Source organism: Spermophilus citellus (assembly GCF_964194105.1).
Source record: "Spermophilus citellus genome assembly, chromosome: 3".
Taxonomy (NCBI): Eukaryota; Metazoa; Chordata; class Mammalia; order Rodentia; family Sciuridae; genus Spermophilus; species Spermophilus citellus.
The window spans coordinates 12219936-12292024 of record NC_138184.1 but is presented as its reverse complement, the minus strand read 5'-3'; the positions used below and the strand labels follow the sequence as shown (position 1 = coordinate 12292024).

General features: G+C 44.7%; 2 pseudogenes across 2 annotated transcripts; both read left to right on the top strand.

The window, feature by feature from the left end:
- The first annotated feature begins 18731 nt into the window (after positions 1 to 18731).
- Positions 18732 to 46188, top strand: LOC308644462 (adhesion G protein-coupled receptor E2-like; annotated as a pseudogene). Its single transcript, XR_014024399.1, has 19 exons — positions 18732 to 18762; positions 20677 to 20730; positions 20905 to 21024; positions 21540 to 21695; positions 28893 to 29024; positions 29561 to 29707; positions 30140 to 30463; positions 30574 to 30651; positions 31050 to 31227; positions 34051 to 34158; positions 34487 to 34710; positions 34894 to 35070; positions 38180 to 38377; positions 39652 to 39887; positions 42189 to 42255; positions 42821 to 42912; positions 43840 to 44008; positions 44092 to 44202; positions 45989 to 46188. The product of XR_014024399.1 is annotated as an adhesion G protein-coupled receptor E2-like (transcript).
- A 2414-nt stretch (positions 46189 to 48602) lies between these two features.
- On the top strand, positions 48603 to 59016 carry LOC308643234 (olfactory receptor 7A17-like; annotated as a pseudogene). Its single transcript has 3 exons — positions 48603 to 48822; positions 48867 to 49030; positions 58058 to 59016. The product of its transcript is annotated as an olfactory receptor 7A17-like (transcript).
- The last annotated feature ends 13073 nt before the right edge of the window (positions 59017 to 72089 follow it).

The window sequence follows — 72089 nt, the reverse complement described above, 5'->3', positions numbered from 1 at the left end:
CTGGAGTCTCAAGGAAGACACGAGACAGCAAAACCAGACAATGAAAGATCACTTTGACAAGGAACTACATAAACAAATCCAGGAAGTAAAAGACCAACTTCACAGGGAGATAGAGGTAATAAAAAACAAACAAATAGAAATCCTAGAAATGCAGGAAGCAATAAACCAACTTAAAACCTCAATTGAGAATACTACCAGCAGAGTAGATCACTTAGAAGATAGAACATCAGACAATGAAGACAAAGTATTTCAATTTGAAAAGAACATAGACAGCTCAGCAAGTCTGCTAAGAAACCATGAACAGAACATCCAAGAAATATGGGATAACATTAAAAGACCAAACTTAAGAGTCATTGGGATTCAGGAAGGCACAGAGCTCCAAACCAAAGGAATAAACAATCTATTCAATGAAATAATACGAGAAAACTTCCCAGACTTGAAGAATGAAACAGAATCCCAAATCCCAGAAGCCTACAGGACGCCGAAAGTGCAAAATCATAAGAGATCCACACCTAGACACATTATAATGAAGATGCCCAACATACAGAATAAGGAGAGAATTTTAAAAGCTACAAGAGAAAGGAAGCAGATTACATTTAGGGGTAAACCAATCAGGATAACAGCTGATCTCTCAACACATACTCTGAAAGCTAGAAGATCCTGGAATAACATATTTCAAACACTGAAAGAAAATGGGTTCCAACCAAGAATCGTGTATCCGGCGAAATTAAGCTTCAGGATGGAAGATGAAATTAAAACCTTCCACGATAAACAAAAGTTAAAAGAATTCGCAGCTAGAAAACCATCTCTTCAAAAAATCCTTGGCGAAACATTACAGGAAGAGGAAATGGAAAGCAACATTGAAAACCATCAGTGGGAGGTAGGACAGTAAAGGGGGGAAAGTAATCAAAGAGGAAAACAAATCAGGTTTAGTAACATTAATAAACAAATATGGCTGGAGGAACAAACCATATCTCAATAATAACCCTAAATGTTAATGGCTTAAACTCACCAATTAAGAGACACAGGCTAGTTGAATGGATCACAAAACAAGACCCAACAATATGTTGCCTACAGGAGACGCATTTGATAGGAAAAGATATACATAGACTGAAGGTGAAAGGCTGGGAAAAATCATTCCACTCATATGGACTGCGGAAACAAGCAGGAGTGTCCATACTCATATCTAATAAAATAGATTTCAAGCCAAAGTTAATCAAAAGGGATAAAGAAGGACACTGCATACTGCTCAAGGGATCCATACACCAACAAGACGTAACAATCATAAATATATATGCCCCAAACAATGCTGCAGCTACGTTCATCAAGCAAACTCTTCTCAAGTTCAAGAGTCTAATAGACCACCATACAATAATCATGGGAGACTTCAACACACCTCTCTCACCACTGGACAGATCTTCCAAACAAAAGTTAAATAAGGAAACTATAGAACTCAATAACACAATTAACAACCTAGACTTAATTGACATATATAGAATATACCACCCAACATCAAGTAGTTACACTTTTTTCTCAGCAGCACATGGATCCTTCTCAAAAATAGATCATATATTATGTCACAGGGCAACTCTTAGACAATATAAAGGAGTAGAGATAATACCATGCAGCTTATCTGATCATAATGGAATGAAACTGAAAATCAACGATAAAAGAAGGAAGGAAAAATCATGCATCACTTGGAGAATGAACAATAGGTTACTGAATGGTCAGTGGGTTATAGAAGACATTAAGGAGGAAATTAAAAACTTCTTAGAGTTAAATGAAAACACAGACACAACATATCGGAATCTATGGGACACATTGAAAGCAGTTCTAAGAGGAAAATTCATTGCTTGGAGTTCATTCCTTAAAAAAAGAAAAAACCAACAAATAAATGATCTCTTGTTTCATCTCAAAATCCTAGAAAAAGAAGAGCAAAACAATAGCAAAAGAAGTAGAAGGCAAGAAATAATTAAAATCAGAGCGGAAATTAATGAAATCGAAACGAAAGAAACAATTGAAAAATTGACAAAACCAAAAGTTGGTTCTTTGAAAAAATAAATAAAATCGACAGACCCTTAGCCATGCTAACGAGAGAAGAAGAGAGAGAACCCAAATTACTAGCATACGGGATGAAAAAGGCAATATCACAACAGACACTTCAGAAATACAGAAGATAATCAGAAATTATTTTGAATCCTTATACTCCAATTAAATAGAAGATAGTGAAGGCATCGATAAATTTCTTAAGTCATATGATCTGCCCAGATTGAGTCAGGAAGATATAGACGACATAAACAAACCAATAACAATAGAGGAAATAGAAGAAACCATCAAAAGACTACCAACTAAGAAAAGCCCAGGACCGGATGGGTATACAGCAGAGTTTTACAAAACCTTTAAAGAGGACTAACACCAATACTTTTCAAGCTATTCCAGGAAATAGAAAAAGAGGGAGAACTTCCAAATACATTCTACGAGGCCAACATCACCCTGATGCCTAAACCAGACAAAGACACTTCAAAGAAAGAAAACTACAGACCAATATCTCTAATGAACCTAGATGCAAAAATCCTCAATAAAATTCTGGCGAATCAGATTCAAAATCATATCAAAAAAATTATACACCATGATCAAGTAGGATTCATCCCTGGGATGCAAGGCTGGTTCAATATATGGAAATCAATAAATGTTATTCACCACATCAATAGACTTAAAAATAAGAACCATATGATCATCTCGATAGATGCAGAAAAAGCATTCGACAAAGTACAGCACCCTTTATGTTCAAAACTCTAGAAAAATAACAGGATAATACCTCAACATTGTAAAAGCAATCTATGATAAGCCACAGGCCAGCATCATTCTGAATGGAGAAAAATTGAAGTCATTCCCTCTAAGATCTGGTACAAGACAGGGATGCCCTCTCTCACCACTTCTGTTCAACATAGTCCTCGAAACACTGGCCAGAGCAATTAGACAGATGAAAGAAATTAAAGGCATAAAAATAGGAAAAGAAGAACTTAAATTATCACTATTTGCAGATGATATGATTCTATACGTAACAGACCCAAAAGGGTCTACAAAGAAACTATTAGAGCTAATAAATGAATTCAGCAAAGTGGCAGAATATAAAATCAACACGCATAAATCAAATGCATTCTTGTGTATCAGCGACAAATCCTCTGAAACGGAAATGAGGACAACTACTCCATTCACAATATCCCCCCAAAAAATAAAATACTTGGGAATTAACCTAACAAAAGAGGTGAAAGACCTATACAATGAAAACTACAGAACCCTAAAGAGAGATATAGAAGAAGACCTCAGAAGATGGAAAAATATTCCTTGTTCATGGATAGGCAGAACTAACATCATCAAAATGGCGATATTACCAAAAGTTCTCTATAAGTTCAATGCTATCCCAATCAAAATCCCAACAGCATTTCTTGTAGAAATAGATAAAACAATCATGAAATTCATATGGAATAATAAAAGACCCAGAATAGCAAAAACAATGCTAAGCAGGAAGTGTGAATCAGGCGGTACAGCGATACCAGACTTCAAACTATACTACAGAGCAATAGTAACAAAAACAGCATGGTACTGGTACCAAAACAGGCGGGTGGACCAATGGTACAGAATAGAGGACACAGTAACCAATCCACAAAACTACAACTATCTTATATTTGATAAAGGGGCTAAAAGCATGCAATGGAGGAAGGATAGCATGTTCAACAAATGGTGCTGGGAAAACTGGAAATCCATATGCAACAAAATGAAACTGAATCCCTTTCTCTCGCCATGCACAAAAGTTAACTCAAAATGGATCAAGGAGCTTGATATCAAACCAGAGACAAGGCATCTGATAGAAGAAAAAGTTGGCTACGACCTACACACTGTGGGGTCGGGCTCCAAATTCCTCAATAGGACACCCATAGCACAAGAATTAATATCTAGAACCAACAAATGGGACTTGCTCAAACTAAAAACTTTTTTCTCAGCAAAAGAAACAATAAGAGAGATAAACAGGGAGCCTACATCCTGGGAACAAATCTTTACTCCACACACTTCAGATAGAGCCCTAATATCCAGAGTATACAAGGAACTCAAAAAATTAGATAATATGATAACAAACAACCCAATCAACAAATGGGCCAAGGACCTGAACAGACACTTCTCAGAGGAGGACATACAATCAATTAACAAGTACATGAAAAAATGCTCACCATCACTAGCAGTCAGAGAAATGCAAATCAAAACCACCCTAAGATACCATCTCACTCCAGTAAGATTGGCAGCCATTAGGAAGTCCAACAACAAGTGCTGGAGAGGATGCGGGGAAAAGGGTACACTTGTTCATTGTTGGTGGGACTGCAAATTGGTGCAGCCAATTTGGAAAGCAGTATGGAGATTTCTTGGAAAGCTGGGAATGGAACTACCATTTGACCCAGCTATTCCCCTTCTCGGTCTATTCCCTAAAGACCTAATAAGAGCATGCTACAGGAACACTGCTACATCGATGTTCATAGCAGCACAATTCACGATAGCAAGATTGTGGAACCAACCTAGATGCCCTTCAATAGATGAATGGATAAAAAAAATGTGGCATTTATACACAATGGAGTATTACTCTGCATTAAGAAATGGCAAAATCATAGAATTTGGAGGGAAATGGATGGCATTAGAGCAGATTATGCTAAGCGAAGCTAGCCAATCCCTAAAAAACAAATGCCAAATGACTTCTTTGATATAAGGGGAGTAACCAAGGACAGGGTAGGGACGAAGAGCTTGAGAAGAAGATTAACATTAAACAGGGATGATAGGTGGGAGGGAAAGGGAGAGAGAAGGGAAATCGCATGGAATTGGAAGGTGAGCCTCAGGGTCATACACAATTACATATAAGAGAAAAGGAGGGGTAAGAGAAAAATAATACAAGTGAAGAAATGATTTACAGTAGAGGGGGTAGAGAGAGAAAAGGGGAGGGGAGGGGAGGGGAAGGGAAGGGGGATAGTAGAGAATAGGATAAACAGCAGAACACATCAGTCACTAGAATGGCAATATGTAAATCAATGGAAGTGTAACTGATGTGATACAGCAATCGGTATACGGGGTAAAAATGGGAGTTCATAACCCACTTGAATCAAATTGTGAAATATGATATATTAAGAACTTTGTAATGTTTTGAACGACCAACAATAAATTAAAAAAAATTTAAATGAGATAACACACACACACAAAAAAAAATGGGACATTCTCATAACAATCCAGTCATCTCAGCAGAATGTCCACAAATATCTCATTGTCCTAATCAGTCTGTGATAGAAATTGGCACTTTTCCTAAGTGGATAGATTGTATAAATACCTTTCCAGTACACCATAAGGTGTCTAGAAAGAATGGGTCTATTTTGGATGGGTCTCCTAAAATTGACAAAGGCAGTTACACAAGAGACTGCCATGACCCTGGAACGATTTGTTAGCAACTCCTGAACTTCAGCGAAGGTGGCATTCAGAAAGATGTTTGTCGCTTAATTGCTGCCTCAGAATTCTTACATTTTACTGACAAACCTTTACCAGAATTTGTAGGCAAGAACTGTAAAGAAGGTTCTTGTTATGGTTTATGAGCCTGTGTTCAATCTCCTTGCGTTTTAATTTCTGGAAATGTAAAAGTTAAACGGAAAGATGAAAGACATCTTGTAACATGTAGGAAATGTAATATAACTCATTGTGCCACCAGATATAATACAGGAAAAGGGACATTGACACTCCATCAGCCCTCGTTTGTCTTATTACCAGCTAAGATTTCATAACCCACTTCAATCTAATGTATGAAATATAATATGTCAAGAGCTTTGTAATGTTGTGAACAACCAATAAAAAAAAAAAGAAATCCTAAAAAAAAAAAAAGATTTCAGAACCTTGGTACACGAATGCTGATTTTCAAGTCTTACAGCAAATACATGCCCAGTGAGTGAGACCTAAACATCCTCTTGGGCTCATAATAACAGGACTTGTCGCCTTGGTTTCTTTTATTGCTTCAACGGTCACAGATTTGGTGACTATATCTTAAAACATTCAACATTCAAATTTTCTTAATAATTTGGCTCAGAATACTTCCAAGGCTCCCCATAATAAAATATTGATGAAAGGATTGAGACTAAGCTAAATGCCTTAGAGGCAACTGTCATAAATATAGGTCATGAACTTTTGGCTTTGAAGTTCAAGGAAAGACTTAAATGTCACACTAGCAGTGAGTATGTGTGTGTTCCTGTGGCCAAACACAATGCTTCCCAACAGTATTTGGAGAAGGTTAAAAACCATTTGGGGGGTCTTTGGCAAAAAATAATAACAACTTGAATCTTTTGGATCTCCATCATCATATTCAAGATATACAGGATAGTAAGATTGATTTTCAGATCCTACTTCCTTAGCTGATCGAAAATTAACTGGAAACATTCTTACACTCTGCATGGTACATTCTTGTATTGTTCTCTTGCTGTTAATTCTCTTTGTATTGTAATTATAGGATGGCCAGCCTTCAAACAAGGATTTGGGGACTCGAAAAAGTGACCCATCACCTGCTTTTTTCAAATAAAAAAGGGGAAATATGTGGGAGGCCGTCACAGCATGTGACGAGCATTTTTCATTCCTGATTGGTGAGGCTCTGTGGGTCACTTCCCGGGATCTGGCCACATCAAAGAGGCCATAGATGAGGCCCCAATCTGAAAGTCGTAAAAACGTCACCTAATGTGCCTTCATGCGTGGGCGTGCCTTCCTACATCCCCAGGGATCGAGTTTTCTTACCTGTCCTTGTAACCCGCCCCTCTTGGTCTTTATTGGATGGAAATTTCTAAAGAAGGCGAGTCTCCAAAATAGAGGACCACTCCTGAACCTGCTCACTGTCTCTCTCAACAGCCTCTTGTGACATTCCTCTCTGTCCCATTTGGGGAGCTTCAGGCCAGGGGTAGAGGAGCCTTCCCGGGACTTGAATTAAAGGTAAATTGTGTGTCTGTGGTTTATTTGATACCTTAGGAAATTCACTACAGTGACCCTTAGTTTAGCTGCCCAGGCTGGTCAGGTGGCAGCTCCATTTTTAAAATTAGTTCTCCATCCTTTAGATCAGAATTTTGGATCACAAGAACTGTTTGAGCTCAGGAGGTGATACACATGGACCCCCATGTGGGGAGCCACTCTGGATGCCTCGAACCTTCCATCCTGAAGTGACAGGCTCTGACCCATCACTAGATTTCCTAGTGACTTGGGCATTGTCCCAGTTATGGAAGTTGATGGCCTGTCTTCAGATGTAGGTGACACCCCTTGAGTTGAATTACACTCACCTGTCCCTTGTAACCATACCCCTTCTGGCCTTTTGGGATAGAACATTCTAAGAACAAGGGCCCCCCCCCATACAATCCTTCTGAACGTGCTCACACTCTCTCTCGTGACTTCCTCTTGCTCTCCCATTTGGGGAACCTGAGGCCGAAAGAAGAGAAAATGTGGGCGTAATGACTAATTGGAAAATTTGTAACCAGTTCTCTGTGGTGCAGAATCAGAGAGGAAAACAGTTTATATTTCTGATGACATCAAAAGTTTACTAAATAGGGGCTGGCATTGTGGCTCAGTGGTAGAGTACTTGCCTATCATGCATGAGGCACTGATTCAAGACCTACACCACATAAATAATTAAATAAACAAAATAAAGGTATTGTGTCCAACTGAAACTAAAAATACCTTTTTTAAAAAAGTGCATGAATGATGTTTTATGAATTTGAGCCAAGAATAATGAGAAGCAACAGAGAAATAATTTGATGTGCCAACAAACAATCAGTTTTGTACATTTTCACAAGAGTGGAACATCCTAAAATAGCATTAAAGAGTCTGAATACACTTACTGTGCCAAATTGGAGCCATCATGAGTGGTTAAGAGATGATGTCCATGAGTCTAACACAGCACAGAGTGGTGGACCAAGGCTCTGAGATTCCTGTCTAGGTCCTGGGAGGACATCCCCTCAACTACCACTCCCTGTCTCCCAGTAGCAGCTCAATGCTGGCCTTTCTGTGCCAGGCAACCCTTGTGACATCACAGTGACCTGGGCCAATGAGGAACAAGGTGATGGTCACAATGGCTGCTATCTGGGGAGCATCTGATCTAGGCAGGTCATTTTCTGTGGGCTTTAACATACAGCTTGGTTCTGAGGGAAACTCCGTGAAGAAGGGGAAACGACCCAGTTTATAAATAAGGAGCCAAGTTCAGTAAGTTGGACTTCCTGTCATGAGGAAAACATTCAGGATGCAAATGTCAAGTTGTTTAGGCAGAAGCTGAGCTCAACAGGGACCACATCTGACCACCTAAATTCAGAACTGAGGTAGTGGATAGTTCACAGTGGAGAAGGCCTCAGAACATGTACACCTAACTCTGACGCTGGACCACAGACTCAGTGAAAAATAATGGAACCACCATGTGACCCCGCAGTCCCACCACTGGAAATGGTCACCCAAAGGAAGTGAAGGTGACATCTCAGAGACTTCTGCACTTCCATATCTCTGCAGCATCGACCAGAGTAGGCAGATATGGAATCCACTTAGGTGTCTATCCATGGATGGATGGATAAAGAGAACGCCATATGAATACTCAGGGGAGTAGGGTTCAACCATAAAAATGGAAGAACTTCTGTCAATTATGACAGCACAGATGAAAATGGAACTGAAAGTGAGACAGGAAGACAAATGCTGCATGATCTCTCTCACTTGTAGAATCATAAATCATTAATTCATAAAAATAAAAAAGTGAAATGGTGGTCACCGGGGACTGATGTGGTTTGTGGGGTTGTGGGGAGAGATGTTGGTCAAAGGATCTGAGGTTCAGCTAGACAGGAGGAAGAGATCAGGAGACCCACAACCTGGTGACCATAGTTAGCAACAGAATCTTTAACAGTAGTGAGTGGATATCGAGTGTCTCACCACAGAAATATCAACTACAGGAAGTGATGCACGTGATGATTAGCTGGAGCAGTCACTCCACAGTGCATGGGTTCTTGAGAACATTCTGTTATAGGCCATTATCACAATTTTTCTGTGTAGTATCAAAAAACAAGAGAGTCCACCAGCCAGGACTGGCAGACTCAATGCCAACTGGGAGCTCTTACAAAACCACAACCTCTGGCCACACCAACCTGCCACATCACAACCTGCATTTCAACCAGATCCCCAAGTGATTCATATTCTCACGGAAGTTGGAAAGATTCTTCTCTGGAAATGTGTTTCTCAAACTCTCCACTCTCAACCTGCTAGGCCCAGTGCAAACCCCAAGTTGTAACAACCCAACTTCCTCAGCCATTGCCACCCGTCTCCAGGAGGCCTCATCCTGCCTGGTGGAAGACCAGTGCCCTGGAGCAGGAGAATTGGGAGGGCCAGGAGGAAAGCTCATGACACTCAGTTCATCACTGGAGGCAGGTCCTGCAGGAAACGTTCATCAAGAACAGAAGCTGACAACATGGACCGACCCAGCCCATAGCTGAGAGAGCTGAGTGCTGACTCACTCATCTGCCACTGGTTAACATGTTAAAAAGAGAAGCAACTCTCAGACTCTGCAGTGCTTACATCATTGCTGACAACATATAATGGGAACAGAGTCCAATTAGACAAGACTGGGAAAGTGTATGAAGTATTTTCCATAAAATGAGAACATATCCAGGGAGCTCCCCAGTACCAGGTTGGGCAAAATGAGTCTCAGGGGTGGCAGGTTCTGCAGTGAGCTGAGGGCATTTCTTCCTTTAATTTCAGCCTGGAGTGTATTCAAGCCACTTCCATATTCATCACAAAGGGGAGACTAGGGTTGGGGTAGTGGCTCAGTGGTGAGCACACGCCTAACACAAGGCCCTGGGTTCGATCCTCAGCACCACATAAAAATAAATAAACAAAATAAAGGTATTGTGTACAACTAAAAAATAAATATTTAAAAACATTTTTTAAAAAGAGGGGAAACTAATGGGCTGCTTACAAATACTGCCTTGCCACCATCCTTCAGGGGACACACATCTCACACCATCCTCTCTCTTGCTGGGTGGTCATGGAATAACTTTTATTTGACGGGTTAAAGTAAAAACTTGAAGGGCTTTATTTGCAATTCTTTCCTTACTATAGAGGCTAAACAAATTTTTAGATTGTGAGCCTTTTTCTGTCTTTGGTATTGCAAATTCTTTGCTTTTAGAGAATGGGCATCTTTATATTCTGAGTTCAAAGAAAGAATTAGAAGTGATTTACACTAAGGTCCTGTTTGCCATGTAGTTCTTTATATATGTTTTGACAGTGTGAGGGGGAACAGGTGAGCTTATTAATTTTATGTGGCCAAACCTATGAGTGGTTCCCCTTGCTTACCCCCCTCCATATCTTTTTATATTTAAAGTTCTTCATGATCCATGCTAATCAAGTTCCTCTTATACCATTTTGCATCTTATTTCTTATCTGTTTTTCTGAACTATTGCTTTTTGGCCTTTGGGTTGTATCTATTCTATAAGCATCAATCAGCCTTTTTTGTAGAAAGTACTCTATTGTATTCAAGTGAACATCTCATGAGCACATGTTTCATACACAGGAGTTTCGTTACATCTGCAGAGATGTCCCCTCTGCAAGATTGGAATAGGCACCTGGCCTCATGGGCCTACTGCTGGGAATAGGTGGGAAGATGCAGGTGACACTCCTGGCCCATGTGCGTGGTGGGATCTCATGAAGAGAGCGGTGGTGATGCTCTAACCTTGGTTGTGACTCACTCCATCACTCCTGCCGTTATGTCCAGTGTCCTAAGTAGTACACACTTAGGTTTTTAGAGGATGAAATTGTACGTTTGAACACCACTTCTTTCACTACTCCTAAAAAAAATATGCTTTTATCATTTTATATCCAGGTCTTTTTCAATCTCAAATTACTCATGATGATGGAGTTAAATGATTGTTGTTTTAGTTCTTTTGATGGAAATTTTGTTTTATATTTTCAATCTATTTCATTAAAAGAAATTGTTTTGAAACTATGTGTTGTTCTGGGTAAAAACTCTAAATTTCCTTAATGTTTCTCTATATAAATTTCCACCATTGATTAAAAAAATAAACAGAACAGGGAGAATCTCTTCTTGTTTGGACCTTACTTTATAATGGAAAGTGTAGGATACACAAAAATAAATGCCTGTATGTTACAATGTCCCCAAGGATAAATCCTCTGTAGGAAGATGACAGAATGTCAAAAGAGGTGTAGATTTTTATGGAGATCAGTCTAGATCAGGGGCACTCACTCATATATTCCAATTTGGGAATGATCCTTTTAACACACCGTTGGACTCATTTTGCAATTCTTTTGTTGCAGGTTCTAGGCTTCTGTGTTCATCAAGGATATGGGGCTGTAATGTGTCCTCTCCTGTATGGTGCTGTCTGCTAAACTGACACAGTTATAATACAGACCCCTGTTCCCAACTAACAGGGAGAAACGAGGAGCGACCCACTCTGGTCCACAGGGTACCTTTGACATCAAAACAATGTGTGATTGTAACATCCATGAGATACCGCAAGTTGTCAGACTCATAGATACACAGAATTGAACAGTGGTGTCAGGACCTCGAGTGGGGGACATGTGGGCTGTGTGTACAGGGTGTAAAGTTGTACATGGGATTGATATCCAGACACCTGCTGTGCAGCATAGAACCAGCACAATGATTGTAATGGTATAATATCATAGAGGTGAAAATTCGCTGTTGGGGTAGACCTTAGGGTAAGAGGTCCTGCTAACGGAAAAAAAAACAAAAAAAATAAGAAACACAAGGGGAGGGGATAGGAAAGGTAGCAGAATACAACAATTACTAATAGGGCATTATGTAAAATTGTGGATGTGTAACCGACGTGATTCTGCAATCTGCATTTGGGGTAAAATTGGGGGTTCATAACCCACTTCAATCTAATGTATGAATTATGATATGTCAAGAGCTTTGTAATGTTGTGAACAACCAATAAAAAAAAATAAACACAAGGGGAAACTTGTAGAGGAGATGGGCACATCTATGACACTGAAGTGGTAAAGGGACAGCCAGGGTCACGTGTGTCTGTATCTTCTCATCCACATAAAGTATGTGCAGCTCCTCGGGGGTCAGCCACCTCAGTAAAGCTGCCTCCAGCAACAGTCACAAGAGGGCAGGGGAACAAAGGCCCCTCCTGAGGATCTCAGCATCTCCACAGCAGCCAGGAGGCAGCTCCCTCCTCAGCATTCACAGACGGGGCCTCCTGTGCACCCACCAGCTCACACTTGCTGCCCCCAGGGCTCCTTTGAAACGTGGATGTGCCAAGCCAGCACCATCCTCAGGACCCTGCACTGCTCGCCCTCCCACCAGGCCCAGGCCTATGCAGACCACCTGAAGGCACCCTCCTCTCCTGCAGGCCTCTGCTCAAGGGTCACCTTTCACCTCTCCTACTGGACCCCCATAGGACCAGCACCTCCATCCCCTTCCCCTCTGACCTGTCTGTGTTTGATTGCTGTTGATCACAGAGCTCAAAGCCTCAGAGGAAAACAAATTTCAATACTTTGATCTGAGAGAGAGAAGTAAGACTTGTTCCTTCTCCTTGTTCTCTGGAGTTTCTGTTCCTTTGATTTCACCTTCATCCTGCTAAGCTCTCTGCTCCCTCTGAGATCTGAGCAGTCTTCTTCTCTATCATCTGCATACTCCCTCAAAGAGACTTTTCAATCTTGGATTAGAGATATTGGAACTTCACTTTCATCTCACAGGATGACATGCTTTTCTGAAAACCATTTCTTCTCTCATGATGGATCACATGGCGTAATTTTTCTTTTATTGATACTAAACCACACAGTCGTGCATGGTACTCCTGTGGGGGAAATGCATTTGACAGTTAAGATGGCCTGTGTAATAATGCTATACTGGATGGAATCCCACAGCATGGCTTTGCCCTTGTGGGTCCCTCATGCCTCTGCGCGTCCCCATCTCAGCTGCTCTTCCTGATGAGGCAGATTCCAACAGACCATTGAGCTTCATGGCTGAGCTTTGGCTTTTCTTCTCACTATTTGGATTCTTTTCTCTTGCCCAGCTTGGTGTCCACAGCCTCTACCATAATCACTGGCAAAGCTTATTTTCAAATACAGGTCTCCACTTGAAGTCTATGTGGAAAGGAAAACTTAAAAGTTTGGTTATTTTGGCCTCAGAATCAGAGAGGACTTTAAATATGATGAGAAAAAATGTCTACATTACACATTGGATTGCTACGTAACTGTGTCTTTTCATCTTGCAAATATAATCACTGAGGTGTGGAAGGTTGGTGTTCTTGTGTTGGGGTTCTCTCACTGAGACCTGTCAGCATTTTGTAGGTTGCATTATTGAGTCACTGATCTGCTTGAAAATGTGCAGTGCTGCCTAGAAATATTAACCCTGTTTTTAATTGATTTTTTAAAAAGAAATGCAGAGGAATGCATTACAATTCTTATTACACATATACGGCACAATTTTTCATACCTCTGGTTGTAGGTGAAGTATGTTGATACCAATTCGTGTCTTCATACATGTACTTTGGATAATGATGTCCATCACATTGCACCATCCTTGCTAACCCCCTTCCATTGATCTAAGTGAAATATTCCTCCCCTTTCTGAATTTTGCCACAGCACTAGAAGGAGCAATGCCTGTATCTTCCATATGTGTGTCCTTCAGGCTCAAAATGACTTCAGTCCTCAAGATCAAAGGATGGCTCATAAGGGAGATGAATTTCCTGCCCATCCTGTGATTTCTGGCCACAGGCTCTCCTGTGAACATCCATATTCTTTTCCTAAGCCAGACTCAGAAAACCCCCAACAGGTAGTCCCATTAAAACCCTATTATACAATTTGCATTGAGGACTGCTTGTTCTGCAGCAATAGCTAGCCCTTGCAATAACTAGAGAGAACAGAGTTGAGGGTAATTGCAATAGAGTGCCAGTTTCTTTGTTTGGTTGGTTGGTTTTTGATATTTGTTCTGATTTTAAAGACAATATTCATAAATACAAAAGGTGGGGTGAAATGATCACTGTCAGGTTTCTGTTCTCACGACTAAACAGCTCAGGGGTCACTCCAGGTAAACTGGGCTAATTGGGCTATACGAAATAACCACACAAGAGACACAAGTACCTTTTTCTTTGGGGTCACTGTGATGGCTCATCTGACCTTAAGGGTCCACAGGAAGAAAGAGAGAGAGAGAGAGAGAGAGAGAGAGAGAGAGAGAGAGCGCACATGCTCACCCATTTTATTGAGGAGAAGCTATAAAAATGAGACAAGGGGTCAGGTTTCAGGGGGCTGAGTATCTTCATGGTGTCCACCGTCAGCAGGTTGACTGACACCTGGGTAGGCCACACCCAAGGGCACAGTAAGAGAAGGGAACACACTCAAAACACTTCCATGGAAGATTCTACCCTAAACAGGACAAGGGATTATATTACAAAGGAACAGGTGAACATAGCTCCACCATGGGGCTGTAGGAAGACACACCCATGTACCAGACACTGTCCCTCAAACCCAAGAAGGGTAGGGAAAGCTCTGCCACATTTCTGTGACTGAGCGCCTCAGCATCCACCCAGGGAGTGTGACTCAGGCATGTGCGAGGTTGGTCCCCCACAGATCACAGATAGCACAGAGGAGGGCTTGGACACCTGTGGGGGACTGTCCTTCTGTCCATCACATCCCCCACTTACCCAGCAGCTCTGACCTAGAGAAGCTCATGCAACACACACACACACACACACACACACACACACACACACACTCACTCACTCACTAACATGGTTCTCACCTTGCCTACTTGCTTGAGTGGAAGTCCTAGCAAACTTCTGTGAAGGGGCAGAGAGTCAATGACTTCACAGGCCACATGGTCTCTCACAGTGACTCAGCTGTGCCATGAGGGTGGAAGTCACCACAGATGCCAAAGGAGCGGGTGTGGCATCTCCCAACCAAACTTTACTTATGGAGACCAAAATTTGAAACTGATACAAAACCACAGTGAGATGCACTCCACAGCCCAGAATAAACATAGAGAGGCACAGACTGCAGAATACCCTTGAGGTGGAACCCAGAACTGCTGGTGTCTGGGGAGAGAGAGGAGACTAATGGTTACCAGGGCTGGACAGGGAAGAGGAAGGGTAGTGAAGGTCGTCAACAGGCACAAAGTCACAGTCAGGAGGAATGTGTTCTGGTGTTCTGTTGCATACTAGAGTCACTAAAGCTAATCAGAATGTAATTGTTTTTTAGTCAAGAAGAGAAGATTTTTGGATGATCTCAGCACAAAGAAACGATATGTGTTTAGGTTGCACATTTGGCAATGGCCCTGAAATGACCATTACACATTATTGACAATTCTGTTGTGAATAAGTAATATAAAAAGCAACATTTTAATCAGAGACTCTATGTCTAATAGAAGAAAAATTAGGCCCTAATATTCATCATGTGGGATTAGGCCCCAACTTCCTTAATAAGACTCCTATGGTGCAAGAATCAAAACCAAGAATCAATAAATAGGATGGATTCAAACTAAAAAGTTTCTACTCATCAAAAGAAACAATCTGTGAGGTGAACAGAGAGCCTACATCCTGGAAGCAAATGTCTACCCCTCACACATCAGATAGAGCACTAATCTCTAGGATATATAAAGAACTCAAAAAGCTAAGCACCAAAAAAAACAAATAACCCAATCAACAAATGGGCCAAGGACCTGAACAGACACTTCTCAGAAGAGGATTTACAATCAGTCAACAAACACATGAAAAAAAATGTTTATCATTGCTAGCAATTAGAGAAATACAAATCAAAACTACTTAAGATGTCATCTCACTCCAGTCAGAATGGCAGCTAATATGAAGACAAACAACAAAAAGTGTTGGCGAGGATGTGAGGGGAAAAGGCACACTCATACATTGCTGGTGGGACTGCAAATTGGTGCAGCCAATATGGAAAGCAGAATGGAGATTCCTTAGAAAACTGGGAATGGAACCACCATTTGACACAGCTATCCCTCTCCTCAGACTATACCCAAAGGATTTAAAAACCAGCATACTACAGGGACACAGCAACATCAATATTTACAAAAGCACAATTCACAATAGCTAAACTGTGGAGCCAACTGGATGCCCTTCAGTGGATGAATGGAAAGAACTGTGGCATATATACACAATGGAATTTTACTCAGCAATAAAAGAGAATAAAATCATGACATTTGCAGGTAAATAGATAGCATAGGAGAAGATAATGCTAAGTGAAGTTAGTCAGTCCCAAAAAAACAAATGCTGAATGTTCTCTTTGATATAAGGATGCTGATTCATAGTGGGATAGGGAGAGTGAGCATGAGAGGAATAGGTGAACTCTAGATAGGGCAGAGGGGTGGAATGTGATGGACAATATTATCCACAGTACATGTATGAAGACACAAATTGGTGTCAACTTAATTTATATACAACTAGAGAGATGAAAAATTCTGCTGTATAGTGTAATAAGAATTGTAATGCATTCCACTATTACTTATTTTTTAAAACTCAATATAAATTAAAAAATAAAAAGCAAAACAACCAATTCTAATTCTGAATGACTCAGATAAAAAGAAAACATTGAAATTGTTCAAGTTCATAGATGTAGGAAAGAAAGTTTTTAAAAATGTAGAAATCGGTAGAAATGTCACCAAGAATAAAGAACTGTACCGTTTGTAAAAAAAAAAAAAAAAAAAAAAAAGGAGAAGAAGAAGAAGAAAAGAAAAAAGTAACATTTTTTAAAAGAAAAATAATGATATTGGTGAGGATGGGAAGAATCTGGAATCCTCATGCACTACTCCTGGGAAAGGAAAATGGTCCAGCCAGTGTAGAAAACAGTTTGGTAGTTCCTCAGAAAGTTAAACAGAGAATTATCACATCACCCAGCATCTTGACCCAATCCATGTGCACCCCAAAGAACGGAAAACTGGGACTCAAACAGATGCTTGCACGCCAGTGTTCACAGCAGCATTATTTAGGGCTGAGTTGCTGAGGCTGGCTTGATACTTGAAATCCTCCTGCCTCGGCCTCCTGAGCCACTGGGACAAAGAGAAATTTATATGTTCTTAACTGAAAGAGAAAAACAAATGGTAAATAAATACACAGCAATCAAGGAAACTGAAATTAATTTTAAAAAGGAAGCTAATATTTCAAGCATTAGTTTAGGAAAATCTGCAAAATTGATTATATTTAATAGTTGTTAGACCAGGAGTGAAATGGATATTCCTATTGGTAGATATTGGAGTCAATTCATGTAGACAGTTTATTCAGCAATTTGGTACCAGTTATGAAAATTTAAGTGGTGCATACCTAAGGCCCACCAAACACACTTCTTTTGATCTACATCACATTAAACAATCCCATGTTTACCAAAAGCTATTAGGTTGGCTGCGGTATATTTGTAAGAGTGAAAAATTTCATGACATACAAGCAACCATCAATAAAGAATAGCAAAATAAATAGGGTATCTCAGTATAAATTTTAAAAAGAGGACACACCAGTCCATAGTACAGCTCATATGCTGATATTTTAAAAACCTCCAATACACAAAGTTGAATGGGAAAGGCAAGTCGAAATATAATGCATATGGTTTTATCAAGTTAATACTTACAATATAATATTGTATCTTTTTACAGGTGCAAGGTGAGGAGCCTGAGTTTAGGAGCAGTGATTTAAAAATACAACAGCCCCATTAGTAATGAGATTTTTTCAATAGTGCATATACTTATTAATATTATTTAGTTGCTACAAGTGTCAGCTTAGAACTTATAAGGGAGAACACACACCATATTTATAACAGATGAGATTTCTGCAGGTGAACTCAGATTGGGCCTGGAAGCAATACAGAATTTGGTGTAATCTGGGGGCAGGGACATTCAAACCTACAGTGTATGCATGGCACACTAGCACACTTAACAATAAAGACTGCAAAGAATAAGGTGTCTTCTGGGTATTCAAAAGAATAGTCTGATTTTTCACAGTAATTACTCATTTTTATTTCAATATGATTATGAATCATAAATACAGAAAAAAAAACTAAAATTTGTAATAAACAATAGTAGTGTGGGGACCAGGTGGCTCTGCGGGACCTGCCTTCTTGACTTTCCAGGTGTGAGTGTAGGGAATGCCAAGTCTTGTCTCTGGTTGGGGACAAGGTGCTCTTGGTGGAAAGGAAACAGTAAGACACAAACTTACTCAGACGCACCTTCTCCCTGGCCCAGAGGAGAGTCACGTGTTGGGCTGTTTGACTTCTCCTATCCCCATCTACTGAAGCCCTGAGTTCTATATTTAATCATGAGCTTGTTTTCATGTAAGTTACACAAGTAAGTCTAGTGATAGGTAATAAATAGATAAGTCTATTCATTCTGAACCAAGGTCCTTATGGGGCAAGAAGACCAGGAGAATGATCCTTCATGCTTTAGCTTCTAATGCACGGTGTCCTACCTTCCTGTCTCGAAAGATGTGTGTCATCTCCAGGAGATCTTCAGCACGATTATTACCCAAACTAAGCGAATATTTGGCAACAAACCTCTAAGTTCTGAGAAATTCACCAGGGAACTGATCAGAGGAAGAAAGCATCCAGACCGTGATTTCCTCACTGTGGTCAACTTCGTCATGAGTCATATTTAAACAGGAAGCATTCTTAACTCCAACCAGAACCAAATGTCCTCCGTCACTGGGCTGGCTGGTCTCGGCACCATGAAGAGCGGATGTCTAAGACTACTCCATGGTAAGTGGAATCATGACATGTGACAGGCAAGAAAGGGAGCTAGGAGCCACCAGCAAGTCCTTCGCTTAAGTTTTGACTGATTTTCTCACTGTCGCTGTAAAGGAGAGCAGGGAGGGTATTTGTAAAGAATGTCAGCTCTTTTTTTTAATTATTAAGTTCTCAAAGGAGAAAGTTGTTCCTAGAAAGTTACTCCCTAGCGCAAACTTTAGCACACAGGGGGGTTTCTCATTTACTCCCTGATGCAGCAGGACTCTCCAGATAAATGGGACCAATGGGGCACTACAGAGACAGGGGAACATGGTTATTTTAAGAACATGGCTCATGCAATTGTGCAGGCTGAGAAGTCCAGACTCTGCCAGGTAGGTGCAGGATGGAGACCAGGGAGGAGGTGGCAGGATGGAGACCAGGGAGGAGGTAGCAGGATGGAGACCAGGGAGGAGGTGGCAGGATGGAGACCAGGGAGGAGGTAGCAGGATGGAGACCAGGGAGGAGGTGGCAGGATGGAGACCAGGGAGGAGGTGGCAGTATGGAGACCAGGGAGGAGGTGGCAGTATGGAGACCAGGGAGGAGGTGGCAGGATGGAGACCAGGGAGAAGGTGGCAGGATGGAAACCAGGGAGGAGGTGGCAGGATGAAGACCAGGGGGGAGGTGGCAGGATGGAGACCAGGGAGGAGGTGGCAGGATGGTGACCAGGGAGGAGGTGGCAGGATGGAGACCAGGGAGGAGGTGGCAGGATGGAGACCAGGGAGGAGGTGGCAGGATGGAGACCAGGGAGGAGGTGGCAGGATGGAGACCAGGGAGGAGGTGGCAGGATGGAGACCAGGGAGGAGGTGGCAGGATGGAGACCAGGGAGGAGCTGATGTTCCATCTCAGGTCCAGAAGCAGTCTGGGCCAGAACTCCATCCTCCTCTGGGGGCCAGTCTTGGTCTTTTAGGGCCTCCATGGGTTAGATGCGCCCCACACAGGAGAGGGGATCCTGCTTTACTTGCATCTTCACATTCAATGGGGTCTCCTCTGATGAAGGCCTCACGGCAATGTTTAGAGCCTGACCAGCTGTCCAGGCAGCGCATTAGATAAATTGACCAAGAAGGAACCACCAATACCCCTAGACTTTATTTTAGGGATTGAGAACCAGACTCTCTTTGACTCCTCGCCTGTCTCTCTGTTGAACAGCAAGAGGCTCATGTACCTAAGGCCCCGTTGACTTGAGGAGGGTCCCCAGGATGTGCCCTGGGAGGGGGCAGCTGCTGAGTGGCAGGAACAGCAGGAGGAGGCCCCCAGCCTGAGCCAGCACCTGCCCACAGCACCTTCCTGTTGGGGGGTAATAGGGCACCATGGGGTCCCAGGACAGGCCATGGGGCTGACAGTGGTGGTGGCAGATGTGGCTCTCAGGTGCTCCAGCCACAGCTGCAGGCCAGGTGGCTGGTGTGGTGTGTGTCCCTGAGGAAGGGGACAGGGCCAGAGCACCTGAGAGACCAGGCAGGGGACCTGAGAGACCAGCTGGCCCTGACCCTCTCTTCCTACCTAAAGGTCAGCGATGGTGGTAAACACCCTGACACACTGGGGTTTGCTCCCACGTGACCCTAGGATGTGGGTGTCATCTTGTCCCCACTCCACAGAAAGGGAAACTGAGGCGGGGCAGTGAGGCAGCCTGCCTGTGCTCCAGGGTCTGAACCAGGGCCACCAGGCTCCAGCCCCCCACCCACAGTCCAGGAGAGCCCCGGCTGGAGCCCAGAGCTTGCCAGGCTCAGCCCCCTTCCCATCCCCAGACCCTCTGGGAGGCGCCACCTGGGCTCCCTCTGAGGAGTGGACCAGATCAGAGCCCAGGAGGGTCCACAGCCCCTGCCCTCCAGTGCATCACCTCCAGCCTCCTCTCTCTGCTGGGCCCGCTGACCTGCCCTCTCTCTGTCACAGGGCTGCTGTGTGTCCTGCTGAGTCTCTCCAGAGCCGGAGCCCAGGGCTCTCAGGGTGAGTGTACTGGGAGCAGCCTGTCCACAGCCAGAGCCTGGGAGGGGCCCTGCACCCCAGCCCAGGGAGGAGAGGGCTGGGCATGGAGGCTCAGGGCACCTCCCCACCTCCTGGGACCTCCTCTGGGGACCACATTGCCCCCTCCCAGACTCTGACCAACCTGTGCCCCCACAGCCTGTAACCCCCGGTGCCCTCTGAACTCGGAATGTGTCAACGCCACTGCCTGTCGCTGCAAACCTGGGTTTGCCTCTTCATCTACAGAGATCTTCACTGACCCCCTGGAGATCTGTGATGGTAAAGAGGATGGGGGAGGGGCAGGGCACATCAGAGACTGCGGGTGCCCAGTGCCAGTGGGGTCATGGGTAAGGGTCAAGGGCTGAGCCTTTGACCTCAAGGCCATCATCAAAGACAGAAAAGAGAAACGAAAGATTAAGATGGCAAAGGGACCAGGGAATTACATGGCTTCCTGCACCGAGAGGACCTGGGTTCCAGGGGTTGTCTCAGCCTGCCCTTAGGTCTGGGGAGGGTGACACTGAGCTTGTAGCCCACACGCTACCTTGGCATTGTCCCCTGTGTCCAAACTGGGAGTGTCAGCCAGAGGACTGAGATGAACAGAGCAGACTGTGTGGCCTTCAGGAAGGGCTTGCTCCAGCTAGAGCACAGCCTCAGCACTGAAGCCCAAGATTCTCTCCAATAGGTACTAACTCCACGTGAGACCCCATGCTGGGGGGCCAGGTAGGGAACAGGAGTCTCTTGCCTGAGAGAACACACACATTTGGGAGGTGACCCTTGGTCCTATTATGTTGCAGACATCAATGAATGTGTGCCACCCATGAAAGTGTCCTGTGGAAAACTTCCTGACTGCCAGAATGTGGAGGGGAGCTACTACTGCATGTGCAGCCCAGGCTATGAGCTCCGTTCTGGGGGAACAAACTTCACTAATGAGAGTGAGAACACATGTCAAGGTAAGGCCCACCCCTCACCCCCACCCCACATGCAGTTCAGGGCACCAGAGCTGATCTGGGGACAGCGCCCAGTTATAGCCACAGCGCCTGGATTGTGAGATGGGGCAGCTGTGCGTGCACCCAACACCAGCATGAGAGGCGGTGCCACAGTCTGGGTGGGCACAAAATCACCAGCCACTCAAGCAGGAACAAACTTTATTTCCAAACTCCCCCGAAAGCCACTCACGTGGCCCTCTCAGGAACACCACACACCAACAGGAAATCCCTCCACCGGAACTTCACCAACCAACCAACCCGAACTCTTCTGGAATCCCTGCGAGAACTCCAAAGTAGCAGGCACCCTAGACAGCAGGAGCTGCCCCATACACAGCCTGTTTCAATCCAGCATCATCCAGTCACAGCAATTATACACAGCTTAACTCAATTATCATCATCTTCATGGCTCCCCTCTCAACCTTTACTTCTGGCAAAATGCCAGGGGCCATTCCGACTGGACTGTGGCTCTCAACAGGTGGGCAGGGTCAGGGCACTCTGGGACCAGCTGCTCGGCCCCCTCCTGATAGCTCTTCCTGTGACAATGGCCAGGAAACCCTGTGGACATGTGTGATGTGATGACATCATTGTTGTTTTCTGTTAAAAAAAAAAAATCCAGGCACAGTGGCCTGTGCCTGTGGTCTCAGTTAGTTGGGAGGCTGAGGCAGGAGGATCACTGCAGCGCAGGAGTCCCACCCAGCCTGGAAAACAGAGAGACCCCATCCCTAGCAGGAAAAGTGGGGGAGAGAGAAAAAGAAAAACCATCGGATGGAGCCACTATCTTCTAAAGCTACAAACAAAGGCAGAGGCTGGGGTGCAACTCCCAGGAAAGCCATTGCCTGGCATGAGCAGGGCCCTGGGCTCCCTCCTCAGCACTGCAGAAAATCAAAACCAAACCAGAGGTAGGTTTGCTCTTGGTTCACTGTGTGACTTCAGACAAGGCACCTCACCTCTCTGTGCTGCAGTGTGTCCATCTGCAGAAGGGGAGTCCTGGACTGGGGCGTTGCTCAGTGGTAGAGCACTTGTCTAGCAGGTGTGAGTCCCTGGGTGAGTGCCCAGCTCCAGGGGAAGAAAGGGGGAGAGGGGAGAGTCATAAGGAGGGGAATGAGATCCAAAGGCACTGAGCAGGTCCTGGCTCCCAGAAAGTGCTGTTAGCAATGGCTTCTGAGCTGAACAGGGCCTGGGCCAGGAGTTGTGCTCACCTGCCCTTACGTCTGGGGGGATGAGGAGCTTCCAGCCCACGCCCACCTCAGCATTGTCCCCTGGTCCAGATCCAGGGGTGTCAGCCAGAGGACTGGGACAGAGCTATCCTGTGGCATCCAGGAGCCAAGGCCATGGTTGACACAGGTGGTGCCCACTCCAGGCCACTGTCCCACCAGCACAGAGAGGGAGGGTGGTGTGGAGGCCAAGGTCAGAGGCAGGGGTCAGCTCCCTGGGTCCGAAGCCTGGACTGGCCACCCGAGAGCAGCATGGGATCAGCAAAACCACCTCCTCTCTTGGAGCCCTCCTTGTACCTGCCCCCAGGAGCCTGGAGCCCAGAGATCCCATGAGGTGGGGGCTCTCAGTGGCTCATTACTGGGGAACCCAGGGAGCTGGGGGGGGGAGGCTGAGCCCAGGATGTGGGGAAATGTGGGAGTTGGTGGAAGGTCCCCTGGGGTGCTGCTGCACCTCATACCCAGCTGTCCCCACGCGACCCCACCCCACCTCGTCCCCTCCACCTATGGCACACCTCTGCAGCCATTGCTACCAGCTGGGAACAGGGGAGGGGACTGTGATCGCCCCATGGGGACTGGACAGGGGCCCTTAGGGAGCATCAGCCCTGTCCTGGCCCGTCCTGCTGTGGATCCACACAGCCCGGATGAGGGGTCCCAGCAGGGCATCCTCAGGTGCAAAATGGGTCCAGGAGACCAGAAGCCCTCCCTGCCTCATCCTGACCCAGGAATCCTCTGGGCTCCGGGAACCATTGGCCCCTTTCTGGGACACCCAGGGCCATCTGCCATGAGCTGTCACTCACTCCTCTCTGGGGTTCTCTGAGGCGCTGTGTTGGCCATTCACCTCAGGCCTCTGTCCTGTGGGTACCTGTGGCACTCAAAGGGGACCTGCTTCCTGAGCATGTTCCCTCACGTTTAGAGACCAGGAGAGATAAGACGCCAGGAAACACCCCGGGCCTCAGCTGGGAGCTGCTTCCAGAAGCTTCCTCATTTCCTGTCTGTGGCCCTCTCTGATAAGGGGGAACTTCCTCCAGGGGTGGGGACAGCAAGACTCCCCGGAGACAAGCTGGGCACCTTGGGAAGGCCTGTCAGTGTCCACCCACAGTTCTGAGTGCCACACTAGGAGCTGGGGGATTCCTGGGGACGATCGAAGGTGCATTTGTGCCACTGTGAGGAAAGGCAGCTGGAATTGGATGCAGGATGGGCCTGAGCACCTGGGTTTGTTTTATTTTTGGTTTTTGTTCGTTTGTTTCTTTTGGTCCTGGGGATCTAACCCTGGGGCTTACCACTGACCACATCCCAGCCCTTTTCATTATTTTCTTGGAGACAGGGTCTTGATGAATTTCTTAGGACCTCCCTGTTGTTGAGGCTGGTCTTGAACTTTCAATCCTCCTGCCTCAGCCTCCTGAGTCACTGGGATTACAGCATGTGCCACCTCACCTGCTTGAGCACCTCACTTTAGTTCTTCTTGTTGCTGCTCAGTGGTAGGGTTTTTAAATTGTGATGAAATCTGCATCCATAAAACTTATCATTTTAACCACGTTCCAGTACACTAGTTCTGTGGCACCGAGGACATTCCTGTTACACAACTATCTCAGTCATCCCTCTCCAGGAGTGTTTTCCTGGTTTTTTCCTTTATTTCTTTAACTGACAAATAAAAATACTGTACATATTCATCATAAGTAGAATGTTTTGAAACATGTGTGCACACTGGGATGGCTAAATAGAGCTGATTAGCATATGCAATGCCTCACATGCTGATTTTTGTGGTAAGAACACTTCAAATCAAATCCCTTAGTAATTGTCAAGAATACAGAACATTAGCCATACCTAGTGATGCACACCTGCGATCCAGCAGCTCTGGAGGCTGAGGCAGGAGGATCACAAGCTTGAGGCCAGCCTCAACAACTTACCAAAGCCCTAAGCAAACACTTTCCCCACTGAGGAAATTAAAAAAAAAAACAGAGGTGTGGCTCAGAGGTAGTTCTATTTTTAATATCTGAGGACCGTCCCCACTGCCTTCCTTCATAGTGGGGCTCACTTATGTTCCCAGCCATGGTGTGCACAGGGTCCTTTGCTCTGCCTGCTGGCCACCCATGTGCCCATCCAGCTTCCCCAACAGCCACCAGCAGGTGTGAGGTGACATTTCATCACAGTTTCTAGTCCCCTGAGGTTTGGCGATGGCGGGGGTTTTCTCCTGGACCTCAGGGCCCTTCTCCTGTCGTCCTTTGAGAAGCATCTGTTCAGGTCACTTGCCCATTGGCGGATGGGGTGAGCGGGTTTCTTACTGCTGAGTTGTTTGATCAAGCTCCTCATGATACTTTGCATATTGACACCTAATAAGATGCTTGGCTTGTGAGTGTGCCTCCCGTTCCCTGAGTTGTCCCTCACTCTGTCCACTGTTTCCTTTGCTTTTCAAAAGCTGTTAGTTGGCTACGATCCCCTTGGTCCGTTTGTATTTTGCTGCCTGTGCCTTGGGTCCCATCCAAACCATCACTGACAGGCCAACGTCACCAGCTCTCCCCTGTGCTCTCCGCTAAGCAGCTGGGCAGGTCCAATCTGACCTTCACTGTTTAATCTGAGGTGATTTTTATGTGGTGTGAGGGGAGGCTCTGATGTCCTCCTGGTTGGCATGTCCAGGGTCCCAGACCTTTTACTGAAGAGTCCTTCCCATTGTGTGCTCTTGGCACCTTCATCAAAAATCAGCTGTAAATACGTGGGTTTTTCTGGGCTGTCTGTCCTACTCCGTGGCTGTGTGTGTCCCCATACAGAACCGCACTGTGTTGTCACTACAGCTTCCCAGTAGATTCTGAAGTCAAGTCATGGGATGTGCCCAGCTTTGCTCTGTTTCTGAGCACCTGGCTTTATCCTCAGGTGTTAATGATGAGTGTCACTCTGGGAAGCTCTTGGTCATGGTCTCCCACCCCCCACTGCTTAGGCATCAAGATTGGCCATCACTGCCACCTTCTCCCTGAGTGTAGACCACCTGTAGGACCCCAGTGGTGCAAAGATTCCCACAGGGGAGGGTCCAGAGAATGGCTGGGCCTCCCTCTGCCACTGCAGGATGGAGAGGAGATGTAGATCCCTTGCCAGGCCCCACCATGGCACAGAATCTGAACCCACAAGTCCTTGGGCTCTGCTCCAGAGAGTAGAGTGGTCCTGGGACTTCCAGAGCAGCCCAGCCTCAGGAGGTCCACCTGGGGTCTTAGGTCTGTCCACATCTCACAGCAGGGTCAGGCTGAGCACCAGGGTCTCTTCCCTGAGAGAAAGCACAACTTTGGGAGTTTAGCCTCTGACCCGTCGTGTTGCAGACATCACCAAATGAGGGCCATGAGAGTGCCCTGTTGAAAATCTGCAGACGGCCAGGTCATACAGGGCACAATTTCTACATGTGTGGTCCAGGCTGTGTGCCCATTTCTGGAACCAAGAATCCTTTATTAATGAGAGGAGAACAGCTGCAAGGTAGGCCCTTCCCCCACCTCCCCATCATCAGGGTTGAGGTTGCCAGACCCTTTCCTGTGACATCTAGACGGCAGAACCCTGGTTACAGGAGTGGTGCCCTGGTCTGAGACAGGCAGGTGTGTGTACCTGTCGCCCAGCACAGAAGCAGGGTAGCATGAACGTCAGGGGCAGCTCTGTGACTGGCCGCCTAGGTCCAAAACCTGCCTGTGCCACCTGTTAGCTGCATGTTATTAGTCAAATCACTACCTCTCTTTGAACTTGGTCTACCCATCTGTATCATGAAGGTGATCATAACAGTGCCTACCTCCTGTGTCTAACAGGAGGATTATGAAAATTGCAGGTGCCTCTAAGACAGCCTGGCTAAACTGGGGATCAAGAGGAATCTGACCAGACAGGGTCCCCGTGGGTGCACATTGTGTCATATGTACAAGCCTTGACCAAAGGGAAAAAGCTTTTTTATGAATTTTCAAAAAGCTCCTCCTCTCCAGGTGGACACAGCCGCATCTGATGACTGGAAAGTGGGTTGGTTTTCAGCCCCTGCTTACCATGGGCTTGGGCACCCTGACGCAGTGAGCAGCCTGGACAACTGCACCTAAGGGTCAGGATCCTCCTAAGTACAAGCCCTCGGCCTCAGATGGTGGCTATCGTTATTGGCACGCCCTCTGTGCCCCACGCTGTGTTGCTAGGTTAGAAAGAAGCCAGGGCTTGTGGGGTGAGGGGGCAGAGCTCATTCAGGTGATGGGCAGAGGCAGGGTGAGCAGGGGTGAGGTGGAAGACACCACCTCCCACGGATCCCACTGGGAAAGAGCAGATTTCTGGCTTTGAAGACCCTGGAGGTGAAGCCGCAGCTCAGTGAGGGGCTCAGCTGGGCCCTACTCGTTCCCTCCTCACCCTTCAACACTGTGGTCTTCACTGCACCTGAAGATACGACCGCTGGCCTCACAGTCCATGGAGCCAGTGATGGGCAGACCTGGTACCCACTCCCTGGGCTCCTTGCCCCACCTTCTCCAGGCATCTCAGTGCCGTGCAAGACACCTGGCTTCCCATCCCTGTTCTCTCCCCAAGACTCAGAACCCTCCTCAGAGGGCCACTTCTGGACCTTCAGAACACCCCGCTGCCCATCTGGCGTCTGTTTTGCATGAACATCAAGGGGGACGGTCAAGATATCCCAGGAGTCCACTGCTAGCGTGTTCCAGTGCCATTCTGTCCTCTTCCCCTTCTAGAGGCTGACGCGATGAGCCCTGCCCCTTCCGGGGCTCACAGGGACTCAGCCACTCCTGGAACACTCCTGGGCCCCCCAGGAACAATGGACCCAGGGACCCAGTCGGGAAATTCAGGAGGAAGGAGACTCGAGGGTAGGCCTGCACGCCGGCCTGAAGAGAATGTGCTCTGTGCCCCTTGCTTTTCTCGACCACGCCCTCCTCAGCCATGCCCATAAATCCCACCCTCATTGGCCACACCCTTAACCACGCCCCCATCAACCACGCCCTTCAACACCTCTCAGCCTCATTCATTTCTCTCGCTGCTCTCCATTCTGACTTTTGTCTGCTTGAGTGTTACATCGGGTGGAATGGAAGATGCTCCGGTTGGAACACACAGTAAGAGAGGGTGAAGTAGATCCACTGCCCAGCCCCAACCCTGTCCAGAGGAGGTCAATCCAGATCCCAGGGGCTTGACCACTGAGGACAGAGGCAGATACTGGGACCCAGGCAGCAAGCCAAAGGTCTGTGTCCAGGTGGAGGTGAAGGACAGATGACAGAAATGCCTGCCACCCCACCCCGTCCCCACGGCTCCACTCTCTGTCCTATGGCTGGCCTCCATAGGACAAGGATGCTTCACAGGGTCAGGAAGACACGTGCACGGTCCCAGGGCTGCCTGGCTGGATGTCAACCCTGGGCTCTCTGGCATGGTCCTCACTCCTGTCCCTGCCATTGAGTCCTTTCCCAGTGGGCCTGGCTCAGGAGCAGATCTTGGCTCCTCTCCTTGGAGCTGGGCTCTCAGAGCTAGTGGGATGAGAGAATCTGTCCTGCTAGGTCACTGGGACCCAGGGACAACTCAGCCATCGAGCAGTCACACTGCCAGAATCAGGCCAAAGGCCACCCTGGAAGCCAACAGGCCCCACTTGGGAGCTCAGCACTTCACCTGCACTCGGGTCCCAGGACCCATCTGGCCTCTGCTCCAAATCCTCAAGCCAGGACACATGTGGATATGACACCCTGGCCCAGCTGGGAGCTTCCCAAGGAGGCAGAGGGCACTGGGAGGACAACAGAGAGTCTGGAGACCATGCTCCCCATGGAGAGCCTCCTTGTGGGTTAGGAAAGGAACCTGGGGACACAGTGGGTCCACCCCATGTCTCCATGCCAGGAACCTGGCCGACTCCCAGCCTGGGCTGACAAATCCAAACCCTCTGATCACAACACTCGCATCCAACCCAACAAGCCACCTGAAGCTGCCGGCTGCCCACATCCTGCCCCTCTTCTTCCTCTTGCAGACGTGGATGAATGTAAGCAGAACCCCAGAATCTGCAAGGGCCGCAGCACCTGCATCAACACTCAGGGCAGCTACACCTGCCAGTGTCTGCCTGGCTTTGAGCTGAACCCAGAGGACCCGAAGCTGTGCACAGGTAGAGGCCCCAGGAGGACCCCTGAGGGTGGACAGGATCCAGGGGTGCAGCAGAGGCAGGTCCTGCACCCAAGGAGGGAGAAGACCTGAGGTTCCCAAGGTCCAGGGGCTCAGGCTCCACCTGAGGAATCACCTCCAGGAATTCTCGCCACAGGGCTGGGTGGCCGCCGGGCCTTTGAGCTCTGGGTCCGTGTGGAGCCCCAGACCTCAGCCCCATCCTCATCATTCATGTGAGAGTAGAAGAGTCGCTTTCAGTTCTGACAAGGAGCCCCCACTGTGGTCCCGAAGAGGAAGACAGAGTCCTTCCCTGGCTCACTTTCCCTCCTGGCTCCACCTCCTGTAAACTGTAGACCAATTTGCTGTGCCCTTCATGCAAGAACGTCACCATGGGGTGCTCTGAGGGTGAAGCTGAAGGTCACCAGTGAGGAACATGCAGAGGTCCTTGGTTTGGGGCTGCGACAAGACGGAGAAGTGGGTGCAGTGAGCAGGGCATGAGAGCTGGTCAGGGGTGGGGACTGACCTCCTGCTTTGTCCTAGATGTGAATGAATGCGCCTCTGGTCAAAACCCGTGCCACAAATCCACCCACTGCCTCAACCAAGTGGGCGGCTACCAGTGCCGCTGCCAACCCGGCTGGAAGCCTATCCCTGGATCCCCCAACGGCCCCAACAGCACCGTGTGCGAAGGTGGGCTCAGAGGCCACACTCAGAGGCCCGCAGTCCAGCCGGGATCGCAGCCCTCCCGGGCAAACCGACCACATCCAGTGCTGCGGCATCTGTGCCAGCTAATGCTCCAGGGGCTGGACACAGACAGAGTGGTCTGGGGGAGGAGCTGGGGTCTGACGGGATACTCTCAGGGCCCCGGGCTGCAGCTATTGACTAACTGGGTTACGAGTTTCCGCAGCCTCACAACCTGCACCTGCACAGGGCAGATCTGGGGGGCACCAGGCCTCGAACACCCCTTGATCTGGCACCCACCTCGCAAGGGTGTGGGTCGCCAGGTGGCAGCACCGCAGCCCAGGCAGGGCACTAATGGCAGGAAGAAGGGGGTGGAGCTCAGATGGCAGAGAGCACTGGTCCTGGCTGAAGCAGGACTGACCCCTCTGTCTCTGTCCCCAGATGTGGACGAGTGCAGCTCCGGGCAGCATCAGTGCCACCAGTCCGCCATCTGCACCAACACCCTGGGGTCGTACCAGTGCCACTGCCGCCCAGGCTGGGAGCTGATTCCTGGGAGCGTCAATGGCCGGAATAGCACCATCTGCAAAGGTTCCCAGCCTTCCCTGACCCCAGAACCTCCCCCACCCCACACACGTGCACACCCACGTGCACATGCTCATACACACCCACGAACGCACACGTGCACTCCTCCTAATGAACCACTGTCCTGTCCCCGCAGTCATGCCCTTCTTCACCTGGCCTCTGCCCCCTGGAGTCCACAGCCAGGTGAGCGCCCCAGCCAGGACAGGGAGGTGGGAATCCCTGAGGCAGCACCCTGTCCACCCCTTGGCCCTGATCTTCCCACCCACCCGTGACCCCTCATCTCACCTCCCCAGAGTCTCTCCCGCTTCTTTGACAAAGTCAACAATCTGCACAGGGATTTCAAGCCAGTTGTGGCCAAGGACACCATCCAGGTAAGGGCAGGATCCAGGGGAAGCAGGTGGAGACCTCCCACACAGGGAGGGGAGCAACTTTGGTCTGGGAGAGGGGACAGGCCCAAGCACAGTGGGGTCCTGCTCTGTGCTGGCCACTCTCCAGGGCAGGTGGAAGCGGACACTGGGAGCCACACACACTGTTGGACACCCACGTGCACTGTCTGTCCTCTTGCTCTGATCCTGGTCTTTGTCATCCTTGACAGTCACGAACCAGGGCTGACCTCTGAGGAGCAAGGACCACCCAGGGAGTCCCAAACCATGCTCTCTCTATCCCCAACTGGACAGTGTCTGGGTCTGTTTTCTGGGGCTGAGTAGTCAAGCCCTTCATGTGGTCCTTCTGGCCCGAGTCCACCTGCTCTGTGCCCCCATCCCTCCAGGGGGTCATGCAGGAGGTGGATGAGCTGCTGGAGACCCCTGGGGACCTGGAGACCCTGCCCCCCTCACAGAAGCACTGTATGGCCACTCACCTGCTGACAGGCCTGGAGAGTGCCCTGAGACACCTGAGCTGGGGTCTGCCTGAGGGGACAGCGACCTTCAATTATTCTGCAGGCACACGTAAGTCCCTGGCTCTGCACCAGCCCCTGTTCCTAGCCTCATCCTCTTCTGACCCCACTAGAGCTGAGTGGCCACACTGTACCTCAGGGACTCACATAAATAATCACCACAGTGAAAAAGGCAGAAAACCAAAATTAGTACACATGTACAATATAGTATACATTATCAGCAGTAAAATGACAATAAGGAATTTTAGGGGGGCTGGGGTTGTAGCTCAGTGGTAGAGCACTTGTCTAGAGGCATGGGGTTCGAGCCTCAGCACCACATACAAATAAGTGAATAAAGCAAAGGTATTGTGTCCATCTACAACTAAAATAATAAGTATTTTGCATAGCAAAATAGAAAGAGCTTCCAAAATCTAATATGCAGTAATATAAATTAATCTTGCTTGATATTTAGGTATTAATCGTCTTATTGTGGTAAAACTCACTGAACAAGTTTCACTAATTAAGTTCACCATTTAAAATCCACCAGTTTGACATTTCAGTGGAATCAAGAACATTCACAAACTGATGCAGCCATCACCTCCATTTCTAAGAGACTTTCCTCCAAAATCAAACACAGTGCCTCCTCAGCTTTCATCCCTCATTCCTCCCCTCCCCCAACCCTGGCGTCCACTCTCCTGCTTGCTGTCTTAATGGGGCTGCCTATTCCACCAATTAGAAAAAGCAATCATACAAAGTGTGACCTGTCCCTCTAGCTTCTTTCTCCTAGATAATCCTGTTGAGCATGGCATAGCATCATTCCATCCCTTTTCATGGCTGAATATGATTCCATCCTATGGGTGTTGAGCTGACCCACTCAGCCAATGATGAACCTCTTGGCTATTGTGACTCACTACTAAGAATATTGATGTGTAAGTGTTTGCTTGAATAACTGTTCTCAGTGCTTGGGTGTGTCTGTAAGGACTGAACTTGGTAGGTAACCTGGTAATTCCATGTGTAGTTTTGGGGGAACCACCAGATGTTTGCAGAGTGGCCACACTATTTCATAGTACCACCAGAGGGGTGCAAGAGTGGCCTCTCCATGGCTTCAGCTAAACATGTTACTTCCGATTCATTCGGTTTTATCACGGCCATTCTATTGTATGTGATGCGATGTCTTGTTGCCAGTTTGAGTTGCATCTCCCTGTTGACAGGTGATGGTTAGCACATTTTCATGTGCCTCTGGGCCATTTGTGTATCTTTTTGGAGAAATATCTGTTCAGAGCCTTTGTGCATTTGTGATTGGGTTGGTCCTTTGGTTCTTGAGTTTTTGTAAGAGCTTTTCATCTACTTTGACAGGAGACCATTATGGGATGTGCAACTTGGAAATGCTTTCTCCATCCTATAGATTATCTTTTCACATTTGTGATAATCATTTCACTTTAATGTCAGATGTTTTAATTTTGAGGACGTCTACTTTATCTACTTTCTCCTTCATTGCTGTGCATTCAGTGTCATATCTAACAATCCATTGCCAAATCCAAGGTCAGAAAGACACCACTATATTTCCTCCTATGGGCTTCAGTTCTTAGACTTTGTTCTATTTTGAGTTAATCCGTGTGTGTGGTGTGAGGTAGGGGTCCACGTCCTTCTTTCTCCTTGGATATCCAGTAATCCCTCATCAATCATTGAAGAGACTGTTCTTATGCCCATTGAATAGCCTTGGTCCCTGACTGAAAACCAACTGACTGCAGAGGTGCAGGTTTATTTCTGGGCTCACCTTTCCCTCTGTCTTCATGCCAGTACCAGGCTGCTTTGGGCTCTGCTCATTTGCTGTCAGTTCTGAAATCAGGAGTGTGAGTCCTCCACCTTTGTTGCTGTTTTCAGCCATGCTTTAACTACTTGGATCTCTTGCAATGCTGTGTTAGTTTTAAGGGGAGTTTTTCTATTTAAGAAAATTATAATATTAATGGCTGTTGGGACATGGATAGGGATGACATTGACTTTGTAGATCTCTTTGGGGCATGTCGCCATCTTACCAATATAAAGTTTCCCCATCCATGAACACAAGGTGTCCTTGCCTTTATTTGGGGTCTTTAATGCCTTTCAAAACCTTCTGTAGTTCTCTATGTACAATTCCTGAGTCTCTTAGTTAAATTTATTTCTAATATTTTGTTAGAGATTGTTGTGTCTATGTTTATAAGAGGTATAGGTCTCTTTCCTTTTCTCGGGATGTCTTTATCTGGTTTGGGCATCAGAGTAATATTGGCCTCCAGGACTTACTAGATGCTGTCCCTTCTTCTGTTGTTTGAAAGAGTTTAGAAAGACTTCATTTTCATTCTTCCCTATATGGTTAGTGAAATTTCGCCATATTAAAAAAAAAAAATTTCACCATATTAAATAGGTGAAAATCTAATCTCACATGGTCATTTAGGAGGTTTTTCATTATTGATTCAATCTCTTTATAAGTCTCTTCAAATTTTCCACTTCTTCTTGAGTCAGTTTTGGTAGCATCTGTCCCTCAGAATGTGTCCATTTCATCTCAGTTATCTAATATGTTGGTGCACAATTGTTCCTACTGTTACAATTCTTCATAATTACAGATTTTATATACATATATGTATGCACACATATGTATACACAACAAATATATACACATACAGATAAAATCTGAAATTACAAAGGATTATATACATATATGTATTGTACACATGTGTGTCTATAAACACATAAACGTGTGTGGTTTTAGTGAATTGGAAGTTACTCATAGGTCCTTGATATATGTGATATACACGTGTACATATACAATATCCACATAAACACACACACACACACACACACACACACACACATATATATATATTCCTAACATAATTCTTCTTCTTCCTGTGACTCATAGAACTGTCCCTGGAGGTGCAGAAGAAAGGAATTTGCAATGTCACCTTGAGTCTGAATCAGGCAAAGATGCAGCTGAACTGGAATCTGGCACAGGAATCTTGTTACACAGGTAACATCTGAGATGGGGAGAAGGTGGATGTCCACCTTTCACCAATACCATCCTGTTTGGAAGAGGCCTCAGGGTGGGAAAGATGCCCAAAATACAGAATTCAAGACTAAAGGGTGATGTGGGTGGGAAGAGGTCACTAGAAGAGTGTCCAAAGGGGAGGTTCTGGGGAGTGATGAGGCCACATTCTGTTGTGTGCACTTGTGAATGTGGAGCAGCAAGTCCCGCTATTATGTATCATTATAATACAACAATTCAAAAGGAGGAGAGGCCATCTGAGGAGGAGGCCCTGGAGGAGACCCTGAGACTCACACATGGCCTTGTCCTGCAGGCCCTTCTGTGGTGGGCTTGGTCTCCACCCCAGGGATGGACAAGCTGCTGGCCGAGGCTCCCCTGGTCCTGGAGCCTGAGAAGCAGGTGGCTCCCCATTTGTCACATGAGGACTTGCTGCCGAGAGTCTCGTCTGTCCTGCTCTCAGATGTCATCTCAGCCTTTTTAAGCAGCAATGACACCCAGAACCTTAGCTCACCAGTTACCTTCACCTTCTCCCATCCTGTGAGTGGGGGGGGGGGGGTCCACGGTGTGGTAAGAGTCCCAGGCCCAGGAACACCCTTGTTGTCTGTCTTAACCTTGAGGTTCAGGGGGACTCCCCACAGGTGCCCCTGATACAGGAAAGCCAGACTTCCTGGGTCATCATCTCTGAGCGCAGGAAACCAGCTCACACCACTGTTCCTACAGCCAGTGACCCTTGCACCAAGGCACAAGGTGCTCTGTGTCTTCTGGGACCACAGCCAGAATGGGAGTCACTGGACCACTGCAGGCTGCAGGACAGTGAGCACTGGAGACGGCAGCACCACCTGCCACTGTACCCACCTCAGCAGCTTTGCCGTCCTCATGGTCCACTACCACATGCAGGTGAGAGGCTGCCTTCAGCATCAATTGCTGCAAAACACACTTATGCAAATGTCGCTGATGAAGTAAAACAAATTTGTTCCCTCGTGGTTTCTGTGGGTCAGCAACCCAGGACAGGGGGATGAGTTCCTTGTACAGGTTCTAAAAGACTGACAAGATCACATCAGCCAGGGCCGCAGTCTCTTCTGGGTCTTGCAGCCCTCCTCCAGCTCCCTGGTTGCAGGCAGAGTCCAGTTCCCTTCTCTTAGCAGCTGTCGGGGGGGACCACACTCAGTTCCTAAGAGCCACCCACATTTCCTCTCCTGTGACCCTTGGTTGGCCTTCTCACAAAATACCAGTGTTCCTATCTGAAAACCAGCATTAAAATGTCACTTGTGTAGAATTCCTCTCAAGTTTTGAATCCGTTTTCCCAGGAAGAGTCCAGATCTTTAAAGCAATCAACTGATCACACCAAACCCAGAACAAACTCCCTAATCTAAAATTCAACAGATGGAGACCCAAATTCCACCTGCAAAATCCCTCCATAGCAACACCTAGTTTATCAGAAAATTGAAGAATTAGAAGGAGGTTTGTGTAACAGCAGGGGGTGGACATATGAAGACCAAGTTAGAATTCTACTTACCACCAAGGTCTGTAAGACAACAGAAGTTAGGGTTTCAGGTTTACAAAAAAGGAAGGTCTGGTGAAGGTGGAGGTCAGAGGGCGTCAGGGGAGTCAGAGAGGATGGCTGGACTGGGGGCTGTTTACCTCCTCCTCTAGACAGGTGAGTGGACACTTCTGCTTCCCCAGGTTTAGACTCTCAGGTGAGCCCACATGTGGCATTTACTGTGAGCACCTGTGACCATGAGCATGACAAAGATCTCAGCCAAGTGCCTCCGCCCCAGGAGTGTGCACATTCCAAGACCTCGCTGCCACCTCACCCAGTAGCACACTCTCATGCATCAACTGCTTCTTTATTCATGCAAGGGGAGATGTATTTTCACTTCAAATTTCAGACCTGATGGAGAGGAAACATGGAGGGGTCTCCCACCCCCACTCTTAGGCATCCAGTTCCTCCTACCTCAGAAAACCAGGGCTCTCAGTGTCCCCTGCACTATCCTAGGGCTCTCTCAGGCATATCCACAAAACACCTTTGTTTATTCTTTTTCTTAAGAAATTATTTTTAAAGATGGACACAATATCTTTATTTATTTATTTTTTAATGTGGTGCTGAGGATCGAACCCTGTACCTCACAAGTTCCAGGCAAGCGCTCTACCGCGGAGCGGTAAATCCATCCCCACCTGAGTTTATTCTTTGGTTCTCTCCATCCTTGTAATGTTGGCAGGTTTATTCGCTCATGTGGTTTACATTTTTTTTCTTTACATATTGTAGATTCTTCAATCCCTGTGTACAAACGGCTTCACCATTACTTCTAACGACACACTGCATTCCATTGTGTGAATAGACTGTAAATAGTTCTGTCAAATTCTTATCATTTGTTAACACAAAGAATATTGCAAAAATGTCCACATGCTTCATTTATTTCCTATTTGAGTGTGCATGCAGAATGTCTATCTGTTCTAATTCATAACTACACATAAATAGACACTGCCACATCTTGACACAGAGAGGCTGAACCTGGTAACAATCCCACCAGCATTACATGAAGGTGGGTGAAGACTCACACCTCACTGCAGGGTTACTATCAACTTTTTGGGGCCCGTATCTATCTGAGAGGTGAATATATCTAGGGAAATATTTGTGTCCTTTTTAGCAGGAGTAAAACGGAACATCTTCATTAAGAACCATTTCTATTTCTGCATCTGGAAACAATTTTTGCATGTCCTTGGTCCATCTTTCTATTGGTTTATTGGAATATATGTTGGTGATTTCCAGGAGCTTTTGATATATTATGGAAATTAGAATTTGTCTTTACATAAGAAGTTCTCAAAATTCAGCACATATTAATATCACTTAGAGGACCATTTATTTTTTACTGCTTTCTTAGAAAACAATTTCAAATTTTAAGATATTTTTATTTAAAGAACAAAAGTAGAAGAAATAGATCACACATTTGTGGTTAAAGGAAGAAAGTAAATGATGATGGTAACTTAGAATTTACACTTTCCCACCTATTTCTCCAAGTCCTCTTAAAACCATGAGGAAATGAAAAGAAAACCCCCCACCCCATTACTCTTTACCCAGAGGCATCTATTTTGAAAGTTTTGCCTCTGTTTCATTTATCAGGTGTCATTCTTTCCCTCTGCTCCTCCTCTGTCCTGCCTCCTAATTTCCCAATTTTGTCTTTACGCCAGGGTCTCAAATGTAGCATGCACAAATGTCACCTGCAGAGTTTGAACTTTCTTTTCAAACATTTTCTTGTGAAACCATTTCAAATTTGACAGATATGTTGCAAAAACAAAATCCACACACACAACATCTGTGTGCACTTGATCCACATGCACCTGCTTTGAAATTTTGCCTTCATTATTTACCATTTGAACATTTCCCCTCCCTCTTTCCTCTTCTCTCCTCTTCCCCTCAATTACACTGAAATGGAATTGATGGTGGGCTTTTAAATGTCCTTATGGCTTTAAGATGATTTTCAGAAAAAAAGTGGGGAAAAGGTGAATTTTAAGCTACTGTTATCATTTATTTTATTTTTTTAACCAAGTATCTAATTCTAACTTCACAGGGACTTGTGGTCAGTAAGGAACAGGCAGAGCTGGACTGAGGCCAGTGGTGTCTGGGATGGGAGGTTAACGCCTGGACCCTGAGGTGCAGCTTCTGCCCTGTGGCCTCATGGGACAGGGACAGAGGGACCCTCAGCATGGGCTTCACACACACTCACTCACATATCAACATAGGCCTTACTGTGCCCCAAAGTCAGGAGTCCCGGGTCTCCTCCTTGAGTTAGGACTCTACACATCCGGGTCTTCTAGCCGCTTACCTGCTCCATTCAGAAAACCTTACAGTCCAACCTTCTGAACCTGGAGCCCCTCCCCCATCAGCTTCACACAGGGACCCGGTCCCTCCATTCCTGAATCTGCTGCACCAAATGACATAGATAGCAGAGGGGTTCCTACCCCAGAGAAGGGCACATTGCTGTGAAGGCTCCTCCCTCTGCCCCAGGACGACGACCCCGTGCTGAGCGTCATCACCTGCGTGGGGCTGGGCGTGTCGCTGCTGTGCCTGGTCCTGGCGGCCCTCACCTTCCTCCTGTGCAGAGCCATCCAGAACACCAGCACCTCCCTGCACCTGCAGCTCTCGCTCTGCCTCCTGCTGGCCCACCTGCTCTTCCTCACGGCCATCGACAGAACCCAGCCCAAGGTACCCAGGTGTCTCTGCCCCGCCCGCCCAGGGGTGCTGAACTCAGGAGCCAGGCTGCCCAGCTCCTAATCAAACAGCCTGGGCCCCGGGGAAGTCCAGAGGAGGTCGATGCCCATTTCACGTTGATGGATTCAACAAGAAAACGAACCCTCTTGACAACTCCATCACCTGCATCTCGTGTTGCTTAGCAACAGGGCTTGCATCCTGGGAAGTTCCTTCATTGGGGGACCGGGTAGGGTGAATTGACGCAAACTCTAGATGGCATCTGTCAATCACCAGACGTGGCCTCCTGATTCAATCAGGAGAGAAAAAGGAGGCAACTGGGCTGGCGTCACGCAGCACCCCGTTTTACAGCAGACATTTTTGACCAGGAGAAAAAGGAGGTTCTACTGAATTTTTAATTTGGTTAATCGAGTCCTTCGTTTTCAGAATTTCTATTTGGTTCATTTTTAGATTCTCGCTTTAGTGAAATTTTCTTCCACTTCCTGTATCTCCTCCAAGTTCATTCCTTACATCTTCTTTTAGCTCGTTGAACATTTTAACTAGGAGCTTTCTAAATTCTTCTCCAACATTTTCTCTGCTGTCGTGCCTACAGAGTCAGTTGTTGGAGTGCTGGGGGCTGTGTGGTTTGCTCCCTTGATCTTTCCTGCTGCTTGTAGGTCTGCCCACCTTCTGGGTTGATTATCTTCTCTGCTTTGATGCACAGGATAATTTAGACCTTCTTTCTTGTGAGAGCCCAGGGATGGGTGAATATCCAGCTACTGATACTGTCATTCAATGTGCGCCCTCAGTTGTTCCCAGGATCAGCACCATTTGGAGAGAAGATACTAAACCCTGTGAACTACAGTCACTTCTAAAATAATGTGAAAAGCATAGTGTAGTAAATGCATAAGCCGCCACATGATCATTGGTTGCCATTTGTAAGTAGTAGATCCTGCCCGTCCTTATATGATCCTGCTGTTCAGTAACCAGCAGCACAGCGGGTTTGTGCACAAGAGCATCGCCACTATTGCATGAGGAACGCCATAGGGCAGCGCTGGGGGGCTGTGACGTCACCACTACTGCATGAGGAACCCCGCAGAGCAGAGCTGGGAGGCTGTGACGTCACTGGGCAGCAGGACCTCTCCAGCTCTGCTGTGATCTATGGGAGCACACACGCAGCCCATGGCTGAAGCACCACAGTGCAGCGCCTGGTGCACAGCAGAATCCCCCTCCACAGGGTCCGGGCCACGCCCAGACCCTGACTTCTGCCCCAGGGTCTCTCTCCTCCCCAGGTGCTGTGCGCAGTCACTGCGGGCGCCCTGCACTACCTCTACCTGGCCTCCTTCACCTGGATGCTGCTGGAGGGGCTGTTCCTCTTCCTCACGGCGCAGAACCTGACTGTGCTCAGTTCCTCCAGCAGAAACAGGCTCATGAGGAGGCTCATGTTCCCTGTGGGCTATGGGGTCCCAGCTGCCATCGTGGCCGTGTCTGCAGCAGCCCGACCTCACCTGTATGGCACCCCTGCTCGGTAAATGCGGACCCCACTTGTCCTTCTCCTCTCGCGCATGTCCATGGCCTTCACTTGAACCAAAGTAGCATTTTGAGTATTTCAGAGCTTAAGATGGAGAGTGGCACTAACTAGTAACCCCTAGGGCATCTTTCCTGTGGAAAATTATAGTAAGGATTAATTAATTAACGAAATGTCTTTCCTAGAAATAGCAAATATAAAATCAAAAGAAATGCTTAGGACTATTTGTTTTCAATTTAACCTAGATTTTATCCAAATCCTCTAGAATGCCCCAATTCCTCATTTGGGAAAATAGAGTTTGTTTTAATAATCCAACTAATACCAAACTTGTGATTGTGGTTACCTGGGTGACAGGAAGGATATGCAATCAGAAAGGGAGAGTCGTCCTCATCTTCTCCCGTGAAGGTCTTATTGCTTAAGCTCACATGTCAGTCCTAGGGAATTCATTATAACAGTTTTAAGCTTTAATGATGCAGAAGAAAAATGACTTAATTACAAAACCAAAAAAACAACATAGTGTCATAGTTAAGATTTACAGGGTGCTTATTTCATGCCAGGTGCTTCTCTAGCCACGTTTATATATATTAACTCAAATAATCCTCACATCTCTACTTACAAGTAGATGCTGTCATTAGCCTGATTTTATCAGTAGGAAATAGAAGGACAATTTAGTTAAGTGCCCAAAGGAGGCAAAACTAGCAGGTATCCACACACTCAAGTTTATTGTAGCACTCTCCACAATAGCTGAGTCACGGAATCAGCCCACGTGCCCCGCAGAGATGAATGGAGGAAAAAAAAAAAAAAAAATATATATATATATATATATATATATATATATATATATATATATATATATTATACACACACACAATGCAATACTATTTGGGCTTAAATAAGAACAATTTAACATTTGCAGCAACAGGGATAAAACAGGAGGTCAATATTTTAAGTTAAATGAGCCAGGCATAGAAACACAAGTACCACATCTTGTCTCACATTTGTGGAAGCTAAAAAATAAATCCACCTGAAAGTACAACAGAGTGAATTCAAGAGATCCAGAAGGGTGCAGGGCAGTGGCAAGGAAAGCAGAAAAGTGAGGTTGGGTTGAATCAGTGCACATGATGGGCCTGGGTGGAAATACCATGCTGGGCTCCTCTAATACAGACAATTAAGATGTTCATGGGCAAATTTCATCTTTGAAATGCTGCATTATGAGTGAACCTTGAAATATCATTCTAAGGGAAAGAATGTAGTCATTAAAGATCACATATTTCATGATTCCATTTCTGTGAAATGCCAAGAAAAAGAAAATCAAGAAGAGAAAATAGATTCCTGTGGCTGGGGGCAAGGTAAGGGGTGGGAGCAGGAGGGAGGAACAGGTGCTGATGTGCACATGTTTCTTTCTGGAGCTCTGAGAATGTTCCACAGTTAGGTTGTGGTGATGGCTACACAGCACCATTTTGTTCAAACAGAAACAGTGCAGTTTACATTTTTTATTGGTGTATTATAAGTGTATATAACAATGGGATATGTTTCTACATATTCATGCATGCACACCACATGACAAAGTAACAGAAGTGTACACTTTCAATAAGTGAATTTTATGCTACATGAACTCCATGTCCATAAATCTGAGAAATGATTGTGGTCATTGGGTCAGTTTCACAGCAGACAAAAAGCAACTCCATTGAATGGGGCAAGACAAGCCCTTAAAACGATGTCAGGTTCACAAGACTCTCAAGCACTGTGACCATGTTCACAGTCCTCTGCCCTGCTCCAGAGCTGACTACCTCAGTAACACCCTCCCATCTTCATGTCTCCATTAACATGTGATTTCCTTGGGGAATTCTCCTTAACCATCTTAATCCCACAGACCCAGACCTTAATATGCCCTGCAGGACTCATCCTCAGAGCCTTCAATTTTGTTTTATTGTTACAATGTGTCTACAGTGTGTATCCTCCTGGAGGTGAGACTTGGGAGATATACAACCCTGTTTACTTTCTTGGTATCTTCAGAGCCAGACAGAAAGCCTACCCCCCAGACACTCAACGTTTGTTGAGGAAAGGGAGGAAGAGATCGAAATAACTGCTCTGGTTCTTCAAGGATCAATGCACTGATTCTCTCTTTGTTAATTTTTCATTTGCTCTTTTTAGATGTACATGGCAGTAGAGTGTACTGTGACATATCACACATACAGGGATCTGGCTTCCCGTCCTTGTGGTTGGGCATGTGTGGAGTGACTCTGGTCGTGGATTCCTACATGAACACAGCAAAGTGATGTTGTTCTCTCTCTTGCTCAGGTGCTGGCTCAACCCAGAACAGGGGTTTGTGTGGGGCTTCCTTGGACCTGCCTGTGCCATCTCTTGTGTGAGTGATGTCATCAGAGTTCCTTGCTGTCCACATGAGGGTCACTAGAAGAGCAGGATTATAAGGATGGTGATGAGAACAGGACTATCCCTGGATTGTTACGGGTTGGGTTGGGTTTTCCAAGACTTCTGCATCTACAAATTCTAATGCTATTGTCAAATACTGAAAGCCACTTTGGTGTAATTGATGTGGAAGGGCTAGAATTCAGAGATAACAGATTTATATTTTTATTCAATAAAACTTTCCCTGATGGGGATATAGCTTAAGGGCAGAGAGCTTGCCTGGCATGCACTAGGGTCTGGGTTCCCTCCACAGAACTGCAAAAGGGAAAAGAAGACATTCATAAACCTCCTGCCATTTCTTTTGGGGGGGTTCATTTTTAGTTATACGTGATGGTAGAATCCATTCTGATACAATTACACAAGCATGGAATATACCTCATCTAGTTAGGAGCCCATTCTCGTGAATGTACATGATGGTGGGATTCACTGTGATGTTGTCATATATGTACACAGGAAAATTATGTCAGATTCATGCTGCTGTCTTTCCTCTGTGATTTCTGAAGGTCAATTTGGTTTTCTTCCTGATGACCCTCTGGATTTTGAAGAGCAAGCTGTCCTCCATCAACAGAGATGTGTCCACCCTGCAGAACACGAGGTGAGATGGAGCAGGGGACACAACCCCACAGACATGGATGATGCCCAAGAGCAAAGCCATGTGCCTGGGCAGCCCCTCGTGTCCTTCCTGGGGGGCTTCTGGGTGGCTCTGCTGCTGATACCCCAAAATGCCTCCATCTCTGATCCCAGCTTAGGACTCCCTCAGCCTCAGGAGGAATTGGCGTTGGCTGATCAGCAATGCTTGGACACTTTTTCAGCTCTTCCACAGCAAAAGTGTCAAGAGCAATGTTGTTCTCCTGACAGTCGCCACATCTCAGGCTGCACTTTCTTGCCCCACCCTCAGCTCATAATCTTTCCCACCCTGTAACTAACTGTTCCTCCCTGTAGATAAACGCTACTCCAGTTCAGTCCTCCAGGGGGCGGGGTTGTTCCTTCACTCAACATCTTGTGTAAAATGCATGCTCTTTCTTCTGGGTTCCTCTGATTAACCTTTCAAATTTTTGCATATCGCTACTTAGTTGTATTACCACTTGAACAGAGCATACGATTAATGAAAACAGAAATTTGTCCTGTGTTTGTTTTCTAAGATTGGGCCTCACTGTGTTTCCCAGGCCGAGTTATCCTCTTGCCTCAGCCTCCTGAGGAGCTGGGGCTACAGGTGTGCATCCCTGCCCCCAGCTTCTCTTTGTGATTCATGTCCAAGCCCTAGCACAGGGCATCCTCAGTAACACTGGTTAATGAAATTAGGGATCTTCATGGAAAATGAGTTTTTGGAACTAACCTTATGCAGTATCACTGTCCTGGAAACAAAGAGGCATTTCTATTGTGGGGTATCATTGAGAGTAAAGATCAGAGCCCAGTCCAAGAAATCACTTACAAGGGAGAATACATGCATCCAAGGGTGGAGAGGTGAATAACCTGATTTTGTTGTGGGTGCATTATAAGCCTCCATTCTCCCCCAACCTAGGGTTCTGACATTTAAAGCAATGGCTCATCTCTTCATCTTGGGCTGCACCTGGTGTCTGGGTGTCCTGCAGGTGGGCCCCCTGGCCCCCGTCATGGCCTACCTCTTCACCATCGTCAACAGCCTGCAGGGCGTCTTCATCTTCCTGGTGTACTGCCTCCTCAGCCAACAGGTACCCCTGCCCAGCTCCCACCCATGCCTCCCCACCCGCACCCCTCTCTGTGAGCTGATCCACAGTGTGGGTTGCCTCTGCAGGTCCGGGAGCAGTACAGGACATGGCTCAAGAGGATCTGGAAATGGACAGCTGAACCCGAGTCCTACACTCTGTCTAGCAAAGCTGTGTCCGATGCCTCCTGACCCAGCACGGTAGGGTCACTCCCTGCTCCCAGAGCTCACGTTCCCTGGTATTGGCAGGATTTCTCTCCTTCTGTCCTCAGACCATGCTTCTCCTGTCTCCTGGACTCCTCCATCATGCCTGCCTGTATGCTGAACTTACATGATTCTCCCTCCCTCCCTCCCATCCACCTCCTTCCCGCTTATTATCATTGTGTCCTCACCCTTATCTGAGTCTCCTAAAGACCCTGGTGATGACCTTAAGCTCACCTGGACAATCCAGGATGATTTTCTCATCTCAAGATGCTTAACATGCATGATCCCACTGATATGTGAAATGGAAACATTGATCTCATAGAAACAAAGAGTAGAACAGTGGTAACCAGAGGCTGGGTGGAGGGGGTGGGAAAAGCTTGATCCGCTAGTACTAAGTTACATTCAGGAGAAAGAAGCTCTGTGGTGTGGCGCACAGTAGGGCCAATAGACCACAAAGTGTGCTGTGTCTTTCCAACAGCTCTGAGGGGCTGGGGGCCACTCAGTGGGAGGCCCTTTCCTGGCATGTGCACGGCCCCAGGCTCCATCCCAGCACCAAGTCTCTTTAAAATACAAAGAATTTTGAGAGTTTTTACCACAATTAACAAATGCATGTTGGAGGAGATAGTTATGTTTAACCTGATGTAAACACTCACACTGTAGACAGGCAGGAAAACATATTATACCCTTAATATGTGCCATCTAAATAGATTTAATGTAAAATTAGATTTTTTAATCTTTAACATAAGCCTACTTGAGAAGTTCCTTTTCCAGGCATGGTGACACTCACAGGCTATGGGATTAGGGTGTGGACGTCTGTGGGGTCATTATTTTGTCTATCACACCAATTACATAGGTTGGCTTTCTCTCTCATGGAGCTGACAAAATCCTGCCTCATGTTGTAGATAACTGAATAGATTCACCACCCGCTCCCTCCACCACAGCCCTAGGAATGATATACACATTGAGGAAAAGAAACGTCAACATTTTATCTAGAATATAGAAAGTCATCAGATAGGGAACAAAGGCTTCTGAAATTCAGATGATGTGATCAGGTGTTTCTACCATCTTGGGCACTGGACCATGAAGGTCCACTCTGTTGGTGGCCTGATGTCATTTTATCTTCCAGTGTCTCCTTAAACTGGGCATCTCCAGGGTTTGATTTGCTGGAGTATCTTCCACTCATTTTGGAATCCCTCCCTTGGCTCATTTCATAAAAACAAAACATTTTGTCTTGTAACCAGTTCTGAATAATTTTCTGAAGCACAGCATTCATAAGGCTCCAGTGAATCAGCCTCACTTCTGAGAAAGTCCAAAATCAGCAAAATGAAATCTCATGTGGCCTCTTGATCATGCCCTGATAAATCCATTGGGCAAGAAAATTATGTGATTGAAGTGTGTGTGTGTGTGTGTGTGTGTGTGTGTGTGTGTGTGTGTGCATGCAACATCATACCCCATAAAGGTAGATGATTATTATTTGTCAATTGAAAATTTTAAAAATTAGGGAGGAAGATGGTGGCTAAGACCCTCCAGTGGTCATCCCCCAGGCACAATGGCTTAATAGCTATAATTTACAAACTCATTGTGTATTTTTGGGATGTGCCCCATGAATATACAGAAAATAAAATAATTACTGCAATAAAGGAAATTAACTTACCCATCATCTCACATTCTTGTTTGTACAGCTACAATCTCTTTATCTAACAAATCTTTTCTTTCCCTTTTTAAATGGAACTTGAGTTATTTTCAATAACCTTATGTCATTTTTCAATAATTATCATTTCAGAATAATTAGAAAGATCACTGGAGCTACAGCCTCCTTCCCCATGGAAAATCTGAACCGCCATTTTTTAGCCATTAGGAAAGGACAAAGACTCTGTGCTGTGTGTTTCAAGATATTCATGGTGTTGGCCATGTGAAGGGATTCTTGGAGGACATGACTGACATTCAACTCCTGCAGAACCTGAAATGTGTCCATGCCCAACATGGTGCTGAGCAAAGTCAACATCCAGATGCCATCTGCAGCCCAATTCCTCACTTTCTCTGTTAAACGTTCTTCTACTGCCCCCCCTTCCTATGAGGCTTCTTCCATGCAAAAATTCTAGAAGCAAGAAAACCATCCTCCCAGGATGATCACATCCACAACATTCAAAAGGAATAGAACTCGCTTTAAATTTTTTAACAAAAAATAAAATATAAACAGAAAAAAATATAAAAATAAAATATTATGGTGCCTACAAGAAGAGACCTTGCTCTATGTGGGATGTGGGCTTCTGAGGATGTGGAAGGCTCCCCAGAATGCCATATCCCACTTAAAATCTTCCATAGTCATTAAGTAGTGGCCAAATTGCCAAGAAAATTGATCCCCAGATAATTTCCTGACAGACATGTTAGTAAGTAAAAAGTAAAGAGTAGGAGACAAGACTGGGAAGACAGGGAGATGGGCCTGGGTCACTTCCTGGGCAGTGAGTACAAATAGCACCTGCAGATATCTGCTAAGAAACTTACAAAAGGGCTATTTTTAAGTCAGGACCTAAGTGACTCTGGTCCATGCCTCTTCAAGGAAGGAAAAAGTCCTGATGGACATCTTGATTGGACAAAAGGCTTCATGGACACCCCATGGACACTGCATGAATATACTTTGTGACTTTTTCTATTTGTGCTAATTAATGCAAGTACTGGATGCTTTGCTTTTAGGGCTTCTACAGAACAAGCAGTTGTCGTTTGGTATCAGGTTAACATAGACTTGGAAAATTCCTTGACACATTTATTTTGATGTGATTCCCAAGACTTTATATGCATTGCAAATAGGTGAGATTTCAAAATTACTGATAATATTTCTGGGTGATGAATTGGGTGAGTCAACTTCTTCATTGATTTGTCTATTATACTTTTTAAATAAAAATTAACCAAGCCTATAGAAAATGGGGCTTTCTCATCATTAATGGGAATTACCCAGACCCAACTTTTAACATTTCACCTAAATGGTGGTTATTACCAGGACATTTAAAAGTGAAGCACAAAAGTCATTCCTAAGACACCTGAGATCAGGAAGGCTCTGACCAGGTGCAGGGAGTCACCTAGGTCCAGTTGGCATTGGGAACTAAATCTAAACAGACACTTCACAGAGGAGGATAGACAATCAATTAATAAGTACACAAAAAAAATTCTCACCATCTCTAGCTATCAGAGAAATGCAAATTAAAACCACTGAAGAGAAAACATCTCACTCCAGTAAGAGGGGCAGCCATTATGAAGTCAAACAACAACAAGTGCTGGCAAGGATGTGGGGAAAAAGGTACACTTGTACATTGCTAGTGGGACTTCAAACTAGTGCAGCCAATTTGGAGGGCAGTATGGAGATTTCTTGGAAAGCTTGACCCAGTTATTCCCATTCTCGGACTATACCCAAAAGACCTAAAAAGAGCATACTACAGGGACACAGCTACATCAATGTTCATAGCAGCACAATTCACAATAGTTAGACTGTGGAACCAACCCAGATGCCCTTTAACAAATGAATGGATTAAAAAAATGTGGCATTTATACACAATGGAATATTACTCAGCATTAAAAAATCATGGCATTTGCAGGGAAATGGATGGCACTAGAGCAGATTATGCTGAGTGAAGCTAGCCAATCCCTAAAAAACAAAATGTCTTCTTTGATATAAGGGAGGTGACTCAAAACAGAGCAGGGAGGAAGAGCATGAGAAGAAGATTACCACAAAACAAGGAAAAGAGGAGGGAGGGAAAGGGAGGGAGAAGGGGAATTGCGCGGAAGACGGAAGGAGTCCCTCATGGGTACACAAAATACATATACGATGGTGTGAAGGGAAGAAAAAGAGAGAGAGAGAGAGAGAGAGAGAGAGAGAGAAGTGTCACAGTAGAATGGGTAGAGAATAGTGATGGGAGGGTAGGGGAGGGGAGGGGGATAGGGAGGGCAGCAGAATACAACTGACACTAGGATGGCTGTATGTATACACATGGATGTAAAACCAATGTGATCCTGCAATCTGTACACGTGGAAAAATGAGAATTCATACCCTCTTGAATCAAGTGCATGATGTGTCAAGATCATTGCATTGTCTTGAGCAACTAATAATAAAAAATATATAAATAAATAAATTAGGATGGTGACTGGGTTTTCCAGCTGGTGGTGGCAACAAAAGGGAACTAGTGTTACTAAGGAACCCCAGTGTGACCCACAGCAGAGGAGGGGCCACCAAGCCAATGCCTCCTAGAGCACTGGGTCCACGCCCAGGCAGCCAGGGTCCTGAGGTGGCCAAGGACTTGCTCTAGGTGCCGCTTCTCCCCTGGGGACATTTACTTTGCATGGAACCAGAAAACCACACGGGGACTCCAGGATTTCTCCTCCAGGGACTTTCTGAGAAGCCAGAGATGCAGTCGGTTCTCTCTGGGCTCTTCCTGTCCTTGTACCTGGTGACCATCTTTGGCCACCTGCTCATCATCCTGGCCATCATCTCAGACCCCCACCTGCACACGCCCATGTACTTCTTCCTCTCCAACCTGTCCTTTTCTGACCTCTGCTTCTCCTCCACCATGGTCCCCAAGATGCTGGTGAACATCCAGACACAGAGCAAGGCCATTACCTACACAGGCTCCATCACCCAGATGTCCATCACCCAGATGTACTCTTCACAGCTTTTGGACAGCTGGACAATGGACTTCTTACCATCATGGCCTATGAACACTTTGTGGCCATCTGCCGGCCCCTGCACTACAAGGTCCTCATGAGCCCCAAGCTCTGTGTTCAGTTACTTCTCCTGAGCTGGCTCATCAGTGTGCTGGGAGCCCTTCTTGAAAGTGTGAGTGGACCGAAGCTCTCTTTCTGCACAGACGTGGAAATCCCACACTATTTCTGTGAATTCTCTGATGTCCTCAAGCTCGCCTGCTCTGATACTTTCATCAGTAGCGTCATTGTACATAGTGACAGGCATCATGGGGTTTTTCCCTCTTGCTGGGATCCATTTCTCTTATTCAAAAATTGTGGCTTCTGTCCACTCCCCTTTTCAATATGGTAAAAAAAAATACATCAGTGAATTAACCAAATAATTCAATAACCAACTATGACAACCTCCCAGCTCTGGGCAAGGCTGGTTTGGCACTTGGGTGAACTTAGGCACATGCTCTTGGCTGCCAGCCTCTCAGAAGCCTTTCTGCAGCACCCGCTGAGCTCTCAGGCTCACCTGGATGGGTTTCTGGAAGGAAGTCCAAGTTCCTCCCTGGACCGTTGACAACGGACACTGAAGTGGCACTGCCAGGCAAGACTGCAGGAAGGGGTCAAGGCTTGGATTCCAAAACAGACGTAGATCTCTAAACCAAGGAAGGCCACTCTGCCCAGGCCACGGTCGCACACATGCTGGGGGACAGGGACAGGAAGACAAGCACTCCCTGTGTGTCTGCTCATGAGGCACACTTCCCTCTTGTTATTCCAACACTCAGACATCATTTCCCTGAGGGACTTTGCTCTGCACCAAAAGCAATTTATTTTTTGCCGATTCTCTGTTCCCAAGATGACTAATTAAGTGCCAGGTGAATTAGTCATTTTTACTTTTATCCAAGAACTATTCTGCCTTCTATATTTCAAACCTCCCACACCTTCCCCCAATCCTGACAAAGTTTTTTCCTAAGTCTAAGACTGAGAAACCTACTTCACCAGGTCCCTTGAGTCCCCATGAGCTTGAGCCCCATCTCCAGGAAATTGACTGTTCCTCTATTCAACCATGGATGAACTGTGATCTCTGAATACAGAATCAAGCTACTACAACCCTTGGCTTCATGAGACTTTTCACAACAACAAACAAGCAAAAAATATGCTTATAACACAAGCTGAAAGTTGTCATGTGTTTATATTCATAAAAAATTTTAAACTTTAATGAGAGAAATTTAGATCCTTTTATGCACATTGCCCTGAGATTAGCAGTGTGTAATAATTCCCTCATTTAGTTTTATAAAAGCCCATTCTTTGTGGTCTGTATTGTGAACCTTGTCCTACATTCAAACCCACTGGGTGTCAGAATGGTTAAGTGATCTGCCCTGTTGTGCCCAATGGGAGTTCCAATCTCCACACAGGAGGACTCAGAAATGTGCAGTCTGTAACAGAATGGAAACACCGTGAATGTTGTGTTCCATGTACCTGGAACATAGCAGGTGCTCAATAGACACTTGCTGAATGAATTAATCCATAGATCATTTGATAGAGCAAGTGATTTGAGAGGTTAGTGGGAAATGCTGCTGAATACTGAGGAAGGTGGATGAGTGAGAATTCACTCTGATGGGAAAGAAGGAAGAAGGCTTACAAATGTGGGGCAAAGGGTTGGGGACAGCAAATAAAGGAAGTCTATAAATGCAGAGATAGGGAATGTGCCAGCAATGACAAGGGGTCCTGAGAGGGTGATTGCTCAGTTGTCCTTGCCATAGTGAGCCGCCATGTTGGGAGAGGCCCCAATGGCTACAGACCATGGACAGTTCCTGGTGCTGAAAGTGAACCTTGTCCAATAACCAGTCAGATAATGGGAGCTAGTTCTACCAAGGCAAAAACAGAATTCTGCCAATTTCCTGCATGAGCCCAGAGAAGACTCCTGAGCTCCCAGTGAGAACATAGCCCGACCAGAGGTTTGATTTGGCCAATGTGTGAGAAGCCCTGAGCAGACAAAGCTGTCATGTATACCTAAATTCATCTGGAAATGGGCACTCGGGTTGATTTAATATCTTAGCTATTGTGAAAATCCTAAAACAAACATGGGAATGCAGGTATCTCTTCAAAGCATCATTCCCTTCCCACAGGATTTAATTGCAGAATCAGATAGTTCTATCTTTAGATGTTTGAGGAAACTCCCTACTGTTCCCCACAATGATTGTATTAATATACATTCCACCAACAATATGCAAGAGTTCCTCTTTCTCCCCATCCTCACCAGAACTTTTGTATATGTTTGATAATAGTCAGTCTGACTGGGGTTAGATGGTTTCAATGCAGGTTTTTTTAAATTATTTTCTTTATTGGTCAATGGGCCTTTATTTTATTTATTTATATGTGGTTCTGAGATTCAGACCCAGGACCCCACACATGCCAGAGGATAATACACGAGTGTTGCTTTAAGGCACTTACTATGTGGTGATTTCTTTTGTATCAATGCCAAGGCAAGATGCACATTCTATCTCTCCAATTACTTAGGTCTTCTTTGTTATTTTTAATGCATGCTGAATTGTACATATTTATGGTATGTGGGGTGCTATATTTATAAGCCTATAAATAAGCATAATGTGTAATGATTTATTTGGGGTGATTAGCATTTTCATCATCTCAAACATTTATGATTTATTTGCATTGGAAATGCTTGAAATTATATTTTTCAGCTTTTTTCAAATCCACCATAAATTACTGTTACCTTTAGTCACCCTACTGTATTATAGAAGATGAGAGCCTTTTCTGCCCAACTGTATTTTCCCACCTAATCACACACTTCTTTCTAGTCTCCCTCCCTCTTTCCATTCCCAAACTCTGGTAACCACTATTCTACTGTCAACTTCAATGAAGTCAAAGTTCTTAGGTTCCACTTAGGAGTTAGAAGATATGAGACTTTTATTTATGTGCCCAGTTTCTTTCACTTAACATAATTTATCTGGATCTATCCATGTTACTGCAAATGACAGGATTTCTTTCACTGTCAGGGCTCTGTAGCTTTACAATGTGTAAATATACCACATTTCATTATCCATTCATCTGGAAATGGGCACTCGGGTTGATTCCATATCTTAGCTATTGTGAAAATCCTAAAACAAACATGGGAATGCAGATATCTCTTCAACATACTCATTTCCTTTCCACAGGATTTATCCTAGGTAGGAGAATTGCAGAATCAGAGGACAGCAATGTCTTCTGCTTGTGAATCTACGAGTGTATTGAATGAGCCTGCAGGAGGGTAGGCAAAGCAATGAAATAAATCCTCTAGTTTGAGGTCAGGGCTCTGCAGAAAGGACATGGGGGAGAATCCTTATGTTTAGGAGAATGAGACTCAAGGGACAGCATTGATCGAATAAAAATCATCTTCAGATAAAGAAACAGATGGCAGGAATGGGAAAACATGGCTGCAGGAACGCAGTGAGCCAGCAGATCTCACCTAGTCGGAATACTCCATCTCTGAGAGTGTTAGAGGACCCCTAAACAGCTGCTCTCTGCAGAAATCACCAGCGCTTGGACCCCGAGTGGAGCTGCGGGCCTCAGTGTTGGAGTAGGACACCTTGCGTTGGAGCAGGACCCAAAGCCCAAAGTTCTAGCCCAGGAAGACTCCGGGAGAGCCTTAGCAGAATCACCCATCAACACATTTGCAGATCGCCAAGACTTCACTCAGTTCCCACGCAAGAATTGCAGAACCAGATAGTTCTATATTTAGATGTTTGAGGAAACTCCCTACTGTTCCCCACAATAGTTGCATTCATTTACATTCCTCTAACAGGGTAGAGAGTTCCTCTTTCTACCCACCCTCACCAGAATTTTTGCATATGTTTGATAATAGTCACTACGACTGGGGTTAGATGGTTTCCATTGCAGGTATTTTTTTAAGAGAGAGAGAGAGAGAGAGAGAGAGAGAGAGAGAGAGAGAGAGAGAAGAGAGAGAGAGAAATTTTAATATTTATTTTTCAGTTTTCGGCAGACACATCTTTATTTTATTTTTTATATGGCAGGCATTATTTCAATTATTTTTTTAGTTGTCCATGAGCCTTTATTTTATTTATTTATATGTGGTGCTGAGATTCAGACCCAGGACCTCACACATGCCAGGCAAGTCTCTACTATTGAGCCACAACCCAAGCCCTCCATTGCAGTTTTTATTGGAATCTCAATTATCATTAGTGATGGCAAGCATTTTTTAATTTATAGGTCCCATTTCTTTCATCTCCAGAAAGATATCCAGTGTTCCCAGCACCATTTTTTGTAAATATAATTCTTTCTCCCATGTACATTAACAACTTTGTTGAAATTAGTTGAATGTAAATTTATAAATTTATGTCTCGGCTCTCTATTCTGTTCATTGGTCTGTGCCCATGCCAGTACTGTTTTATTACTATTGCTTTGTAGTATGTTTTGAAGACAAATATTGCTCTTTCTTCACCCTTATGCTTCTTGCTTAGGGTTGTTTCCATTGTTTGGGTCTTTAGTGCTACCTCAACATCTTTAAGATTGCTTTCTTTACTTTTGTGAAGAATGTCACTGGTATTTTGATAGGAACTGCATTGAATCTATGGATTGTTTTGTGGAGATTGAACATTTTAACAATATTAATACTGCGAATCCATGAACATGGGCTATCTTTCCCTGTGTGTGTCTTCATCAATTTCTTTCTCCAATGTTTTCTACTTATTGTAGAAATCTCCTACCTCCTTGGTTTAATTTATTTTATTTTTATTATTGTGTGTTTTTAAAGAGCTGTTTGTAAATGAGATTGTTTTCTTGATTTCTATTTCAACTAGTTTATTATTGTTGTGTATAAATGTTGCTCATTTCTGTTGTTGACTTTGTGTCCTTCGGGTTTCCTGGATTTATCAGTTCTCCTTGTTTACCAGTGACATCTTTCAGTTTTTCAACCTAAAAGATCATGAAGCTTGGATAGCAAGTACCAAAACACAGTTTTGTAAGGGGAACAACTTCTGGTGTTCTCTAACACAGTAAGTTCATTTTAGTTTTACAACATCTCATTATGTGCCTCATGAAGAACTAGGAAGAGAGGAGTTTTCAGGCTCCACACAAAAGGAAATAGTACGTGTTTAAGGTGATGGAAAGGCTGATAATGCTGATTGTATCATTGCACACTGTGCACAATATCAAATTATCATGATATCCCATGAGTACGTATAATTATGTGACAACTATAGTGGTAAAAATCAGGTCACCTCAAATGGGACAACCTAACATTCTCTTGTCCAGTTTGGATGCCCTTATTATTGGAACGTCCAGAACTCTGATGAAGAACAATGGTGAGAGTGAACACCCTCACCTTCTTCCACATCTTACAGGAAAAGCTTTCAACTTTTCCCCATTCACTACGCTGTCGGCTGTGGGTTCATCATATGTAGCCTTTATGCGTTGAGCTATGTTCCTCCTATGCCTAAATTGTTGAGAGTATTTTTCATCATGCAGGAAGTTTAAATTTTATCAAGTGCTCCTTCTGTATCTTTTGAGATGATCATATGGTTTTTATCCTTCATTCAATTGATGTGATGTGTCATATTTATTGATTTGTGTATGTAGGATCATCATGTGAGAAAAATTGTGGGATATTACTCCTGTTTGATCATGGTGTATAATCTTTTTTGATACACAGTACTCATTTTTTTGGAAAAGATACTAGATATGATTTCAATCTGCTTGAATTTTCTAAGTCTTTCTTGTGGCCCAACACATGATCTCTCCTGGGGAGTGTGCTGGAGAACAAATGTATTCTCTTGCCGATGGTGAAAATGTTCTGTATAAGTCTAATGGGTCCATTTACTTAAATGTGTGAGGTCTAGTGTTTTCCTAACTTTCTGTGCGGATTATGCAAACGTGGTATATTAAAGTCCCTTACTATTGTGGCATGATCTCTGTCATTTCTGGATTCTATAAAAGCTTGATCTCATGAAAGTGAAAAGCAGAAGGGGGGTTACTACAGGCTAGAAAGATAAGGGAGATTAACAGATGGAGGAGACTAGTCAATAGATACAAGATTACAGATAGTAGGAAAAAATTCTCATGTTCTATTGCACAGCGGGGTGACTATAGTCAGCAATAGTATGTTGTATGTTTCAAAATGGCTGGTGGTGAGGACTGAATGCTCTCAGCACAAATGATAACTATGCAAGGTGACAGATGTGCTAATTATTCAGATTTGCTCATTATACCTTATATGCAAGTCTACTCCAGAAATACATACAATACTCCATAAATATGTACAATAATTATGTGTCAATTAAAAATACCACTCCTCCATATTTATCCAAAAGAGCTAAAATCAGCATATACCAATACAAATTTTTATAGCAGAACAATGCAGAATAACCAAGTTATGAAATCAGCTCAGGTGCCCATCAATAGACCACAAGACAAAGAAAATGTGTCATATATACACAATGGAAATTTGCTCAGCCATAAAGAAGGATGCAATGAGGGCATTTTCTGGTGAATGGACAGGAGTGGAGGACATTAAGCTAAGTGAAATAAGTCCTCCAGTGTCAGAAAGTCAGAGGTCAAATGATCTCTCTCATATGCAGAGATAGATTGAAATAGGAAATGTTTTAAAAGGTGGGGGATTCCCATGAAAAACAGAAGGGAGGTCCATAGAGCAGATGAAGGGATCAAGGGGGAAGGAGAAAAGATGAGAAAGGGAAGGAACTGTAGAATGAAATTGACCAAACTTTGCTATGGGTATGTATACCACAGTGAATCCCACTTCCATACATGCTTATAATGCACCAGTTTTTAAAAAAACAATAAACTAACAGAAGGAAGACCAATAGAGGAGAAGGGAGTCTGGGGTAGGAGAGGAAGGAAAATGGAAATACTGGGGATTAAAATGGAACTGATTATATAATATGCACATATGAATGTCTAAATTACCCCCACCATGCTGTATTACTCTCATGAACTAATCAAAGCATGTTTTTTTAAACAATCAGTATTCTATAAAAATACTACCACATATCTTATGTAATTGTTTTTAATAATGGGAAAACAAGAGAGGGTGTAACAAATTTAAATTTGTTATATTCGGAAAGCTTGGACTCTAATTTAGAAATGCCATAATAAATAAATGCATTTTCATTAAAAAAAGGCCCCTTACTATTCTTTTATCACAATCTATTTCTCCCTTTACATCCTGAAATACTTCCTTTACATATTTGGGTGATCCACGGTTGGGTGTATGTGTTTATATTTTATATTATCTCATGGAATCAAACCCTTTATCATATTTAATGACCTGCTTTGTGTTCTTTACAGTTTTTATCACCAGCTTTTTGGCTCCCATGGGAAGGGCACTTTTTTCCAACTTAGAGATACCCCCCAAGGGGACAAAATTGACTGGAAATTTCACAATCATTTCTTGTCCCCATATTCCTAGCAGATATATATATTGCCTAGAGATTACAACATTAGAAGAATAATAAAAACTAGTCAAAATGCTCTGAGAATTCAGACTCTGGAATTCAGGACACACTGTTCATCCTGATGTCCTCCATCCACCAATCCAAGGACAGAAGGAAAATCTCTTCTGTCACAGGAACATGACTGTGTTCCGTCCCCTGATGGGGAGGGCACAGCGGCTGTCTGCACCACGCACCTGCCTGCAGGACAAGATCACAAGCTCATCTGCCCAGGACCACGGTAGAGAGAGCAGGAGCAGCAGAGTGAGGTCTCTGCAGATGAAATCAGAGGAATTAGAGGTGGCTCCTCTCGGGGCATCACCTGGGGCCAGGAAACAGGAAAGTTCATTGTGTCAGAAATTTCCAGGTGCCCAGCCTGAAAGAAGGAAGCCTCAGGAATGACTGCAGCCTCTTCTCTCCAAACGCCTCCCTTGCCCTCTGCTCACTCTGACTTCTTTACACAGCCCTCTTCTTCCTCATCAGGAGCCCATTGCTAGTTCCCCTGGGGGCAATGCTGGCTTCCCCTAACGTCTTTCCCAGTGTCCATGTCTCCGGCTCACCCACAGGTCCTGCAACATCACGGTCACCTTGCTCCACCCACTCACATGGTCAGTGACCCCTTCATCCACCTACAGTCATTTCTTCCATGTGCACAAGTGACACCTCTCTCCTCCCGTGTGTTTCTAGGCAGACAAAATGCTGTCAATCAGCAGAAAGGACTGATAAATCCTCTGCCACCGGTAAGTGCAAATGAACATGACTTACTGTTTCTATCATATCCTGTTCACCTTCAGTGAGCCAAACCCTGGTCTGTGGGTGTGACATTTTTGTACTGTATGGAATACAACCTTTATGCAGGGTGGATTGGTTAATTGCTGCAAATAAGGAAGAAAGTTAAGTCTGTGTGTTATTATTTAGCCTTATCAAAAAGACTTCTGAGTAGTTAGACTTTGCAAACAGTTTTAGGTTGTTCATATTGTCATCTGAAATGTGCTCTATTTACCTTTCCACAACATGTGAAGCTGCGGTTACTTTTTTTCCTTCTGTGGTCACATTGGTTTGAAATTTCAGAACAACATTGGGTAATGGTAGCAGCAGGTATATGATCTTCTGTGCAAGCCTCATGTAAATTCCTCAGCTTCATGTGAGAGTGGATATAGCTGATAAACAAGGGAACTGTTTTTGTCATATTTAAGCAACTTAACTGTACTTTGCCAGATCTATTTCCATAAAGTTTTTTCTCCATCTAATTACATGATCCTATTATAGCTAGAGGATCATTATCTTGCTGGTTGTATTAGAATGAGTGACCAGCATGAAATACTTGCTGCTTTCTTGGATCATATGCCACCTTTTTATCATATTTGACACACAATGAATACACTTTGGGACTTTTTCTACTTGTGCCAATTAATGGAAATCATGGCTGCTTTGTCTTGTAGTGCTACAGAACAAGCAGTTGTCGTTTGGTATCAGGGTTAACATAGACTTGGAAAATTCCTTGGCACATTTATTTCCATGTGATTCCCAATAATTTATATGCATTGAAAATAGGTGAGATTTCAAAATTACTGAATTTTAATTTTGGTGATGTTCATCATTCATGAATCCACTGGATCCATTCATCATTCATGAATTCACTGGGTCCACGCCCAGGCAGCCAGGGTCCTGAGGTGGCCATGGACTTCTTCTAGCTGCTGCTTCTCCCCTAGGGACATTTACTTTACATGGAACCAGAAAACCACACGGGGACTCCAGGATTTCTCCTCCAGGGACTTTCTGAGAAACCAGAGATGCAGTCGGTTCTCTTTGGGCTGTTCCTGTCCTTGTACCTGGTGACCATCTTTGGCAACCTGCTCATCATCCTGGCCACCATCTCAGACCCCCACCTGCACACGCCCATGTACTTCTTCCTCTCCAACCTGTCCTTTTCTGACCTCTGCTTCTCCTCCACCATGGTCCCCAAGATGCTGGTGAACATCCAGACACAGAGCAAGGCCATTACTTATGTAGGCTGCATCACCCAGATGTGCTTCTTCACTGTTTTTGGACAGCTGGACATGGGACTTCTTACCATGATGGCCTATGACCACTTCGTGGCCATCTGCCCGCCCCTGCACTACACGGTCCTCAGGAGCCCGAAGCTCTGTGTTCAGTTCTCCTGAGCTGGCTCATCAGTGTGCTGGGAGCCCCTCCTGAGAGCATGAGTGTACTGAGGCTCTCCTTCTGCACAGACGTGGAAATCCCACACTATTTCTGTGAATTCCCTGAGGTCCTCAAGCTCGCCTGCTCACACCTTCATCAGTAGCATCATATTGTACTTAGTGACAGGCATCATGGGGCTTCTCCCTCTTGCTGGGATCCTTTTCTCTTATTCTAAAATTGTGGCTTCTGTCCTGTGGATCTCCACAGCAGGAGGGAAGTGCAAGGCCTTTTCCACCTGCGGTTCTCACCTCTCAGTTGTCTCCCTGTTCTATGGAACCTGCCTGGGGGTCTACCTCAGATCCACAGGGACAGGTGCCTCCTGGACAGGGGTGTTGGCCTCCACCTGCACACCCTGGTCACCCCCATGGTGAACCCCTTCATCTACAGCCTGAGGAACAGGGACATGAAGAGGGCCCTGGGAACATTTCTGTGCAGCTCCTTGTCCTCCAGCAGACAGGAATACTGACCCTGTGCCTGCACAGTGTGGTGAAGAGTAACGGAACAGGGTGCTTCACAGTGTGGACGCTGCCTCTCCTGCTGGGCTCCAATGCAGATGCTTTGCTCTTTGTGCTTCTTGGCCATATACACAGATTTTATGACAAAGGGTGTCTATAAGTCTATTGCCTGTTTTGTATTTTTTTTCTTCCTTTCAATCTGTAGAAGCAATTACTTGTTGGTTTGACTGTTATTGTTGTTTTGTTTTTGTTTGAGTCAGGATGTCTCTGGGTTGCCCAGGCTGGCCTTAAACTCACGATTCCCCTGCCTCTGCTTCCCAAGGAACTTGGATGACAGGTGTGCACACCATGCACAGCTGCAGTTAACCTGCTCTCAGATTTGTGTGTGTGTGTGTGTGTGTGTGTGTGTGTGTGTGTGTGGTGTGTCTTTTTCTAACCTGGGGCCTTCCTTTTCCAGTATGTTCATGGCTCACCTGTACAGTTTCAATGAAATCCAGTGTTGCTCCATTTTTAAACTTACTTTTCCATACTTTAGATCACAATTTCGGATCACAAGAACCATTTGAGCTCAGGAGGTGATAGACATGGACCCCAACTGTGGGGAGCCCCTCTGAATGCCCCCCCTTCCATCCTGAAGTGAGAGGCTCTGACCCATCCCTACATTTCCTAGTGACTTTGGCATTGTCCCAGTTCAGGAAGTTGAGGGCCTGTCTTCAGATGTAGGTGATGCCCCTTGGGTTGAATCACACTCACTTGTCCCTTGTAACCCTGCCCCTTCTGGCCTTTTTGGGATAGAACTTTCTAAGAACAAGTGTCCCTCCAATACAATCCCACTTCTCAATGTGCTCACTCTCTCTCTCATTTGTGACTTTCTCTTGCTCTCCCATTGGGGAGCCTGAGGCCAAGAGTGGAGAAAATGTGGGCGTGATGACTAATTGTAAAATTTGTAACCAGTTCTCTGTGGTGCATAATCAGAGAGGAAAACAGTTTATATTCCTGGTGACATCAAAAGTTTATTGATTACGGGCAGGCGTCATGCCTCAGTGGTAGGTCGCATGCCTAGCATGTGTGGGGCACAGGCTCAATCCCCAGCACCACTTAAAAAAACAACATAAACAAAATAAAGGTATTGTGTCCATCTGGAACTAAAAATCTCTTCTTAAAAAAAGTGTATGAATTATACTTTATGGATTTGAACCAGAAATAATAAGACGCAATGGGGAAATAATTTGGTGTGCCAAGAAACATCAGTTTTATACATTTTCCCAAGAGTGGAACATGCTAAAATAGCATTAAAGAGTCTGAAAACCCTCACTGTGCCTACTTGGAGCCTTCATGAGTGGTTCAAGATGATGTTCATGAGTCTAACACAGGTGGTGGACAAAGGCTCTGAGCTGCCTGCCTGGGTCCAAGGACGATGTCCCCTGAACCACCATCCCTGTCTCCCAGGAGCTGCTCAATGCTGTACTCCCTGTGCCAGGAAACCCTTGTGACGTCACAGTGACCTGAGCCAATGAGGAACAAGGTAATGGTCACAATGGCTGCTATCCCTGGAGCAGCCAGGGCAGGTCATTTCCTGTGAGCTATAACCCACAACTTAGTTCACACAGAAACACCATAAAGAAGTGGGGAATGACCCAGTTTATAAATAAGGAGCCAGGGTCAGTAAGTTGGACTTCCTGTCATGAGGAAAACATTCAGGATGCAAATGTCAAATTGTTTAGGCAGATGCTGAGCTCAACAGGGTCCACATCTGACCACCTAAATTCAGAACTGAGGTAGTGGAGATGTTCACGGTGGAGAAGGCCTCAGAACACCTGCACCTAACTCTGACGCTGGACCACAGCCTCAGTGCAAAATAATGGAACCACCATGTGACCCCGCAGTCCCACCACTGGAAAAGGTCACCCAAAGGAAGTGAAGGTGACATCTCAGAGACTTCTGCACTTCCATACTCAGGGCAGCATCGACCAGAGTAGGCAGATATGGAATCCACTGAGGTGTCTATCCATGGATGGATGGATAAAGAGAACGCCATATGTATACTCAGGGGAGTATGGTTCAACCATAAAAAAGGAAGAAAGCCTTTCAATTGTGACAACACAGATGGAAATTCTAGTTTCCAGGGAAGGGAAAGTGAGACCAGAATATAAATGCTGCATGATCTCACTCACATGTGGAATCATAAAATGTTAATTCATAGAAATAAAAAAGTGAAATGGTGGTCACCGGGGACTGATGTGGTTTGTGGGGTTGTGGGGAGAGATGTTGGTCAAAGGATCTGAGGTTCAGCTAGACAGGAGGAAGAGTTCAGAGACCTACAACCTGGTGACCATAGTTAGCAACAGAATCTTTAACAGTGGTGAGTGGATATCGAGTGTCTCACCACAGAAATAATAACCGCAGGAAGTGATGCACGTGATGATTAGCTGGAGCAGTCACTCCACAGTGCATGGGTTCTTGAGAACATTCTGTTATAGGCCATTATCACAATTTTACTGTGTAGCATCAAAAAACAAGAGAGTCCACCAGCCAGGACTGGCAGACTCAATGCCAACTGGGAGCTCTTACAAAACCACAACCTCTGGCCACACCAACCTGCGCCATCACAACCTGCATTTCAACCAGATCCCCAAGTGATCCATATTCTCACTGAAGTTGGAAAGATTCTGGTCTGAAAAAGTGTTTCTCAAACTCTCCACTCTCAACCTGCTAGGCCCAGTGCAAATCCCAAGTTGTAACAACCCCAACTTCCTCAGCCATTGCCACCCATCTCCAGGAGGCCTCATCCAGCCTGGTGGAAGACCAGTGCCCTGGAGCAGGAGAATTGGGAGGGCCAGGAGGAAAGCTCATGACACTCAGTTCATCACTGGAGGCAGGTCCTGCAGGAAACGTTCATCAAGAACAGAAGCTGACAACATGGACCCAGCCAGCCCAGAGCTGAGAGAGCTGAGTGCTGACTCACTCATCTGCCACTGGTTAACATGTTAAAAAGAGAAGCGACTCTCAGATCTGCAGTGCTTAGATCATTGCTGACGACTATATAATGGGAACAGAGTCCAATTGGACAAGACTGGGAAAGTGTATCAAGTATTTTCCATAAAATGAGAACATATCCAGGGAGCTCCCCAGTAGCAGGTTGGGCAAAATGAGTCTCAGGGGTGGAGGGTTGTGCAGTGAGCTGAGGGCATTTCTTTCTTTAATTTCAGCCTGGAGTGTATTCAAGCCACTTCCATATTCATCACAAAGGGGAGACTAATGGGCTGCTCACAAATACTGCCTTGCCACCCTCCTTCAGGGGACACACTTCTCACAGCATACTCTCTCATGCTGGGTGGTCATGAAATAACTTTTATTTTGATGGATTAAAGTAGAAAATTGAAGGGCTATATTTTGCAATTCTTTCCTACACTAGAGGCTGAACACAATGTTTTTAGGTTTTTAGCCTTTTTTTTCTTTGGTATTGCAAATTCTTTGCTTTTATGGGAATAGGAATCTTTATATTCTGAGTTCAAAGAAAGAATTGGAAGTGATTTTCACTAAGGTCCTATTTGCCATGTAGTTCTTTATATATGTTTTGATAGTTTGAGGGGGAGCAGGTGAGCTTATGAATTTTATGTGGCCAAACCTACGAGTAGGTCCCCTTGCTGACTCCCCCTCCATTGCTTTTTATATTTAAAGTTCTGCATGATCCATGCTAATCAAGTCCCTCTTATACCATTTTGCATCTTATTTCTCATCTGTTTTTCTGAACTATTGCCTTTTGGCTTTTGGGTTGGTTCTGTTTTCATAAGCATCAATCAGCCTCTGCCTTTTTGTAGAACGTACTCTATTGCATTCAAGTGAACATCTCCCATGTCCTTCTCATGAGCACATGTTTCATACACAGGAGTTTCATTACATCAGCAGAGATGTCCTCTCTCCACAGTTGGAATAGGCACCTGGCCTCATGGGCTTCCTGCTGGGAATAGGTGGGAAGATGCAAGTGACATTCCTGGCCCACGTGCATGGTGGGATCTCATGAAGGGAGCGGAGGTGACGCTCTAACCTTGGTTGTGACTCACTCCATCACTCCTGCTGCTATGTCCAGTGTCCTAAGCACATTTCTACACACTTATGTTTCTACAGGATGGAATTTACCTTTGGACTCCACTTCTTTCACTGCTCCTAAAAAAGTATGTTTTATCATTTTATATCCAGGTCTTTTTCAATCTCAAATTACTCAGGATGACGGAATTAAATGATTGTTGTTTTAATTCTTTTTTTTCTTTTTTTTTATTGGTTGTTCACAACATTACAAAGCTCTTGACATATTATATTTAATACATTAGATTGAAGTGGGTTATGAACTCCCAATTTTACCCCAAATGCAGATTGCAGAATCACGTCAGTTACACATCCACAATTTTACATAATGCCCTAATAGTGATTGTTGTATTCTGCTACCTTTCCTATCCCCTACTATCCCCCCTCCCCTCCCCTCCCAACTTCTCTCTCTACCCCATCTACTGTAATTCATTTCTCTATTTGTTTATTTTCCCATTCCCCTCACAACCTCTTATATGTAATTTTGTTTAGCAATGAGGGTCTCCCTTCATTTCCAAGCAATTTCCCTTTTCTCTCCCTTTCCCTCCCATCTCAAGTCTCTGTTTAATGTTAATCTTTTCTTCCTACTCTTCCTCCCTGCTCTGTTCATACTTGCTCTCATTATATCAAAGAAGACATTTGGTATTTGTTTTTTAGGGTTTGGCTAGCTTCACTAAGCATAATCTGCTCTAATGCCATCCATTTCCCTGAAAATTCTATGATTTTGTCATTTTTTATTGCTGCATAGTACTCCATTGTGTATAGATGCCACATTTTTTTTATCCATTCATCTATTGAAGGGTATCTGGGTTGGTTCCACAGTCTAGCTATTGTGAATTGTGCTGCTATGAACATCGATGTGGCAGTGTCCCTGTAGCATGCTCTTTTAAGGTCTTCAGGGAATAGTCCGAGAAGGGCAATAGCTGGGTCAAATGGTGGTTCCATTCCCAGCTTTCCCAGGAATCTCCAAACTGCTTTCCAAATTGGCCGCACCAATTTGCAGTCCCACCAGCAATGTACAAGTGTACCCTTTTCTCCACATCCTCGCCAGCACTTGTTGTTGTTTGACTTCATAGTGGCTGCCAATCTTACTGGAGTGAGATGGTATCTTAGGGTGGTTTTGATTTGCATTTCTCTGACTGCTAGAGATGGAGAGCATTTTTTCATGTACTTGTTGATTGATTGTATATCCTCCTCTGAGAAGTGTCTGTTCAGGTCCTTAGCCCATTTGTTGATTGGGTTATTTGTTATCTTATTGTCTAATTTTTTGAGTTCTTTGTATACTCTGGATATTAGGGCTCTATCTGAAGTGTGAGGCGTAAAAATTAGTTCCCAGGATGTAGGCTCCCTATTTACCTCTCTTATTGTTTCTTTTGCTGTGAAAAAACTTTTAAGTTTAATTAAGTCCCATTTGTTGATTCTAGTTGTTAACTCTTGTGCTATGGGTGTCCTATTAAGGAATTTGGAGCCCGACCCCACGATCTGTAGATCGAAGCCAACTTTATCTTCTATCAGACGCAGAGTTTCTGATTTGATATCAAGCTCCTTGATCCATTTTGAGTTAACTTTTGTGCATGGCGAGAGAAAGGGATTCAGTTTCATTTTGTTGCATATGGATTTCCAGTTTTCCCAACACCATTTGTTGAAGATGCTATCCTTCCTCCATTGAATGCTTATAGCCCCTTTATCAAATATAAGATAGTTGTAACTTTGTGGATTAGTCTCTGTGTCCTCTATTTTATACCATTGGTCCACCCGCCTGTTTTGGTACCAGTACCATGCTGTTTTTGTCACTATTGCTCTGTAATATAGTTTGAAATCTGGTATCGCTATACCGCCTGATTCACACTTTCTGCTTAGAATTGCTTTTGCTATTCTGGGTCTTTTATTTTTCCATATAAATTTCATGATTGTTTTATCTATTTCTACAAGAAATGCTGTTGGGATTTTTATTGGCATTGCATTGAACTTACAGAGAACTTTTGGTAATATCGCCATTTTGATGATGTTAGTTCTGCCTATCCATGAACAGGGTATATTTTTCCATCTTCTAAGATCTTCTTCTACTTCTCTCTTTAGGGTTCTGTAGTTTTCATTGTATAAATCTTTCACCTCTTTTGTTAGGTTGATTCCCAAGTATCTTATTTTTTTTTAAGGATATTGTGAATGGAGTGTTTTTCCTCATTTCCATTTCAGAAGTTTTGTCGCTGATATACAGAAATGCCTTTGATTTATGCGTGTTGATTTTATATCCTGCCACTTTGCTGAATTCATTTATTAGTTCTAGTAGTTTCTTTGTAGACCCTTTTGGGTCTGCTAGGTATAGAATCATGTCATCTGCAAATAGTGATAATTTAAGTTCTTCTTTTCCAATTTTTATGCCTTTAATTTCTTTCGTCTGTCTAATTGCTCTGGCCAGTGTTTCGAGAACTATATTGAATAGAAGTGGAGATAGAGGGCATCCCTGTCTTGTTCCGGATTTTAGAGGGAATGCCTTCAACTTTTGTCCATTCAGAATGATGCAAGCCTGAGGCTTAGCATAGATAGCTTTTACAATGTCAAGGTAAGTTCCTGTTATCCCTAGTTTTTCTAATGTTTTGAACATAAAGGCATGCTGTACTTTGTCGAATGCTTTCTCTGCATCTATCGAGATGATCATATGGTTCTTATCTTTAAGTCTATTGATGTGGTGAATAACATTTATTGATTTCCGTATGTTGAACCATCCTTGCATCCCAGGGATGAATCCTACTTGATCATGGTGCACTATTTTTTTGATGTGTTTTTGTATTCGATTCGCCAGAATTTTATTGAGGATTTTTGCATCTAGGTTCATTAGAGATATTGGTCTGTAGTTTTCTCTCTTTGAGGTGTCTTTGTCTGGTTTCGGGATCAGGGTGATGTTGGCCTCATAGAATGAATTTGGAAGAGCTCCCTCTTTTTCTATTTCCTGAAATAACTTGAAAAGTATTGGTATTAATTCTTCTTTAAAGGTTTTGTAAAACTCCGCTGTATACCCATCCGGTCCTGGGCTTTTCTTGGTTGGTAGTCTTTTGATGGCTTCTTCAATTTCATCCATTGATATTGGTCTGTTCAGATTGTGTGTATCCTCCTGACTCGGTCTGGGCAAATCATATGACTTAAGAAATTTATCGATGTCTTCACTATCCTCTATTTTATTGGAATATAGATTTTCAAAATAATTTCTAATTGTCTTCTGTATTTCTGTAGCATCTGTTGTGATATTGCCTTTTTCATCCCGTATGTTAGTAATTTGAGTTCTCTCTCTTCTTCTCTTCGTTAGCATGGCTAAAGGTCTGTCGATCTTATTTATTTTTTCGAAGAACCAACTTTTAGTTTTGTTAATTTTTTCAATAGTTTCTTTTGTTTCAATTTCATTAATTTCCTCTCTGATTTTAATTATTTCTTGCCTTCTACTACATTTGCTGTTGTTTTGCTCTTCCTTTTCTAGGGCTTTGAGTTGGAGTGTGAGCTCATTTATTTGTTGGTTTCTTCTTTTTTTGAGGAATGACCACCAGGCGATGAACTTTCCTCTTAAAACTGCTTTCATTGTGTCCCATAGATTCCGATATGTTGTGTCTGTATTTTCGTTTATCTCTAAGAATTTTTTGATTTCCTCCTTTATGTCTTCTGTAACCCATTGATCATTCAGTAGTATATTGTTAATTTTCCATGTGATGTAGGATTTTTCCTTCCTTCTTTTATCATTGATTTCCAGTTTCATTCCATTATGATCAGATAAAATGCATGGTATTATCTCCACCCCTTTATATTTACTGAGGGTTGCCCTATGGCATAATATATGGTCTATTTTTGAGAAGGATCCATGTGCTGCTGAGAAGAAAGTATAGCCATTTGATGATGGTTGATATATTCTATATAAGTCAGTTAAGTCTAGGTTATTGATTGTGGTATTGAGTTCTATAGTTTCTTTATTTAACTTTTGTTTGGAGGATCTGTCCAATGGTGAGAGAGGTGTGTTGAAGTCACCCATAATTATTGTGTTGTGGTCTATTTGATTCTTGAATTTGAGGAGAATTTGTTTTGTGAATGTCGCAGCACCATTATTTGGTGCGTAAATATTGATAATTGTTATGTCTTGTTGGTGAATGGTTCCTTTTAACAGTATATAATGACCTTCTTTATCCCTTTTGATTAACTTAGTCTTGAAGTCGATTTTATTCGATATGAGGATGGCCACCCCTGCTCGCTTGCGAGGACCGTGTGCGTGGTATATTTTTTCCCATCCTTTCACCTTCAGCCTGTGTATGTCTTTTCCAATCAGATGTGTCTCCTGGAGGCAGCATATTGTTGGATTTGTTTTTTTAATCCATGATACCAGCCTATGTCGCTTTATTGGAGAGTTTAAGCCATTAACATTCAGAGTTACTATTGATATGTGGTTTGAACTTCCATCCATGATTGATTGTTTATCCTTTTTTTAAAAAAATTTTAGTTTGTTTCTCCATGATTGTCTTTCCCCTCGCCCTCTGTCTTTACTGAGGCACTTCCCACTGATGGTTTTGGTTATTGTTTTTCATTTCTTCTTCTTGTAGTGTTTTGCTCAAAATGCTTTGCAATGCTGGTTTTCTGGCTGCAAATTCTTTTAACTTTTGTTTATCGTGAAATATTTTTATTTCGTTGTCATACCTGAAGCTTAATTTTGCTGGATACAGAATTCTTGGTTCGCATCCATTGTCTTTCAGTGTTTGAAATACATTGTTCCATGACCTTCTTGCTTTCAGTGTCTGTGATGAAAAATCCGTGGTTAACCGTATTGGTTTACCCCTAAATGTAATCTGTCTCCTTTCTCTTGTAGCTTTTAATATTTTCTCTTTGTTCTGTATATTGGATATCTTCATAACAATGTGTCTTGGCGTTGGTCTACTGTGATTTTGTGTGCTCGGTGTCCTGTATGCATCTTCAATTTGTATATCTGTTTCCTTTTTTATTTCTGGAAAGTTTTCTGTAATTATTTCATTCAGCAGGTTTCTCATTCCCTTGGTTTGAATCTCTGTACCTTCTTCTATCCCGATGACTCGTAAGTTTGGTTTCTTCATGTTATCCCATAACTCTTGGATGTTTTTCTCATGATTTTTTACCAGCCTTTCTGAGTTGGCTAGACTCTTTTCAAGATGGTATATTTTGTCTTCATTATCTGATGTTCTGGTTTCTACTTGCTCCACTCTGTTAGTGATACTCTCAATTGAGTTTTTAATTTGGTTTATCGTTTCCTTCATTTCTAGAATTATTGTTTGATTATTTTTATAATCTCTATCTCCTGATAAAGATGCTTAACTTCTTCTTTTATCTGTTTGTGAAATGCATTCTCAATGTGTTCTTTCGCTGCTTGAATTTGTTGTCTTGTATCCTCTTTAAGGTTCCATTCCATCTGTCTTAGGTGTTCCTTGAGTTCTTTATATGACCATTTTTCTGATGACTCTAGGTCCTCCTGAATATTTAGGCTGTCCTGCATTGTTTGTACTCCTTTTCTTCCTTGTTTTTTGAAGCTGCTCATGTTGCTTCTTGTTCTGTTTGACTGCTGAGTTACTGTTTACTCCTATAAATTAGTTTGATGCTTGGGAGGAAAGGTATTTGAAGGGAAGGGAAGAAGTCTCTAAAGAGAATGAGAGTAGGCAGGTAGAATTCAAGGAAAAAGGGGTGATAAGAAAAATGAAAAGACTAAAGAAGAAAAAGAATAGGAACTAAAAAAGAAAAAAAATTTAAAAAAAATAAATAAAATAATAATAATAATTTTAAAAAAATTTAAATTAAAATTAGAGGAAAAAAAAATTTAAAAAAATTTTGTGAAAAAAAAATTGATAAAACAACAAGAAAGAAAAAAATGAAAATGAAAGAAAAACCCAAATCAAAAAAAAAAAGAGAAAAGAAAAAGAAAAAAAAAAACCTAATAAATGCAGTCTTAGAGTTTGATTAACGTCTCTTCCAGTAGGTGGCGCTGTGCCCACCAGGTCAAGTTTCTCCTGTCAATACGCGGGAACCAATCACTGTGCAGCAGCTCCTCCTCCCAGACTGGGCGAGTCTCCAACCCTGAGTGTCTAGGGCCTCCTCTTGTGTCTAGTCACTTCCCACTTTTTCTCTAGCCAGGCCCCTCTCACCACAATACTGGCTACACGCCAAGTCTGCTGCTCCCGGGAGCCCTGTTTTCATGAACGACTGGGCACACTCTTCCAGTTTGCCATTCCCTCAGACCCTAAGCTTGTAGAGTTTGGGGCTGAGAATCCTCAGCGGATATTACTTGCCCTCCCGTATCCACTTGCCCGTAGCTGGTGCAAGAGACCTCAGCAGTCAGCCCTGGTGGGAGCGGTAGTTCCGCTCGCGAGACCCGCACCACCTCTGATTCCCTCGGGCTGGCTGTAGCACTCACGGGAGAGCTGGGAGGGGCCCTTACGGGAGAGCTGGGAGGGGCTCTTAAGGTTTTCCCGATGTGTGGGGAGGGAAGGCTATGGGATCACACACCTGTTTCAACGAAGTTATCTCCTCCGCAGCAGTCTGATGACAAGATTTCCCTTTGCCGGGCGACTAATTCAACGGGTGGGTCCTTCTCTCCCAAGCCCCGTTTCAAACCTGTGGCCACTACTTATGAAGGCTCGGTAGGCATTTACCTTCGTATGATGAGAAGGGCTGACCAGTTGTTTCAGCCGGATAAATTAATGCCGAGTCATAGCTGTTTGTCTGTGGGAAGCAGGTGACCGGGAGTTTGAATTCAGCGGGTCAGAGCTCAGTGCGTGTTCTCGGATCACTTGGATTTTAAATTGTCGCTCATCTTATCAGCTGTTTCATATAATTCGGCAGCTCATTCGCGCGGTGAAGAGTCTGCTCTATGGTGCTCCGCGGGAGGCGGCGGCGGCAGTGGCGGTGGCGGTCTTCGGGACCCCCGGGGAGGGGGTGCGGGTTGGGGGAGGGGAGGCGGCGCCTCAGGGCCGCGCGGTCCGTGTACCAGACACGCAGGAGAGCGGGCGGGGTGGGGGAAAGAAATTGAGATCTAAATTTAGAGACCGAGCTTGGGATGAAAGACAGCTGGGGAGAAAGAAGCAAGGCGGAGAGGCGGAGAGGAGAAGGAGAAGGGGCCGAGGGAGCCGGGCAGCTCGGGCTGCGGCCTTACTGCTCGCGCTGAAGTCGTGCTGGACTCCCTTCACCTTGGCTGGATTAGTGGCGGATTCACTCCACCTAAGCCCCTTTCTTGACACGGTGCTGGGTTTTTGTCGACAGATCTCCTTTAATTATCTTTACCTCATCTTTTCAGATGCGGCGGCGCAGGGCACAGAGCGGCTTACTCACTTCCCGCCGCCATCTTCTAAACCTGTTGTTTTAATTCTTAGATGGAAAATTTATTTTATTTTTAAATTAATTTCTTTAAAAATAAATGACAGCAGAAGTCATTATAATTTTATTACCCATATACAGCACAATTTTTCATATCTCTAGTCAATTTTATTTTAGATTTTCAATCAATTTGGTTTAAAAATACTGTTTTGAAACTATGTGTTGATCTGGGTAGAAATCTGTATTTCTTTAAATTTTCACAATATAAATTTCCACCTTTGAAAACACAAAATGAACAGAACATGGAGAATCTCTTCTTGTTTGGACCTTACATTATAATGCAAAAAGTAGAATACACAAAAATAAATGCATGTATGTGATAATGTTCCCAGGGATAAATCCTCTGTAGAAAGATGACAAAATGTCAAAAGAGGTGCAGGATTTTATGGAGATCAGTTTAGATCAGGGGCACTTCAGCTCATATATTCCAATTTGGGATGATCCTTTTAACACACCGTTGAACTCATTTTGCAATTCTTTTGTTGCAGATTCTATGCTTCGGTGTTCATCAAGGATATGAGGCTGTAGTGTTTCCTCTTGTATGATGCTTGTCTGATAAACTGAGACCTTGACAATACAGACCCCTGTTCCCAACTAACAGGGAGAAACGAGGAGGGACCCACTCTGGTCCACAGGGTACCTTTGACATCAGAACAATGTGTGATTGTAACATCCATGAGATACCGCAAGTTGTCAGACTCATAGACACACAGAATTGAACCGTGGTGTCAGGACCTCGAGTGGGGGACATGTGGGCTGTGTGTCCATGGTGTAAAGTTGTACATGGGATTGATATCCAGACACCTGCTGTGCAGCATAGAACCAGCACAATGACTGTAATGGTATAAGATCATAGAGGTGAAAATTCACTCTTGGGGTAGACCTTAGGGAAGAGGTCCTGCCAAAGGAAATCACAACAAAAGAAAAAAACATAAGGGACCTGCGACACTCATGGAGGAGATGGGCACATCTATGACACTGAAGTGGTAAAGGGACAGCCAGGGTCACATGTGTCTGAATTTATCCTCTCATCCACATAAAGTATGTGCAGCTCCGCGGGGGTCAGCCACCTCAGGAAAGCTGCCTCCAGCAACAGTCACAAGAGGGCAGGGGAACAAAGGCCCCTCCTGAGGATCTCAGCATCTCCACAGCAGCCAGGAGGCAGCTCCCTCCTCAGCATTCGCAGATGGGGCCTCCTGTGCACCCACCAGCTCACGCTTGCTGCCCCCAGGGCTCCTTTGACACGTGGATGTGCCAGGCCAGCACCATCCTCAGGACCCTGCACTGTCGCCCTCCCACCAGGCCCAGGCCTATGCAGACCACCTGAGGGCACCCTCCTCTCCTGCAGGCCTCTGCTCAAGGTCACCTTTCACCTCTCCTACTGGACCCCCATAGGACCAGCACCTCCATCTCATTCCCTTCTGACCTCTCCATGTTTGATTCATAGTAGTTATACCATCTGTCATATTATGAGAATGTTTTTTTTCATTGTTATGTCCACTTACGCATATGCAAGGGATCATCACTCCAACAGGGATCATCACTTTATGGAGAAAACATTGGAAATCCTCAGCTAGAGCTGTTGTTTTTAATAATTGTCTTTGTACGTTGTTTCTCCATGATGGGATCT